The 71,457-nt window shown below is 40.5% G+C and overlaps 4 protein-coding genes across 7 annotated transcripts; 3 read left to right on the plus strand and 1 right to left on the minus strand.

Moving 5' to 3' along the window:
* Positions 1–24,339: 24,339 nt before the first annotated feature.
* On the plus strand, positions 24,340–26,202 carry LOC149390233 (uncharacterized). The gene has a single exon (XM_089619418.1). It carries the CDS (start codon positions 24,535–24,537, stop codon positions 25,813–25,815), a length of 1,281 nt encoding a protein of 426 aa, XP_089475544.1. The 5' UTR covers positions 24,340–24,534; the 3' UTR covers positions 25,816–26,202.
* A 1,892-nt stretch (positions 26,203–28,094) lies between these two features.
* LOC149390234 (B3 domain-containing protein Os04g0386900-like) lies at positions 28,095–31,312 on the plus strand. Its single transcript, XM_089619262.1, has 5 exons — positions 28,095–28,208; positions 28,319–28,387; positions 29,158–29,349; positions 29,819–29,944; positions 30,894–31,312. The coding sequence occupies exons 4-5, from the start codon at positions 29,834–29,836 to the stop codon at positions 31,197–31,199; spliced, it is 417 nt and encodes a 138-aa protein (XP_089475388.1). The 5' UTR covers positions 28,095–28,208; positions 28,319–28,387; positions 29,158–29,349; positions 29,819–29,833; the 3' UTR covers positions 31,200–31,312.
* A 46-nt stretch (positions 31,313–31,358) lies between these two features.
* Positions 31,359–34,223, minus strand: LOC149390235 (protein NUCLEAR FUSION DEFECTIVE 4-like). Its single transcript, XM_089619261.1, has 3 exons — positions 33,676–34,223; positions 32,318–33,117; positions 31,359–31,985 (listed from the first exon to the last, which is right to left on the minus strand). The coding sequence occupies exons 1-3, from the start codon at positions 33,982–33,984 to the stop codon at positions 31,502–31,504; spliced, it is 1,593 nt and encodes a 530-aa protein (XP_089475387.1). The 5' UTR covers positions 33,985–34,223; the 3' UTR covers positions 31,359–31,501.
* Positions 34,224–57,502: 23,279 nt separating this feature from the next.
* On the plus strand, positions 57,503–70,824 carry LOC149390236 (uncharacterized). Of its 4 annotated transcripts, none has more exons than XM_089618907.1 (26): positions 57,503–57,798; positions 57,881–57,961; positions 58,106–58,246; positions 58,886–58,996; positions 59,157–59,207; positions 59,347–59,447; positions 59,746–59,839; positions 60,065–60,196; positions 60,279–60,518; positions 60,618–60,696; positions 61,181–61,272; positions 61,362–61,445; positions 61,633–61,707; positions 61,838–61,885; positions 62,601–62,696; positions 63,098–63,327; positions 63,828–67,387; positions 67,477–67,556; positions 67,716–67,796; positions 68,530–68,601; positions 68,682–68,784; positions 68,871–68,925; positions 69,336–69,464; positions 69,546–69,663; positions 69,888–69,979; positions 70,247–70,824. In XM_089618907.1, exons 1-26 carry the CDS (start codon positions 57,634–57,636, stop codon positions 70,608–70,610), a joined length of 6,474 nt encoding a protein of 2,157 aa, XP_089475033.1. In that variant the 5' UTR covers positions 57,503–57,633; the 3' UTR covers positions 70,611–70,824. The 4 variants fall into 4 exon arrangements, with proteins under 4 accessions (XP_089475033.1, XP_089475035.1, XP_089475034.1 ...); XM_089618909.1 differs by having other exon boundaries at positions 68,682–68,763; XM_089618908.1 differs by having other exon boundaries at positions 58,109–58,246.
* The last annotated feature ends 633 nt before the right edge of the window (positions 70,825–71,457 follow it).

Raw genomic sequence — 71,457 nt, forward strand, 5'->3', positions numbered from 1 at the left:
GAGGTAAACAGAGGCACCCCCTCTGTTTCTCCTTTGTAGTTCATCGTTTCCTTCTCTTGCAGGACCAACGACGGACGAGGTAAATACCATCCACAGCTAAGGGAAGACTCGGGATACCGAGTCCGACACGCTCGAGCCCGAACGCGACCACTTGGTCCGGCCTTGGGTCGAACCGTTTGGGGCTCTTAAATAGTTGTCCGAAAACGAGCGACAACATTTTGGCGCTAGAAGGAGGGGTGGAACCTCCGACCTTGGCGGCGCTATCCCTTCCATTCCTCTTTCTTGCTACTTCTACGACTCTCGAGAGATGAGTCATGTCCCTGCCACCTCCGTGGGTGCCCGAGCGACTAGCTCGAGGTACGGCCTTCGAAGCCCTGCGCATCGTCTAGGAGGGCAACCTCGTGACAACGAGAGCCAGCCCCGAGACCCGGCGAATGACCCCGAGGCCGCAGTCTGAGAGGACACGTCTCGAAGGCTCACCGAGCTCCTAGACCGCCCCGGCGTCACCGGCGCGCTCATCGCCGACCTCCTCGACTCCAATAACGTCGACGACGTCAACCATGATGAGAAAGACCCCGATTACGTAGCGAAGTCGAGAACCAACGAGACCAACCTCGACCACGCTGTTCACGAAAGTGAACGCGCACGCACGCCTTCGAGGGGACACCCTCAAGCGACCGCACCAAAACATCAATCAATGGTTGAACGCACACATGCGCCCTCGAGGGGAAACCCTCGAGAGACCACGTCGAGGCATCGAGGATCGCACAATACCCGAGGACGCACACTCTCAAGATCCCGAAAGGGATGCTCCGAGCTCACCATTTGCGTCCAAGGCCCTCGGATGGACGACGACGCCGAATGTTGTGGCGCCCGTCGAGGACGCCGCTCGAACGACATATCCTTGCCAAGGGTGATAGGGACGGCCAATGGAGACTTCAGAGACCACCTCGATTCCCGAAGGGAATCCCATGGATGCGACTTGAGAGAGAAACTCAACGCCCGACGCAAGACCGCGAGAGAGGCAGCCTTGGGACACCAATCGCCCAACGTTGCTGACTGCGCATCCAACAAAAAGCGCGCCGCCACACTCATAGCACCGGCCACCGGTCCCGGCTCGCAAGGGAAGAGGCGTAGAAATGGTCAAGTCCCTAATGACCATCCTTCTTCGGCCCCAAAGCAATCCTTCGTCCCTCTCAACGCAACACCCGACAGGATCCTGAGCTTACACAGAGAGAAGCTGGGATCCCCACCTCCGATGAAGAAGGACCCCGCAGCGCGAGACAAGAGCAAACAGTGCGAATATCACCATGACCACGGGCACGCAACAACTAAATGCTACCAGCTTAGGAAGCGAATTGATTCCCTGATTCGAGGTGGGGACCTCATGGAATTCGTCACATCTGCTAGCGAGGTGACAACCCCGGCTGAGAGCCCGACTCGTCAAGAGGGAGGAAACACCTACTAAAGAACAAGCCCTCGCCGTTTGCAGCCACGATTGGCGCAGCTTTCGCCGCTAAACTCACGCCCGAACTCGCTCGACTTTGTGCTCACTTTATTTCAAACATATAATTTTCTTTTTCAAAGAAGGCCAAGTGCCATGGCAACCTATAATGACCCCCTTATTGCAATAAAGAGTTATTCTACACATGGTGACATATTATTGTATATCCCTTACACGAGAGTTTCATGCTTTTTGTCTCACAAATGCAGGAAACTCGGGGGGCTAACAAGGAACAATACTAAATCAAAACAACTCAACGACTCAAAAACAAAAGTATAACAAAGTTCCAAGGGGCCGATGGTTGGGCCGGAGGTCCCAAAGAGAGACGGTCTACACATTTCTCCTCGAGTTGAGTTCACTCCTCGAGTCGAGTACCGAGTCCACGAGTCGACAAGCTACTCCTCGTGCCGACTCTACATGCCTCCTCGAGTTGAGTTCACTCCTCGAGTCGAGTACCGAATCCACGAGTCGACTAGCTGCTCCTCGTGCCGACTCTACATGTCTCCTCGAGTCAAGTTCACTCCTCGAGTCGAGTACCGAGTAAGAATGGGCCACCTGGGTCCCCAAACGTGAAACGCGCAACGTGGCGCCGCACTCACAAAGGCACGAGATTCGACCCAAGTGACCCAACCCGAAAATGCAACCAGCGCACTAAGGTGCCACACTCGCCGGGGGATCAAGTATGCACCTAACCCCGCCTATCACGTGACACGCGCGCCCGAGGGTGCCATGCTTATAGGATTGTATGGCCACACAAATGTGGCACCGCGCTCGCCGCCCAGCTCGTGCCCTGATAGGCAGCGAGTCACAAATGGGTTTCAACGGCTTGCGTCCGCCGGATGTACCTGGTCTAACCAGCGTCCACGGGAAACCTAGCCACACAAATGTGGCACCACGCTCGCCGCCCAGCTCGTGCGCGGATAGGCAGCGAGTCACAAATGGGTTTCAAAGGCTTGTGTCCGCCAGACGTACCTGGTCTAGCCATCGTCCACGGGAAACCTAGCCACACAAATATGGCACCACGCTCGCCGCCCAGCTCGTGCGCCGATAGGCAGCGAGTCACAAATGGGTTTCAAAGGCCTGCGTCCGCCGGACGTACCTGGTCTAACCAGCGTCCACGGGAAACCTGGCCACACAAATGTGGCACCACGCTCGCTGCCCAGCTCGTGCGCCGATAGGCAGCGAGTCAGAAATGGGTTTCAAAGGCTTGCGTCCGCCGGACGTACCTGGTCTAGCCAGCGTCCGGCTAATGTTATCGGCCCGTCTCGGACCGACGAGGACAAAGGCGCCACTTCGACCCACGCGACCGGCGCGAGGCCTCGGGCGGCGAAATCTTGAACTAAATAACCTTTCTTGAAGCTTGAACTTTGAGAAGCTTTTGGAAAGTTGCAGCACTCGTCTCCCTCGCAGCACGTCTCTCTTTCTTTCCTCGGCGACTCGAGCAACCACGAAAGTTTCTATCAGTAAATCACTCGAAATAAAAGGAATCAGTGAGTGGGCACTTTTAAACACTACGACTTAAGAACGAGTCTTGAAGTCGCAGAGCTAAACTCTAGGTCAAATGAGGACCTAGGTGCCAAAACAATAAAACGAAATTGAAGAGAGAGAGAGAGAGAGAGAGAGAGAGAGAGAGAGAGAGGGAGAGAGAGAGAGAGAGAGAGAGAGAGAGGATCGGCCAAGTCTAGAGAGAGAAGCTCTCAATCTCTAAAACTTTGGAATGAATGAAATGTGAAGAAAGGGGCTCCTATTTATAGGAGAGGTCTCACCTTCAATAAGGTAGTTTCCTCTTCTATAGAATATCACATATTCATGAGCCAATTTTCCCTTTTTTCTCTTGAGACACTCGGCCAACATAGGCTTCATTAAGCCTTGGATTTGTTTCCTTTTTTGTTCCATGCCTTGCCTTTTTCTCAACTTGGCCGAAATTCTGAAGCATTCATATGCAAATTTGTTTCCACTTTTTTCTTTTGGCAAGTATCTTGATACATTTATGCACAAAATAATCTCTCCTATTTCTCTATAGGGTAGGCGCCCAAACTCATTCTAGAAGGAGCTTCTAGAAGCTTCTTCATTTGTTCATGACAACATGAGAAAGGCCCATTAAGAATTTTCAATAAAATTTTTATGAAATGAAATTAATCCACAAGGCCCAATTATTTCAATATGGCCGAGTGACATTAAGTCATCAAATGAACTTGTCAAAAAATTTATTGACATCCATTTCATCCTATGTCTCAAAAGACAAAAATACCCTTTTGACAATTTTCGTTCTTGTTTTGATTTAGCTTCCAGTTTAACTATTCCTAATCGATGTGATTCGTGACAGTGACCTCATGGATCCAAATGAACAAAGCTTGAGCTAAAATACTTGGACTCAAAAGTTCACAAACCTTTTCCAAGTTTAGCTTAATGTCAACTAACTCCACTAAAGAGTTGACACTGAAAATCTCTCGGTTCAAATGAATTTATTTTCTACTCAAGAATTCAACCTAATTGTAATGAGCGGATCCACAGAATATTATCAGTGTTTACCCTTCATGAATATCATCAGCTAGTCGGGATTTACAAAATTACCATTTTACCCTTCTAGCTGTTATTTCCTCAACTCCTTTGTCGCTTGTGAATAAGTAGAAACAATGTATTGACGAGGAGCTAACAAGTCACATTGTTTCATCCAAAAGAGTCAAGACTCAATTTGGACACTGGCCAGTTCATTTATTCACACTCCAAGGAACAAAGCATGAGGTGATATACATTGCATTTCAGCAATCTTGTACATGAATTCCATATCTATGAGAACTTCACAATGTTACTCATGACAGACTCACAACTTAGTACTTCACCAATAGGCCTTGTTCGGAATCACATAGTGAGTCCGAACTTTGACTTTCTTAAATGAGAATACTAAGGTGTGAAATGACATGTCTCATTTCAGGATTAAGGTAAGCACGATGCAATTCATACGTAGTGACTTCGAGACATAAGAGGTTAAATGGTTTGTTCTTATATTGTCTCTAGAAGTGCACTGGTCAATTCAGTACCTTCGGAAGATACCTAGAAGAACTATAGAGTCTCCAACTCTCAATGCCTCATAACCAGACATCATAGATTCTTCTAACAATCATACTGAGGTCAATAGTCCTTTGACCCTAAGATTGCGAATATATCGTTTTAAGCAAACTACGAAGAGTTTGTTCATGCAAATCTACATTTGTCTCTTCGTAAGTTGTTTAGTTTGTTTATGGACTAAAAGACTATGGTTTTATCATAAAGCTTCAGACAAGGAAGATTGAATGAACGTTTCAACTTTTTATTAATGAATAAGCAATTACAAGCAAGAGTCTTCGTAAGACTATATGACATCAAATGTACATAAATAGACACTACTACTCTTCTTGTGGGCACCATTGACAACAAACTCCCACTTGACTCAAAGAAGATGTGAGTAGTCCTACATGCCTAATCCCTCTCGAAGTTGGTCGAAGACCATGTTCGCTAGGGCCTTAGTGAATGGATCTTCCAGAGATCTACTTCACCTCCACGTCTCCGCGTTGCGCGATCTCTCGAATCAAATGGTATTTCCTCTCAATATGCTTAGAGCGCTTATGGCTTCTAGGTTCCTTTGAGTTAGCGACAGCCCCACTATTATCACAATAAAGGGTCATGGGCTCGTCGACGTTTGGAACAATTTCCAAATACTTAAGGAACTTTCTAAGCCATACAGCCTCTTTGGATGCTTCACAAGCAGCCACATATTCTGCTTCCATTGTGGAGTCAGCAATGCAAGATTGCTTAATACTTCTCCACACAACAGCTCCACCATTAAGGATGAACACAGATCCCGAAGTGGATTTCCTGGAATCCTTATCCGCTTGAAAATCGGAGTCGGTATATCCCGTCATAGTCAGGTCAGTACCTGAGTATGTAAGCATCAAGTTCCTAGTTCTTCGAAGATACTTAAGAACATGCTTAACAGCAATCCAGTGCTCGGGTCCAGGGTTGGATTGGAAACGACTAACTACGCCAACGGCGAAACAGATGTCAGGTCTAGTGCAAAGCATAGCATACATAAGGCTTCCTACGGCAGAGGCGTAAGGAATTTTCCTCATGTCTTCAATCTCTTGTGCAGTCTTGGGAGACTGGTCCTTAGAGAGTGAAACTCCATGCCTAAAGGGTGTTTGACCCCTCTTGCAGTCTTGCATCGAGAAGCGATCCATCACCTTATCAATATAAGATGCTTGAGAGAGCGACAGGGTCCGGTTTTTCCTATCTCGAAAGATTTGGATCCCCAGAATGTACGCGGCATCTCCTAGATCCTTCATATCGAATTGCTTTGCTAGCCAGACCTTAACCTCAGATAACTTGCCCACGTCATTACCAATGAGTAGTATATCATCGACATATAGTACCAGAAACACAACTTTACCTTCGTGTATTAACTTGTAAACACAAGGCTCATCTATCGACTGTTCAAAGCCAAAGCTTTTTACAGTTTCATCGAATCTAATATTCCATGACCTAGATGCTTGCTTTACTCCATAAATGGATTTAAGCAACTCACAAACCTTGGCCTCTTGACCTTTATCCACGAAACCGTCTGGTTGAGCCATGTAAATGCGCTCGTCAAGATTGCCATTCAGAAAGGCTGTCTTGACATCCATTTGCCAGATCTCATAGTCGAGAGCTGCAGCTATGGATAGGAGTATGCGGATGGATTTAAGCATCGCGACTGGCGAGAAGGTTTCTTCATAGTCAATCCCTTCTTGTTGGGTATAACCCTTCGCCACAAGTCATGCTTTGAACGTCTCGACGTTCCCATCAGGACCCCTTTTCTTCTTGTATATCCACTTACACCCTACGGGTTTAATCCCTTCAGGAAGGTCTACAAGTTTCCAGACTTTGTTGACATACATCGAGTGCATCTCAACTTTCATGGCGTCAAGCCAAAGGTTTGATTCAGAACAAGCCATTGCTTGGCTATAGGAAACAGGATCATCCATGTCGGAGACGGCTACAAGAGAGTCTCCATAAGACATGTACCTGTCAGGCTTTTGAGTAGCCCTCCCACTACGTCTAAGTACTACTTGACGAGATTCTGACGAGTTAGGTTGTGTTTCAGTTGGGGTAAGAACAGTTCTTACAGATGAGGTAGAAGCTTCCTCACCCAACTTTTCTTCAAGCACAATTTTGCTTCTAGGTTTCGCATCCTTCATAAAGTCCTCCTCGAGGAAACGAGCATTCGTGCTAACGAAAGTCTTATCGTCCTCGGGACTATAGAAAGTAAAACCTTTGGTTTCCTTCGGATATCCTACAAACAGGCACAATTCTGACCTACTAGCCAACTTGCTAGTCTTTTGCCTCAGCACGTGTGCAGGGCAACCCCAAATTCGGATGCGGCCAAGATTCACTTTACGGCCAGTCCATCGTTCATAAGGAGTACCAGGAACCGTCTTGGACGGAACTTGGTTCAGAATGTAGGCGGCTGTTTCGAGGGCATATCCCCAAAAGGAAAGCGGGAGTGATGAGTAACTCATCATCGATCTAACCATCTCCATAAGAGTTCGGTTTCTTCTCTCTGACACTCCGTTTTGTTGAGGTGTGCCAGGTGCGGTAAGCTGAGAAGCGATACCTTCTTCTTTAAGAAAGTCATCGAACTCTCCAGACATATACTCACCACCTCGATCAGATCGAAGGGTTTTGATCACTTTGCCAGTTTGCTTTTCCACTAAAGCCCTAAAGACCTTAAATACGTTAAAGGTCTCGGATTTGTGTTTAAGCAAATAGACAAACCCATATCTTGAGTAGTCATCAGTGAAGGTAACGAAGTATTCGTATCCTCCACGTGCCTGTTGGTTGAGCGGACCACATACATCAGAATGTATTAGTTCCAGCAACTCAGTGGCTCTTCGACCCTTATCGGAGAAAGGTCGCTTAGTCATTTTTCCTTCTATGCAGGATTCACAAGTAGGTAGTGAACCTATTGCAGAGGCTTGGAGTGGACCATCCCTCACAAGTCTCTTAATCCTATCTAGACTGATATGACCAAGTCTTAAGTGCCAGAGGTATGTTGATTTTGTTAGATCGGAGGATTCAGAAAGTTTGATCCTCTTTGGCTCCCTAATTAGATCGTTATCTATTTCGGTGTCTAAAAGAGAAGGTTTAGTGGGATAGATGTAGAAAAGAGCATTCTTCATACATGCATCAGTGACAAAAGAATTATCAGGAAACGAAATACGAATTCCATTCTTAATGAACTTTAAACAATAATCTTGCTCACGAAGACGAGCAACGGATATTAAGTTCTTCCCAAAGGTAGGAACAAAATAAACATTATTCAAGTTTAGAGTGCGGTCTTCAAAAGACAGCGTCACGGATCCCACAGCCTTCGCGGACACCAGGCTCCCATCACCCCATTTGAAACAGAACTCGCCTTCTTCTTTTGGTTTTCTTGAAACCATTCAAGGAACAACAAATATGGTTAGTAGCAGCGGAGTCAAGAATCCACGTTGATACATTATCAGCTACTAAGCATGCTTCGGTAACTAGTACAATACTATGTTCCTTTGCTTTGAGATAGGCATGACAGTTCTTTTTATCGGCCTAGTAAGGTCTCTTCACAGTTCCAGAGGCGGAGGCTTTGTGCTCAGTAGCATGTGCCTCTCCTTGATTCCTCTTTCTCTTAGTGAGACCTATAGCAGTGTGAAGTTCCTCCATAAGCTCGGTAACAGTGTACTTTAGCTTTGTAATGGAGTAGTTCAGCATGAAGGTATCAAGAGAATCGGGGAGAGTTTCTAAGATCATATCTATGATATTCTTCCCATCAATCTCAGATCCTAGGATTTCCATTTCATTTAGGTAACTAATGATCAGCATCATGTGGTCCCTAACAGGAGTCCTAGCCTTCATGCGACAGTTCATAAACTGTCGGACTGCTTGTAGCCTTGTTTGACGACTTTGCCCTCCAAACATCTCAAGGAGATTGTAGAGCATATCAGCGGCAGTCTCGATGTCACGATGTTGCTCTTTCAGCATATTGTTCATAGATGCCAAGATATAGCACCTCACAATCTCATCGGATCGAAGCCAGGCCGCTAAGGCGTCATTGTCCTCTTGAATTGAATCATCATTCGTCAGAGGAGGACACGGGGTGGTGAGTACCCATTTGTGCTTGTTAACGGTAGGTATTGTGTCGAGGTTACGTTTCGAATCTACGTAGTTTTCGTTTTCGAGTTTGATCGAGGAAAGAAAGATTGAGAGATGGTTGAGAGACATATTGCCTATATAAGTTGAAACAAGTTTATGATTAGTCTTTGGTTTAGGATTTAAGTTTTATTAAGACTTTTGTAAAACCCAAAGGTGTTATAAACCAAACGATAATTTACTCCCTCAAGAGAAGGCCGCAAAAAATCTCCTTTTATAAGTAAATGACACATCATTAATGCTAAGCCAAGATGTCAGTACATCATTTTGACTAGCCACCTTGTAAATTGGTTTGATCACTCACATCCTTTCGCAGAGCCTTAAGGAAGGATACTAGGGATTGAGCCTAAGTGTGCAACCAACCACTTAGTCCAAAAGATCAGCTTTGAAAAACAATCCCCCAAGGGGAGGCCTTGCCATCATTGCATCACTCTCGGACGTAGCTCATTGAGCAATGATCGAAGCAATAACGCCTTGGAGTACTCACATTTAAGTGAGGGTCGCAAGAGCGGCTCTTAGTCCCACGTTATTGCATCTTTCACTAGTGTTGGGGATCGCGGGTTACAAACAACGAATATAACCCTCCCACTTAGTTTTTGGAGATGGTTCATCGACTCTTTTAAGTTCGGAAACAGATTTCCTAGTTAGAGAGCGACAGAGCGGACAACTAGAAGAGAATCCTAGATTGACATGTTCAGAGCAGTATTAGTGCATAAAGGCACAAGGGACATACTCGATCTTTTCCTATTTTCTATTTCGGGAAAGTGCGTGAGGGAAGTGTGAACTTCAACTCACTCGAACACTTGAAAGTTTGAGATTACACATCTTTTTATTTTTCGGTTTTGTCTACAAAGAGACCTCCCACTCAAAATTTCAAGAGCATATAGATTTTGAACATATGTGATATAGATATAGTTTTGAAAACATTTTGAAAATTTATTTGATTTGGATGACAAAATATTTTCAAGTTTGAAAGTGAAAACGGTTTTTCAAAATTCAAACTAGTTTTGTAAAAATTCAATTTCAATTAATCTTTCAAAAATCAAAACTTTTTAATCTTACACATCATGTTTATAATCATATGAAAAACATTTTTGCTCAAGAAAGTTTTCTCATTAGAGTTCTATAACTCATGGTAGTGGGGTTTGAAAATCCGGATTTCTAAAAAACTGGAGTTTCAGACAGCCGCGCACCTCGGAGTAAAATCGCCATAACTGGCGGCTCCGATGTCCTTTTGAGCCGAAACCGGTGGCATTGGACAGAGGACAGACAGAGCTTTAATTTGATTCAAGAATCATTAAATTTCGATTTCTGAGCAGAGAGTTATGCCGCTTTTAATGCGGGTTTACATTCCAGCTCGTAGAAAAAGAAATAAATTAAAGCTTTGTCCTTTTAGGTGCGAAAAAGAATCGAGTGTAACGGAACGTTTTAAGATATTGTTTAAAGCTTTTATTTGTGTTTTATTAGCAGGGTAATAACATAGAATAAAAGAAAAAACAACATGCATAAAACGATTCAAGTAAATAAACGAAACTAGCAAGAAAATAAAACTAGTCACAAAATTTACTCGAAAATTCTCAAACCTTTAAAACACGTTTTTCAATATAAAAAATTAAAAACTTTTAGAACTGATTCTAATGTGTTTTAACATCATCCCAAACTCATAGAAAATCAACATGGTTTTTAATTTAAAGGCATGAGCAATAAATTAAAAAAATCTAAGATTACAATTCTAACTTGTCACAAAATTAGTAAACTTTCGAAAACGATTTTCAAGCTCATAATTTAAAAACATGCACATGCATTCCTTTGACCATAGCTCTGATACCATTTGTTGGAATCGATCTAGGGTTTAAGAAAAAGATTAAACGCTTCGCAAAGCGGCGGAATTTTAAAAATTTTCTTTTTAAGTAAAACTAGTTTTTACTAACCTAGACAAGAGCATATGCATGTAAATAAAAACTAATATGAGCTTTAAAAGTTACTAACCTTTTTGATGCTTGAACGTTGATGAGCCTTTGGAAGGTTGGCAACGTTCGTCTCCCCTCGCAGCACGTCTCTCTTTTCTTTCCTCGGCACCTCGAGCAACCACGAAAGTTTCTATCACTAAATCACTCGAAAAGAAGGAATTAGTGAGTGGGCACTTTTAAACACTACGACTTGAGAACGAGTCTCGAAGTCGCAGAGCTAAAGACTAGGTCGAGTGAGGACCTAGGTGCCAAGACAAGAGAAAACCGAAAATAAACTAGAGAGAGAGAGAAGAGGACTTCGGCCAAGTTCTAGAGAGAGAGTCTCTCAAATCTCTTAAACTTGGATGAATGAATTGTGAGGAAATGAGGCTCCTATTTATAGGAGAGGTCTCACCTTCAATAAGGTAGTTTCCTCTTCTATAGAATATCACATATTCATGAGCAAAATAACCCTTATTTCCCATTCCTCTTAGGCGCCCAAGGCAGCCTTCTAGAAGGCTAGGATTTGTTTCCTTTTTTGTTCCTTGGCTTGCCTATTAGTCTCTTGGCCGAAATTCCCCATGCATGTGTGGGAAATTTGTTTCCTCTTTTTCTTTTGGCAAGTATCTAAATACATTTATGCACAAAATAAACTCTCTTTCCTTAGGTATGTTGGGCGCCCAACATGTCTCTAGAAGGAGCTTCTAGAAGCTTCTTCATTTATTCATGAGAACATGAAAAAGGCCCATTAAGAATTTTCAATAAAATTCTTATGAAATGAAATTAATTCACAAGGCCCAATGATCAAGTCATGGCCGAGTGAAACATGTCACAAAATGACCTTGTCAAAAAAATTTATTGACATTCATTTCATCCTTTGTCTCAAAAGACAAAAATACCCTTTTAACTATTTTCGTTCTTGTTTTGGCTTAGCTTCCAGTTTAACTATTCCTATCGATGTGATTCGTGACAGTGACCTCATGGACCCAAATGAACAAAGCTTTAGCTAAACACTTGGACTCAAAAGTTCACAAACCTTTTCCAAGTTTAGCTTAATGCCAACTGACTCCACTAAAGAGCTGACACTGAAAATCTCTCGGTTCAAATGAATTTATTTTCTACTCAAGAATTCGACCTAATTATGATGAGCGGATCCACTGAATATTATCTATGTTTACCCTTCATGAATGTCATCAGCTAGTCGGGATTTACTAAATTACCATTTTACCCTTCTAGCTGTTATTTCCTCAACTCCTTTGTCGCTTGTGAATAAGTTAGAAACAATGTATTGACGAGGAGCTAACAAGTCACATTGTTTCATCCAAAAGAGTCAGGACTCAATTTGGACACTGGCCAGTTCATTTATTCACACTCCAAGGAACAAAGCATGAGGTGACATACATTGCATTTCAGCAATCTTGTACATGAATTCCATATCTATGAGAACTTCACAAAGTTACTCATGACAGACTCACAACTTAGTACTTCACCAATAGGCCTTGTTCGGAATCACATAGTGAGTCCGAACTTTGACTTTCTCAAATGAGAATACTAAGGTGTGAAATGGCATGTCTCATTTCAGGATTAAGGTAAGCATGATGCAATTCATACATAGTGACTTCGAGACATAAGAGGTTAAATGGTTTGTTCTTATATTGTCTCTAGAAGTGCACTGGTCAATTCAGTACCTTCGGAAGATACCTAGAAGAACTATAGAGTCTCCAACTCTCAATGCCTCATAACCAGACATCATAGATTCTTCTAACAATCATACTGAGGTCAATAGTCCTTTGACCCTAAGATTGCGAATATATCGTTTTAAGCAAACTACGAAGAGTTTGTTCATGCAAATCTACATTTGTCTCTTCGTAAGTTGTTTAGTTTGTTTATGGACTAAAAGACTATGGTTTTATCATAAAGCTTCAGACAAGGAAGATTGAATGAACGTTTCAACTTTTTATTAATGAATAAGCAATTACAAGCAAGAGTCTTCGTAAGACTATATGACATCAAATGTACATAAATAGACACTACTACTCTTCTTGTGGGCACCATTGACAACAGTAGCCGCCTCTCTCTCTCTCTCTCTCTCTCTCTCTCTCTCTCTAGAATCTCTTCTTGTTCTTTGTTTTGGCACCTAGGTCCTCATTAGACCTAGAATTTGTTGCTCTTTGGCTCAAAGACTTGTTCTTAAGTCATCCTGTTTAAAAGTGCCCACACACTAAATCCAACCATTCTCTTATGACTCTAGTGGTTGCTCACAAGTACAAGAAGACTAGTGGGAGAGGCGAGTTGCGTGGGGAGACGAACGTTTCAACCTTCCTAAGGCTTTTCAACATTCAAGCTCCATTCGAGGTTGGTACCGAGTAAAAACTAAATGTAGTTTTAAAATTTTAAATTATATGTTCATGCGCTTTGTCTAGGTTGTAAAAATGTTTTACTAGTTTTTAAAGAAAATTTTTATATTCCGCCGCTTGCTAGAAGCGATAAATCTTAACCCTATATCTATTCCAACAGAGCTTATGTTCTTTATCATTCTCGCTTACTGTTTGTCCGGTGGCAATATTTCGTCTCTAATATAGCGGGCAATTTATGTTCTCCAATTTGGTTCCCGATCGCAACCATGTTTATGTCCATTGAGATGATGCGTTTGTTGATCATTTCTACATGGATGATTCCTTTCACCTTAGGGTCTGATGTTGATGTTACGGCTGCTAGGGCGTCGGCTGAGGAGTTCTCGCTTCTCAGGATGCGGTCAAGTTTGAAGCTTTCGAATAGCTTTGCGAGGTCGCGCACCACTTTAGGTAAGATTCCATTTTCTCATTTTTTGCGCTAAACTCCTCGATGTGCTGGTTCACGACGAGCTGCGAGTCACATAGTGTCGCTACTCGTTATTCTCTCATTACTTTGGCGAGTTTGAGCTCGCTGATGAGAGCTTCGTATTTTGATTCATTATTTGATGCGTTGAAATCTAGTCTGAATGTCCGTTCTATCATTTCCTTTTCTCTAGCAGGGGATCTGAGGTGTATTCCTATTACGTATCCGTGCGACGATGAGGCTCTGTAAACTTCCAGCGTCCATTTACCATGGGTTTCTTGTTCGCTGTAGATGGTGGGGATTTTGATAATGAAGTCAGCTAAAATTTGTGATTTTGCGAAAGTTCGTATCTTGTACTTGATGTCGTACTCACTTAATTCTATGGCCCATTTTGTCAATCTTCCTGATTGGTTTGGGCTGTGGAGTATTTTTCGTAGCAATTGGATGGTCATGACTACGATCATGTGGGATTAGAAATAAGGCCTTAATTTACAAGTTGAGGTCATTAAGGTTAAGGTCAGCTTTTCGGTGATCGAGGACTTGAATTTCGCTTCCTCGAGTGTTTTATTGGTATAAAATTTGGCTTCCGCTCACCCCGATCTTTGCAAATTAACACGCCGCTGAGTGCAGCGTGGGACAATGCTATATATAGGTATAATGGTTCTATTTTCTCGAGTTTAGCTAGGATTAGATAAGTTGCAAGATAGCTTTAGACTTTTGTGAAGGCCATCTTGCATTTCTCTCTCCATTGGAAGTCTTTCTTTCCCTTCAACAATTTAAAGAAGGGGAGGCTATTGTGAGTTGATCATGAGATGAACCTGTTTAAGGCTTCTATTCTTCTTGTGAATCGTTGTACCTTTGTATGACGATATTTTTTGGTGATCTTTTATGGATTGGCCTCGATGCCCCTCTGTGTGACGAGATTTTTGGTGATTTCTTTATGCATGTACAAAAATTCTTTTAAACTTTTGGTACAAGTTCATGAAGCTTATAACGAAAAAATACCAAAAAAACTGTTTTTCGTGTTTAATGCGGAAGATGAATTCAAAACAATTTTAATTAAAAAAACACCTTTTGGTTTAGCTTTTGCAATCGTTTTAGCTCTCATGAACAAATCTAATTAATCCAGATGAAGGTGCGACTAACCAAACAATCATAAGACATCACGATATAAGAAATCACTTACGTAATTTCCCAAATCTTCGTGTTGGACAATCTTCGTGTTCTTCGCGTTCCTCGTGTTCTTTGTGTCCTTCGCGTTCCTCGCGTTATTAGTGTTGAATCAACACCAAATCTTCCAAGCCGTTTCTCCTAATGAGATGGAACCAAGGCGTGGACAACCTATTTATTACTAATTATTCCAACGAGATGTTGAAATAATTCTTTCTTTCGTTAGGAAGAGGTTTGGATGAATTTTCTCAAGTTGGGAGAGAGAAAAATTCAGTCATGCCAATAGAGTGGGGCTACCGAAAATTACAAGTGTGCAACAAGGCTATTGGACTATATTGTGTAAATTTTGCACTATCTCAAGCCCCCTTATTTATAGCCTTCTAGCTTAGCCAAATAGAATATTGAATTTCCTTATATAATTTGATCTTATTCTAATTAATATTAGATATTTATTCTATGAATACAATAAATCAAATATCTTCAACATAGTTTAAAAATATAATATTCAGATCATATCTAATATATATTTACTTCTCATATTAGAATATATTATTCAGTTATATCTTCATGATATTCTAATTGAATAATATAATTAATATATTATTTATTTCTCACAATAAGAATACTATTCTATAATTGGAATAGTAGAAAATATCTTCATGATATTCTCATATATATTTATTATATTAAATATTCACCAAATCGGATTATTTTTAATGTACAATATTTATTTCGAAAAGCCTCTTGGGCTTTGATCAATAAATTCAAGGCTCATGTACTCTACGCCTACCACAAGTCTCATTGGGTCTTGTGGACTAATTTGAATTGCTCTTTTCAAGCTCATTTAAATCTTAATGATCACTAGTACAAATATAGGCTTCGGTCCAAATGTCGCATCCGATAATATATCGGATGCGACTTTAGATGCGTTGTCGCATCCAAAAATCCGTAGCTGAAAGTTTTGGATTCGACATGTCGCATCCGATAGTGTAACTTTCTGATGCGACACTATCGGATACGACATGTCGCATCTAAAATCGAATACAATAAGTCAGTTAAAGTTCTCAATCTGGCGGGATTTGGACTTTCGGATGCGACATGTCACATCGGATAATATGGTTGGAAGACTATTAGATGCGACATGTCGCATCCGATACCCTACCCGCCATATGATATGGCGGGAATATAAGGCTATCGGATGCGACATGTCGCATCTAATAGTCTTCCCGCCATATTATCCGATGCGACATGTCGCATCCAATAGTCTTATATATATATATATATATATATATATATATATTTTAAATAAAAATATTTATAATAAATTAAAATTTAATTAAATAAATAATAATATAAACAATATATTTAGTAAATATATAAATAATAGAAATGTAAACGGAAAATCAAAATCTTATAAATTTGACTAGTACAAACATTAGTTAGAGTTTTGTTTGTTCGCTACTATCGAATATACTAATTTATACTCGTCGGGATCACGGCTCTCTATATACCACTCAGCAATGGAAAAACATATAAAATCCATCCATAAACTATCCTATTAATTACCTAAACCCTAAACCGGGCCTCCGTGGCTCGGTCACAAAAATTATCAATGAAAAACTGAAATAAACAAAATAAAATTAAACATATAACATTTTAACTTAAATTTGCATATTCAATTTCATTAAACTAAACTAAACTAACATATTACAATTTCAATTACATTAACAATCAATTTCAAACTACTATTCAATTTTAAAATAAATTTCAACTCAAATAAATAAATCAATTACATTTACAAGCTAACTAATTAATTACAATTTTTTCTTGTTTAAAGTTACAATTTCATGTAAATCAACTAAACAAACTAATTTCAAATTCATTAACTAATTATAAATCAAACAACCTAAACATGTAATGATTAAACTAATTACAATTTCTAGGTGACAATTTAATTACAATTAATCTAAATTAATCATGTCAAAAATTTAAACATGTCAAAAATTATCAAAACATGTCACAAAACAATTACAAATTCTAAACAAACGTAATAAAATTATTAAACTTAAATTACTAATTAAATAAACCAAACTACTAAACATGTGAAACTATCAAATTATAAACTTAAATTAAAAATTAAAACTAATCTAAACTAATTTAAACTACTAAGTACTAACACATATTCATATATATATATATATATATATATATATATATATATAAACGGAAAAATAAAAAAATAAAAAAAAATAAAAAGCTAACCTGCAGCGAACCTTGGAAGAGACAGCGGCGAGCGAAGTTTGGCGTCGGGTCAGCGGCTGTGTCCTCAGCGTCGGTCAGAGCAGATCTAATGAGCTAGAGAGAGAGAGAGAGAGAGAGAGAGAGAGAGTAGTGTGAGAGATAGAGTAGTGTGTGTGTGTGAGAGAGAGAGAGAGAGGTAGAGAATCTGAGAGTGAGAGAGAGAACCTGTCGGAGATGGCATGGTGGTGGCACACTGACGAGGGACATAGAAGCACGACGGCGAAGAAGAGAGAGGCATGGTGGCTCGGAGCATTTTTCGGTGGGTTTCAGAGGAGAGAAAGAGATGAAAGGCAGCGGGGTTTTAGGGTTTGTGTGGTTCTGTGGTGGAGCAGAGAGTAAGAGAGAGGCGGAGAGAAAGAGAGCAGATTCTGGTGAAACAGAGAAGTTTTTTTTCGGAGTTTTTTCGGCTGAGAATAGAATGAAGACGAAGAATAGAAGATTTAATTTTAATAGAAAACCCTAACTATCGGATGCGACATGTCGCATCCGAAATTAGTAAAATAAAACATTTAAATTAATTACCACGTTAGATAACTGACCAAAAATGAGGGGGAAACAAGGCCTACTCAAAGTTTTGGGACTTTCGGATGCGACAAGTCGCATCCGATACCACTTAATATCAGCGAGATATTCTTGTTCTTTGGACCAAACTGAAGCACTTTCGGATGCGACATGTCGCATCCGATGCCTGTTTAGATGCGACATTTGGATGCGACATGTCGCATCCGATACCTATCTGCATCATATAGTGTATTTTGTAGTAGTGGATATTCTGAAGTTACTTAACAATTACTAATTTGTTCGTAAATTACTTTATCACGAATGCGAAAGATATTGCAACCAAGTTGAAGTAGTTATTGTGAAGTCAAGCTCACATATTTACTAAAAGATTATTCTAACTCATTTTACGAAAGTCAAATCGAAGACTATGGACCTAATAACTCAAAGCTAGATGAACACAAGCGAGAGCATAGACACTGTTACCTCTCTTCTTTCGTTTCATCAAATATTGGTGGTATTCCACTAAAATTTCAAGACTTAACCTCTCAAAGTTATCAGAATTATATTTACTTGATCCTTAAAGATAAGTTTCAATTGATATAGTCAGTACATAAGTATCTATCCTCCAGTTTCAGAGCGTGACACGAAGGGTCAAGTATACCGTTATTGTTGGAATGGATCTAGGGTTGAGAAAAGATTTAACGCTTCGAGCAAGCGGCGGAATTTAAAATTTTTCTTTTAAACAAGTAAAACGTTTTTACTAACCTAGACAAAGAGCAAGTACATATAAATTAAAAATATTAAAGCGCATTATTTATTTACTAACCTTTGTGACGCTTGAACGTTAAGAAGCCTTAGGAAGGTTGGAATGTTCGTCTCCCCACTCAGCTTGTCTTTCTTCTTTCCTCGGGAACTCGAGCAACCACGAAAGTTTCTATCACAAGAATCACTCGAGAAAGAAAGGAATTAGTGTGTGGGCGCTTTTAAACACAACGACTCAAGAACAAGTCTAAGAGTCGAAGAGCTAAAACACTAGGTCAAATGTGGACCTAGGTGCCAAAACAAAAACGAAAGAAACTTAGAGAGAGAGAGAGAGAGTAGATGGGCAGCCAAATCTAGAGAGAGAAGCTCTCAATCTCTAAAACTTTGGAATGAATAAAATGAGGGGAATGAGGGCTCTATTTATAGGAGAGGGTTTACCTTCAATAAGGTAGTTTCCTCTTATATAGAATATCACATATTCATGAGCAAATATTGCCCTTTTTCCCTTAGAGTCACACGGCCAAGACTTGCCAAGCAAGTCCTTGGATTTGTTTACTCTTTTATTTTGCTTCTCTCGTGACTTGTTTGGCCGAATTCCCTCTTGCTATGTAGAGGAAATTTGTTTCCTCTTTTTCTTTTGGCAAGTATCTTCATACATTAATGCACAAAATAATCTCTCTTTTTCTCCTTTGGGTTGGATGGCCACACTATCTAGAAGGGGCTTCTAGATGCTTCTTCATTTGTTCATGACAACATAAGAAAATGCCCATTAAGAATTTTCAAGTAAAATTCCATGAAATGAAATTGATCCTCAAGGCCCAAAATTCTTAACTTGGCCGAGTGGTTTAAGTCATCATATGACCATGTCAAAAAATTTATTGACATTCATTTCATCCTATGTCAAAAAAGACAAAAATACCCTTCAGACGATTTTCGTAAAACTTGTCTCGTTCTTGTTTTGACTTAGCTTCTAGTTTAACTATTCCTACTCGATATGATTTTTGATAATGACCTCATGGATCTAAATGAACAAAGCTTGAGCTAAAATACTTGTACTCAAAAGTTCACAAACCTTTTCCAAGTTTAGCTTAATGTCAACTAACTACACTAAAGAATTGACACTGAGAATCTCTCGGTTCAAATGAATTTATTTTCTACTCAAGAGTTCAACTTAATTGTAATGAGTGGATTCGCTGAATATTATCTATGTTTACCCTTCATAAATATCATCAGCTAGTCGGGATTTACAAAATTATCATTTTACCCTTCTAGCTGTTATTTCCTCAACTCCTTTATCGCAATTCATACGTAGTTAGAACAATGTATTGACGATGAGCTAACAAGTCACATTGATTCATCCAAAAGAGTCATGACTCAATTTGGACACTGGCCAGTTCATTTATTCACATTCCAAGAAACAAAGCATGAGGTGATATACATTGCATTTCAGCAATCTTGTACATGAATTCCATATCTATGAGATCTTCACAAAGTTACTCATGACATCTTCATAACTTAGTACTTCACCAATAGGTCTTGTTCGGAATCACATAGTGAATCCGAACTCTGACTTTCTCAAATGAGAATACATAAGCTATGAAATGACATGTCTCATTTCAGGATTGAGGTAAGCATGATGCAATTCATACGTAGTGACTTCGAGACATAAAAGATTAAATGGTTTGTTCTTATTCTGTCTCTAGAAGTGCATTGGTCAATTCAGTACCTTCGGAAGATACCTAGAAGAACTATAGAGTCTCCAACTCTCATTGTCCCATAACCAGACATCATAGATTTGTTGTCATCATAGCCTCCTGCATTCTTAAGGCCGAAAGGCATGACCTTGTAGCAGTAGAGGCCGCGATCAGTGACAAAGGTTGTCTTGATCTGATCGGGCTCGTGCATTCGTATCTGGTTATAGCCCTAGTAGGCGTCCATGAAACTTAGGAGTTCATGTCCTGCCGTGGCGTCGACCAGTTATTCGATGCGTGGGAGTGGAAAGCAATCATTCGGGCAGGCTTCGTTAAGATCTTTGTAATCTATGCAAATGCGCCACTTCCCGTTGGGCTTTTTGACCATGACCACATTGGCCACCCACTTTGGGTACTTGGCTTCTCGGATGAAACCGGCGGAGAGAAGTTTTTCGACTTCCTCGTTTATTGCTAGGTACCGTTCGGGGTTGAACGCACGTCTAGCTTGTACCTTTTCAGCGATGGTTTTATCGTCATTCAATCGGTGCACAATCACATCGGGGTCTATGCCGGGCATGTCTGCATGTGTCCATGCAAAGACATCCTTAAACTCCCGAAGGAAGGACGCGAGTTGAGTTTTGATGGCGAGAGGGAGTTGTGCACCGATCTTTACTACCTGGTCAGGTTTAGCTTCGTCGAGAACGATCGAAGTGAGATCATCGGGGGTGTCAACTTTCAACCTCTCGATATCGTCGCGGGGGTCTAATTCCCCGAGTTGCCGTGCGTCTTTTTTATCACACGGGTAGTCGTCTTCCAGTTGGTAGATCGTGTTAACCCTTTTTTCAGCGGGCTTGCCGTCCACGCCCTGGACGTAGCATATCCTCGCCTGGGTTTGATCACCGGCCATGACGCCAATTCCCTCTTCGGTGGGGAATTTCACTAGTAGGTGATAAGTGGACGTGATAGCCCTTAGTCTGTTCAACGTGGGTCGCCCAATGATAACATTGTAGGGCGACTCCTGGTCGACCTCAAGAAAAGGGACCATGTGAACGACTTCGATGCCTCCGGTAGTTCCGAAGGTGACTGGTAAATCAATGATTCCTTCAGTCATGACCTTTTCTCCTGTGAACCCAAACAGGGGTGTCTGAGTTGGGACAGGGCGGAGCCCCCCGAGCTTCATGCGCTCGAGGGTGGTCTTAAAGATTATATCGGCCGCGCTGCCGTTATCAATAAGAACTCTTTTTACCAAGTTGTTGGCCACCTGGGCCTTAAGGACTATAGCGTCATTGTGCGGGTGCACAACTCGCTTGGCCTCTTCATTGGTGAATTGTATCGTCTCGTAAGGTACAGACGGAGGTTCCTCGTAGGTGAGGTTAACTTGCCCGGCAAGGCCTTCTTGAGAGGCAGCTCTGAGGAGCTTTTTCCTTTGCCGGGCTAAGTCCCCGTCTTGCAAGCCACCTAGTATGGTGGTGACGACGTGGAGTTGCGCATCAGCCGTAGCTGTGACCGCTGTGCGGTCGGTGTTTGCATTGGTCCATCCACCTTTCTCAGGCTGCGTCCTGTTGCCGGCGGGAGCTGCCGCTCCTACCAAGCGAAGGACGAACTCTTTGAGCTCTCCCTTCTGGATTAATGTCTCAATTTGTTTCCTAAGATGGAAGCATTGAGCGGTCGTGTGACCGTAATCCCGGTGGAACTCGCAATAACGGGACCGGTCGCGAGATGCGGGGCTGCCCCTTATTGGGGCCGGAGCGACGAACTTGTCATGCGCCACAGCGTAGATTTGCTCTACCGGGGCGTTCAAGGGAGTGTAACCCGAGTAGTCTCTAAAATTGCTCGCAAGACGCGGCTTCTGAGACATAGGGGGTCGGCTATCGATAGCTTTACCTCCCTTGTTTATCCTCTTGCGGGGGTTTCCAGGCTCGTTGTCGGACTCATCCCGACGGCGGGAGCTTTGGCTGCTGCTCCTGCGGCCATCGAGGTAATCTTCTACCCCCATAAAGGTTTTGGCTCGGTTCATTAACTCGGCCATCGTAGAAGGGACTCTGCCGACGACGGACTTTAAGAAGTCTCTGGTGCGCAAGCCCTCGATGATGGGGACTCTGCCGTCACTCCTTGTTCAGGAGGAGTCACCTGTCGCCTTTCGTTCGACCCTTGAGCCGTGCGAGGGTCCCCATTGATTGGGGCCGTAGGGTTGTGACCCTTACGAGCGCTCAGCCTCTCTCGGAGGTCTTCGCCACGGTTGTTCCGTTGGGCGGTAAGTCGATCTCTAAGATCCGGCCCTGCGGTATGGGGGCGTGAGCTTCGAGCCACACGCCTTACTCGCCGAGTCGTTGTACCTTCCCTGACATTGCCTCTTTGACCGAGTCGGTCATGGGTTGAACGTCGGGAGGTCTCTTCTTGAGAGGAGACCGGTATTGCTTTTGTTTTCGTCGGACCGGCTTCGATCTCAACAGGGAGTTCCCCGTCTTTGGTGAGAGAAGTCTCGACGTCCGCCGAAATTTCCAAGCCTTCATAGTCGGGATCATAATCATGTCCCTCGTCCATGAGGTCCTCAGATTCCCCGTGGGGGCGCCGTGTGCAGGTGCCTTGCCCGCCAGTTGGCGGTGGTACCTTGCATTGGCTATCTTCAGTTGGCGGATTTTCTCCTCCATTTCAAGGATGCGGTCGTCCCGACTGTCCTGAAGAGGAGGGGGCGAGGGAGTGTGGCTCTCGTCGTTGAGAGACTCCTCGTCGCCTTGCGCTCGGGAGCGCAGGAAGTATTTCTTCACCGCGGTTGCATTTTCGGGGTTATTCACGCCCTCAGAACGAACGGGTGGTTGACCACTCATGTCTTTCTCGAGTCGAGAAGAAAGGGGTCGAGCTGTAGAAGGGATTTCGGGCTGTGTAAGTCGGGAAGTCCCCTCCTTCTAGCGCCAAAATGTTGTCGCACGAAAATGAACAACGATTAAATACCTCGGGCGGTTCGATCCAAGGCCGGACCAAGTGATCGCGCCCGGGCCAAAAATGGGAGCTCGTAGTCCGAGCTGCACCCTCCAGACCCTGAGGTGTGTTTTGGGGGGTGTGACCGTGCCAAAGGTTGGCTGCCTACGTACCCTTTAATCGGGATCAGGTCAGAACGTAGTTCAATTTGTGTATGGGGGCTATCTTGGGCTCAGAGGCTTTGGGAATCCAAGGCTTTAGAGTAGGACTCGGCTCGTAGCTTCTGGTGAAGACTTTAGAGGAGTCGCGTGCTCGTAGCTCGAAGTTCTAGCTCAAGGGCCAAGAAGCAGGAGAGCAGTATGTACTGCAGAGGCTCGGGTCGCAGAAGAGGAGCGTGCTCCCTCTCGTGGAGGGGGTCCTTGACTTTCTGAGCCGAGGGAGGAGGATTGCGCGCTCTTGGAATGTCACAAGAGCACGAAAGAATTCTCCAGATAAGAGAAGTATTGTTCTCGAAATGTATGAATGTCTTCTTTTCCTCCCCTAGGGGGGGGGGGGGGGGGGGGGGGGGGGGGGGGGGTATTTATAGTATTTGAGGGGAGGCCTTGGGCCGGCCCCTTGAGGCCCACCGGGTGGCCGGGAGCGAGGCGCGCGAGGCCTCACGCCCAAGAGGGCGCAGGGCGCGCGGGACATGTCGCCTGGATGGGCGCGGGGCGTGCCAAGCGCGGGACTTGGCCGGGCGCGGCGTGCCCGGCTGAGGTGGCAAGAACGCTCGGCCGAGGTGACAAGGACGCTCGGCCGAGGTGGCAAAGACGCTCGGCCGAGGTGGCAAAGACGCTCGGCCGAGGTGGCCGAGCTCGCGAAGACGCTCGGCCGAAGCGGCCGAGCTGGCGAAGGCGCTCGACCGAGGTGGCCGAGGTGGCAGGGACACCCGGCTGAGGCAGCAGGGGCGCTCGGCCGGGGTGCCGAGGCGCGCGCAGGCCGGGAGGCCGGGGTGCGCGGGAGTGTGCGCGCGGGCCGGGAGGTCGGGGCGCAGGAGTGCGCGCGCGGGCCGGGAGGCCGGGGCGAAGGGTGCGCGCGAGCCAGGCGCGATAGGGCGCGCTGAGGCCCATTGGGCCGGGGGCGCAGGTGCGCGCGCGCCGGCCGTGCCGGGCCGTGAGTGCGTCGGGGCGCTCGGGCCTGGTGGGCCGGGGCCCGTTGGGCTTCCGGCCGGCAAAGTCCGGCCGGCCTTGAATCGTTTTTGAATTTCCGGTGTCCCGAAAACGACCGGTAACAGTTCATGCTCTTTCATTGATGGCTGGACCGGATCTAGGCCCCGCTGTGGCTAAACCGAAACCGGCCTGGGAATGTGTATAGTCATTTCAGAAGTAAAAGGTACAGCAAGAGGAGTGTAAGAAGAATGGATGTCATTATTCGTAAATGGTGTGGTTAGTATTAATTTAGTATCAGTCAATCATACAACAAAACACCTCTGACACGCATCCCCTAATATTATTATTTCTCATATAAATACAATAAAATAAAAAGAGGGAGAGAGAAAGAGAGAAATAGATTCGGCGTGGCGTGGGCTGTATAGATAGACAGTGATTGGGTGGGTCATTTGATATATATTCATTCACATCTTTCCTTTTCCCTCAATCACAAGGAAACCGGTCTCTAGTGGGTCCCACACATGGCTGCTTCTTCTTCCTCCGCCAGAGCCTGATTGGGTTTGGGTCCATCCATGGAGAACTACTCGAACTACTCGTCGTACCCAGACTCGCGCGACTCCTCGCCGCGGAGCCGAGACTGCGACGCGGCGTCCTGGGACGAGCCCTCGCAGCAGCAGCAAGGAGGTTACAAGGTGAAGCTGATGTGCAGCTATGGCGGTCGGATCCAGCCTCGCCCGCACGACAACCAGCTGGCCTACGTCGGCGGCGACACCAAGATCCTCTCCCTGGACCGCTCCGTTCGCCTCCCCGCCCTCCTCTCCAAGCTCGCCTCCATCTCTCCCGCCGACGATCTCTGCTTCAAGTACCAGCTCCCCGGAGAGGACCTCGACGCCCTCATCTCCGTCACCAACGACGAAGATCTCGATCACATGCTTCTAGAGTACGACCGCCTCCACCGCGCCTCTCCCAAGCCCGCTCGCCTCCGCCTCTTCCTCTTCCCGGCCCCCGACTCCTCCGATCGCCAGTGGTTCGTCGACGCTCTTAACTCCGCCCAGATCCAGCCTCCCTCCGCCGCCGCCGATTCCTCTCCGCCCTCGTCCCAGCCTCCGCCGGACTTTCTCTTCGGCCTCGACAAGCCTCCTCCCGCCGAGTCCGAAGAGCCGGAGATCCACCGCCAGATTCAGGACCTCCAGAGGCTCCAGATCGCCGCGCAGGAGCAGAGGAAATACGAAGAAACCGCAAACCCTAATCCCAACCCTACCCCTAACCCTAGGGGATACGCAGGCGGAGGAGGAGATTACTACTCCCAATCTTTCAGGCCTCAGGAGAAGCTCGCTCCGACTCAGGCTCAACCGCTTCAAGCTCCGATGCCGATGCAGCTCCCAGTTCACATGCCGGCCAGCTACGTTCCCGATCGGCAAATCGCCGCCGCCGGGGGAGGGTACCACATGACCGCCACTCCCCATCATCCGCCGCCACAGCAGCCTCTCCCTCCCGGCGCGGCGGAGCAGCCGGTGTACCTGATCCAAACTCCCGGAGGAGTGTTCCAGCACCACCAAGCCGCGGCGGCTCCGATGAGGCAGCCTTTCTACCACCAGAGGATGGTCCCCGACGCGGTCTACCACCGCGACGCCGCGATGTACAGCACGGCGCCGATGATGCCGAAGCCGGAGCCGCAGCAGAATTACGCTCAGGTCGGCTACGATAGCGCCGGTCGACAGGTTTATTACACCACAACCGCGGCGCCCACTGCTTACCAAAACGTGGCTCCGGTCAGCGGCGCCGGAGGGGCTTCCTTGAGTCAAGATGGTAAGGTTGTTATGAGCAAGGTTTCTCAGAGCTCTCCCATGTGAGACACCCCAACCTGAGTATTCTCAAGTAAACATCAATCTGGGTCAGCATTCATATTGTCATATATATAATACATACTCTGTCTAATCGTTATCGGGCTTTGGGAATAAGAGGAGGATCAGTCAGGAATCAGGATATATATATATATATATATATATATATATATATAAGGAGAGGAGTATATATATTATAATATAAGCAGGTTCTGTTTGTGTAGTTCTTTCTTCTGGGTTATGCGGAAACTCTTATGGGTGGTGTATTTTTTTTTTGTCTCGGTATTGTGGGTTTTGTTGTGCATAGCAGACGTTTTTTTCCCTATTTTTTCTCTCAAGGTATTTGGTGTACAATTGTTTTTTATTAATCTTTATTACTTGCCCTATTATTGTTCATCGTTCTTTGAACGATGCATGGTTTTTTGTTTGTTTGTTTGGCCTTTTGATACTAAAAAGGTGGGCTAGAAAGAAAACATTGGATTAGGTGCCATCTCTTTTATTATGCTTCCGAGGCATTACTCCACAATCACGTGCTTAGAAAATTAGATGAAGTTGAACAACGTTCAGATTCAGTAATTCTTTTTTTTTTGTTGCTCAAACACTTTTTTCCTTTCTTTTTGGTCACGTTGGTTTCTTTAGTTTTCATTCAAATCCCCAGAAAACCAAACATGTATGTGATATATTTCAATATGCAAGCATTTGATGTTTTATTTGTCTGGTGAAGTGGAGGCTTTAAAGGGATGTTGTGATGTGAGGATAAAGCAGAAGCATATTAGTGAGTTTGCTTACAACTCCTGGACTAGGCTTTAATTATTAATTAAGTCTCGTCTCCTTCATAGGCTCTCAACTTGGGTTGGGACCACTTGCCTTCTATGACCTTCATCAAATGAATATGAACTCTCTCTCTCTCTCTCTCTCTCTCTCTCTCTCTCAAGACCTTGGTTCACCAATCATTCAAGGAATAGATTCGATGTTAAATAGTTTGGGATATCTAGCTCACTTGCAAAGACGATTCGGGTTAGCCAATGAGTTCGAAGCTCGTTGGTTTTGTGCTCTGCATTCTCTTATACAAAGCCCTCGTGTACATCCCAATGGGACTGTCTTTGGCCATTTGATTTTCAAAACCATTTATTTATTAACATAAAAGTGACATGTTCTTGCGCATGTATACTTGAGAACTCTAAGAAGACGGTGATTCTCTCTCTCTCTCTCTCTCTCTCTCTCTCTCTCTCTCTCTCTCTCTCTCTCTCTCTCATGCATATATAGAAGATGGTGTGAAATTTGTAACATAGAATGAATGGCTAAACGAGAGGTGTGTGTATTAATAATAGCTAATAATTGATAAGTAGATAAGAATTGTTAGAGAAGTGTAACTTCAGAAATAAGACTATCAATGTATGCTATAAACTCCACCATTTTTGTCGATCAGAAACAAAAATTTCATTGTAGTCCTTTAACTAAAATGTTACTCGGACATAAAAATGTGAAATTTCATCGTCCCTCAATGTCACATTGGGAGACCCACTTTCCAAGTCTTAAATGGCCCTTTTATTTTCCACTAATCTCACTTCCTTCTTCGTTCTAAAATCTTCAACTTCCTGGCCCTTCTTCTACAAGTCCTATTTTCTTTTTCTCTTAATTTTTTTTTTTTTTATAAATTCTCCAAGTCCTAGCTTAGCTCAAGGATAATGATCTGTATATTCCCAAATGAACGTAAATTCAAAATGTATAGGCGTCTTCAGAGCATTCTAAACCTTTTAATGTGATCCAAGAGTCAAAAATTTCACAAAAGTGTAAAGTGCAAACTTTTGTATCACTCATAATATAATTTGGAATCAATAAACGAGCTTCCGTTCTTGTAAATGAATTTCTTGTTTGAAAAATGGTCCAATGAATTTAACAAATTAATTTGAAGTATGTTTAAGGTTATATGGAATATCGGAACGAGTAAATGAAATCTCGATTTCGTCTCGAATGAAAATTATTTTCCGAAGCGACATTCTGAAAATTAATTGAATAAATAAATTTGCAAGAGTGAGAATTAATTCCGAGACACCTTGAATATATTTAATTAATCCAAACCGAATGAGAAAGTTCTCGGTGTAAATCTTATAATTATTCTCCATTTAATTATGGATTTGAATAAGAAATTAAGTTGAAAGGACCAATTTGCAACAAATGTTGAGGACCCATTTGAAAGAGAATTTAAGTATTTAGCCAAATGTGAAGTGATGGTTAAGCTGAAGGACTTTAATGAGCAAATAGAGAATTTTGGCTCAAATAAAACGCCACGTCCTTTCTTTCACCGCTCGACCGAATACATGAACCAGAGAGAGAGGAGAAGAAAAATCTCGAAAAAAAAGAAAGAAAAAGGTAAGAGTACAGAGGGTCACGCGCATGAGGTGAGGTCGTCTTATCCTCCCTCGTATCTTCTGTCCTTTCATCCTTGTTCTTCGAATTTCAATTTGAATTCTAGGGTTTGAACATCTCTTCTCGGCTGGTTTTTCTCTAGGGTTCTGGCGTGAGTTTTCCTAAGGAGAAAGGAAGTTTGGCGTCCGTGTTTGTCGAATCTCTCAGCCAGGCAATGAATCTCAAGGGATTTCCCTCTTCTAATTTCGAAACTAGGGTTTCGAATTTATGATGTCGAGACTTTTTATTTCGGGAATTGATTCTGTGGATTGCATGTGATTTGGACTTGATTTTGGACTCGGATTTGTGTTTAAATTATGTTTGATTTATGAGATGGAATATCTGCTCTGTTTTGGCCGTGAATTTTAAGAGGAAATTAGGGTTTTGTTGCTGAAAGTAATTTTGTGATTCCTTGAGTTTTAGCTCGAGTTTTTGCTGAAATTCCTGGGATAGAATATTAGTTTCGATGATCGTTCTACATTCGGTACGACTTTCTGTGTATTGTCTTACAGGTTAAAATCTGAGGCTAGGACTTTTGTTCGTTGATTGTTCTGAACTCGGGATGGAAGTGGAATTTGATTCTTGACTGTTTTGTGACTGTTGTTGATGCTGATATGTGATTATTGATGTTAGTTAGGTTTCAGATTGTAATTGTTCTCATATTTGAGGTTAGCTTGTGGATTATTGATTATTGGATGAAATGAAAATGCTTATTCGGTTTTGTGTGTGGATTGAACTGATTTCGGAGCTGGATACCTGGTCATGTGTATTGTGTGGTGTTTGTTTTGGTTTCGGTTCCTCGGTTTAGCCGTTTGTTCTGGCTTTGAGTGTCGGGTTCGCTTAACCCTCGAGATTTATCGAGTCCCGTTGACTAACCGAGTGACCGGTGTTTGTTATTTGAAACTCGAGTCTGATTTTTGTATCCATGTTTGAAACTCACAGCGTGTTTGCAGACAAGCCGGGACTTAGTGAACGACGATGATCGACGCGTTCAGGCTTGACAAAGTCGGTGGTAGAAGAGAAGACATCCACGATAACTCGTGAGTTTACATTCGCTCGTCGGCAAAGTCGGTGGTTGAAGAAACTAAGGTCTTTTTCACAACAATAATGATTGTTCTCTTACACATTTACAAGGTATTCTTTTCCTTGACTTTTCTTAGTTTGCTCGAACTCAACTTTTGTGTTGTTAGTGATCAAATACTTTGTTGTAGCTTGTACATCAGAAAAAATATTTCAAAAAAAATAAAAATAAAAATAGAACCATGGCAAGCGAGTGAGCGTCGTTATTGCGGTCCCTAATATAATCTTTCTTTGAAGCATTGTCATCTTTTCGGTCGTTTTGGGATCAGTTTATTGTCTTTGTCACGCCTAAAATTACCCATTATAGCGAAGTAAAAGAAAATACAAGAAAAGGAGAAATTAATTTAAGTGCACTTTATTTATTTGATTTAATATATATTTTTTTTATTGTTTTGGTAGAAGGAATTACTTTTAAATTTTTCTTTACCCTGCCATGTTATTTTTCATGAACAAACTTGGTTGTAAACGGAAAAATAAAAATATAAAATTGAATGATATAAATCATGTTTTAATTGGTGAACAGGTGTGTCCTTAAAAAATGAATGAGCAGCCAAATTCAGAAGAAATTTGGAATCTTTCGGGAACGAAACCCTTTTGCGACGTTATTCTCTGCCGCTCTCATCTTCATCCCCGCTATATCTTGGTAAATGTAATATATATATATATATATATATATATATATATATATATACATATATTGTACCAACCAAGTGCTTTTCACTTTAGTAACAAAAAAATTCAGTGTTGTTAAAAACTTAAAATTTAATCTTTTTTGTTCTCGCGGTTTTTCAAAATTAGATTCATATAACCGGAAAAAGAAATTGACTAAACATATCATCTCAAGACTTTTTTTTTTTTTTGAACGATTGTTTTAGCTTCAGAAAAGCATAAAACGTCATAATGACACTAAAATTTAGGTAAAATAATTAGTTATATGTATATAGTTTGATGAAACTCCAAAATTTATTAATATTATATTTTAATCATTTTGTACTTGGTCGTGACTCTGGAGCTCATCTCCTCGCTTAGGGAAGTGAGAGCGATAACCATTGAGTCGCACGAAATGTAGTGGTTCAACTTCAAGTATGAATTTTAGCGCTAGAAATTTTGGGGAAAAAAGTTTTGAGAGTAAAATTTGTAACATTTTGAGACCCGATTATAAAAAGTGAAGTTTTCATTACAGCTCAAGGTTTTTTTTTTTGAACGATTGTTTTAGCTTCAGAAAAGCATAAAACGTCATTATGACTATATCCACTAAAATTTAGGTAAAATAATTAGTTATATGTATATAGTTTGATGAAACTCACAAAATTTATTAATATTATATTTTAATCATTTTGTACTTGGTCGTGACTCTGGAGCTCATCTCCTCGCTTAGGGAAGTGAGAGTGATAACCATTGAGTCGCACAAAATGTAGTGGTTCAACTTCAAGTATGAATTTTAGCGCTAGAAATTTGGGGAAAAAAAGTTTATAGGGTATAATTTGTAACATTTTGAGACCCGATTATAAAAAGTGAAGTTTTCATTACAGCGCAAGGTTTTTTTTTTTTTTTTTTTTTCATGCATGATTGAGTCTTCATGGCTTGTGCCTCTGTAGAATCTCCCGGCAAAGATGCATCATTGTCTTCCTTCAACGACCACGACCCCGGTGGTTTTGGCGTATCGAGGCAGAGAGTGGCACATGAGATTCAACGGAAAGAACAAAAGATTCGACCGCAATTGGCGGACATTTGCGGACGAAAATAGCCTAAAGATCGACGACGCTTGTATCTTCGAACTCACGCATTGCAACCACGAAGGCATTTTTTTTCGGACTCATATTCTCAGAGGCAACACTCCTCACGAAATGCTCACGAAGATCACCGGCGAGTACGCCGATTTTCCCATCGTGATCGATGACTAATCTTCGACTATCTTGGGAGATTATGCTGACTTTTGACCAGCATTTATGAACTTCATTTTCTTGAAAGAGTTCTGTTTTGTGATGATGCTAAATGGTTGAGGTGTTTTTTTTTTTTTTTTTTTTGTAAAAGCAAGTTTTATGATGTTGAAGTTGAATTCACCAAATATATATTCATGGTTTTAATTATATTAGGTGTGTTTTCTTGAAGTTAATCATGAGGCATTAATTATTTAAGAGCTTGCATGAACACGACCCAAAACACTATTAATTAATGCACTGCACATATGACCCCCCAAAAAAATCTACAATGGAAAATCTGTTTGGTGATTCCTCTCTCTTTTGAATCGATCATAAACCGATCTCGTTCGGAGAAACAAAACAAAACTAGAAACCAAGCCGAAGAGCGAAATACAACCCCACCACATGAATGTCTGCCAATAGCATTTTCTACCTGTGCACATAGTCGATTCGTTCATCAAGCTTTCCTTGGGCGACAAGCTTCCTTGGTTAGAATCATAGACTAAGGCGGCGATAAGGCCGTAGAACAGCGAGCCGATCGGGATGTTGGTGATGAGGATGTTGTGGTTGACGCCGGCGCTGCTCGGCCCGAAAAGCTCAGACGTGATCGACACGGCCGCAGAGAACACGAAGCCGGAGCTCAGGCTGATGAGGGCCGTTCCGAGTCTCAGAGCCGCCTCGCTCCCTGAAAAGGCGAGCACAAATATGGCTATCGGCGCTGGCACGATTGCAACTGCGAGCCATCCGGTCCTCGGCAAGTACAGCTTCCTGCAACGATCACATGTTTCAACTCTTAACGGGTCTCTTTTTTCTTTTTAACTCGAGAACATATTGAAAGGACCCGGACACTCTAGAATGCAGATTATTACTTTTATTGATGATAAACCTGATGACTACACAAAATAGCTTACAATTGGAGAGGTAAGTCAATCTCTCCCTCCAGAGTCCAGACTACTATACCCGATTAATTAACTCAGTTAACTAAACTAATCAATTTGACCCACCTTAATAATCTATTTACACTGAAGTAAGATAAAACTACACCCCACCAGTGATATTAAGAGTCTAGCGGGTAATTCATAAAAGTTGCGAAGACGTACTCGGGCATGAAATCTGGGGCGGCTGCGAGAAGACGGCCGAAGAAGGACCATGAAGAGTAGATTGTGACGAGAGAGCTTGTTTTAGAGGCATAACCGAGCGATTGAGATATCTGTCCAAGATTGTTGCTGTAAACCAATCCGATTGTGCCACCACAAAAGTAAGCGAAGAAATATATCCAAAAATCCAAGGAACGAAGTAGAGCCAGAGCCGGATGCTCCTCCCCTAATACCGGAAGCGCCACGCCCTTGTCCTCCGCTCCTTCCGTTTCAAGCCTCGCATAGGACACGTTGTCTTTTTCAATAAGCTCCTTATGAAGCTCGTTATCATGTGGGTGGTCAGATGAATTCACATAATCCTTGGCCGGAAGACACAGGGGTAGAGCAATGAGAAGAGTAGCGCCGACCAGGAGAATCCGAGCTCTTGGCGAGGTAGAGGATAGAAAGTTGAGGCAAAGGAGATAGAGGCCGGTGAAAGCAGCCAGGACGTAGAAGCAGAGAAAGAGCAGGGCGTCGCGGCGCGTGGGAATATCTGGGACCGGAGATTGGCGGGCTATGGGGATGAAAGCCACGATGGAAATGAAAAGCGGGACCGATGAGTTTAGGAGGAGGTAAAGGGTATCGTCGTCTGGGTTTATCGCGTTGGCGATCAGAGTGTATAGAGCCGCACTGAGGCCGTTGAAGCTCATGGTGAGAGACAGAGCAAGCGCTCGGTTGGTAGAGAAGTGTCTGATGCATAACACGAAACAGACCGTGTTGAACCAGCATACACTGCACCCACCCAAGAAACACAGCACAAACACCTACAGTATTTGAACCAACAACTAGTCAAACCATGTTTAACATAAATTATACAAATTCGAGAGACCCAAACACCAAGCCTCAATTTTTATTACAACCTCTATTTATAGACCAACATATTACAAGTCATTCTAAAATCACCCTTAACAAACAAGTTATTTGTACTAATTCTCCTCCACCAAACATCCTTAACAAATATCTGCCCACAGCACTTTCTATACATGCTTGAGAAATATCGACCAGTTTGAATTTTGTGTTGCATCTTTAGTTCCTGTGTTTATTTGAAATGATTGACTCTGCTTATAGGTATATCTGTTTCCCATATTAGGTCACCATAAATTTCCCCTGGACTCAAGATTTTCAACAACTTTGATCTTAGTGGCTAAAAAAGATGGCATAAGGAAAGAAGGCGATTCTCTGTACGACAAGCCACTTAAGCCTTAGCATTGAATGCTTTACCCTCTCTATAGTCTATTCTCTTCCTCAGTTTAGGTCATTATTAATTTTCTCTAGACTCGAAGACTATCAGCAAGTTTGAGTATTATGAAAAAGCGCGTTACCATGGAATAAGGCAAGAAGACGATCCTGTGGACGAGAAGCCACTGGATTCCATAACCAAAGAAACCAAAGGCGGCGGCGACAAGCATGACGGCGTGGAGTGGAAGGTAAAGGAGCGAGACGCCGGAGATCCATCCCAAGGCCTTGCCGAGATCGGAGGCGACGGAGAGATAGTTGAGCTGGACCTGCGAAATCCCCAGCGCCGTCTTCAGGTGCGAAGAGTAGGACGAGAAGTCCAGGTTTGTCCCCGTCAGTGCTTGAACCCATATTGCCACCACGATGATCGTCCATTTCCTCGATCCTCCCATCATCAACACATACGATTCGGATTCGACCTTCAAAACAATTTTTGTTGTGATTGATTGCGTTGAGAGACCAATGATTGGAGTCGGAGGACTAAATGTTATTGTTTATTATTATTATTATTATTATTATTGGGGAAGAAGCAAAAATATAGCTCGTGTTTGTGGGTCGTTAATTATAACTCCATTGGTTTTTATGAAAAAGGAGACCAGTTTGATCAAAAGTGGTTGAGTGGCTGTTATGGCTCTTCATTCTTTTTTTTTTTTTTTTTTTTTTTTTACTCTTCCACCAAACTCAACAATGACGTACGATTAGGGGTGGCAATTTGGTCCGGACACGAAACACGAAACGATTACGACACGATTTAAAGCGGATTTGGATCTCAATAAATGGGTCGGTTCTTAATTGGATCGAACACGCTAACACGATTAAATAATGGTTCAAAACGACACGATTACGGTAACACGATAAAAAGCCGATTAACACGATTATTAAATGGTCGACACGAAACACGATTACGACCCGCACGAATATGATCCAATTAACACGATTACGAGTAATAGCACGATTACGATCCATTTAAACACGATTAATATTATATATGTAAAATTATAAATTTATAACTATAAACATAAAATTATAATTATAAATTTATAACTATAAACATAAAATTATAATTATAAACATAAAATTGTTATTAGAAAACATGATGTAATAAATAAAATATATTCGTATAAATATCAATTAACGTATGATAACATATAATCAATAGTATATCAATTGACTGAACGGGAGCAATAAGAATCTCAATTCATTTCGAACAATCACAATTATTATAGTCTCATAATAACATATCATATTCAATTTTGTTTTATTTCAATTCATATCGAACAATTTTCATTCACAATTACAATAACTATCATATCATAATAACGTATCATATTCAATTTTATTGGATTCCAATAAAATTCATATTGAAAAATCACAATTTGAAATTGACAGTCACAATAATTGTAGTCTCATAATACCGTATCACATTCAATTTTATTTTATTTCAATCCAATTCAATTCATATCGAACAATTACAATTTACAATCACAATAACTATCATCTTATAATAACGTATCATATTCAATTTTATGTGATTTTAATTCAATTCAATTCACAATCACAATAACTATCGCGCCCATAATAACGTATCATATTCAATTTTGTTTGATTTCAATTCAATTAAATTCATATTTCAAAATCATAATTTATAATTGACAGTCGCAATAACTATAGTCTCATTATAACGTATCATATTCAGTTTCTTTAAATCGTATGAGTATTGGTTAGAGAGTCACTCGTAGTGTATTTGTTGAATATGTGAATGTGAATTTGGGTATTGATTATGTACCTGTTGAACTTTTGATTTTTGGTATTATTGAACTTCTGGTCTTGGGCAGTGGTGAACTTCTGGTTTTGGCTTAAGTTTAAAGTGTGTTTGTTTTTGGTGTAAGTGTTTTTATTTTTTATTTTTTACAGGCTATAAATGGATTGTGATTCTAAATCAGTTGAAAAAACAGTGTCGATGTATCGGAAGTTAGTACAAAAAGAAAGATGACAATTCTGATCTTATGACTTATGTTTTTTTTTATAATTATATCGCAACTAATTGAGTCCGAATGTCTAAACACGGTTAAAACACGATTAAATACCCATTTAACACGACTATTAAACGGTTTAATTTAAACGGTTATGGATCTGTAAAAAAAATAAACGGTCGGATTTGGATCTAGATTTCAAACACGATTAATAAATGGTCGGATTTGGTTCTAGCAATTATTTATACAAACACGATTAACACGACACGAACACGAAATTGCCATCCCTACGTACGATGTCCATGATACGAGTATTTTACCACTAATTTTGATGCCACCTCCGCATATAAAATTTTAGACCAATGGCATTGTATCCGCTTAAATTTTAGTGCTTAGTAAATATATAGTCATACGTGTATACTTATTTATTAAAAGTTATTTATAAAATTAAAAAGGTAAACTTGAAAACTGTAAATCATCCACATGTTGTCATGTAATCATTGTGGCTATTTACTAAATATTTACTAAAAGCTGGATATATAACAATTTAAAAGTGTAAATATGGATAATTTACTAATTATTTGTAAATTTTATGCCATATTACTAAAAACTTTATCTCAGAATGAATAAAAAAAAAATACACATAATATTGAGCGTTAATGTAAGGATTCTTCATCTCTTTTAAAAAAAATATATTGGGCCTTGAAATTTTAGTGGTTATGTGGATCTCAACCTTTGAAACCGAGCTATCCCTAGTCTAATTTGCGACATACAATTTCAGCCCATTTACCAAACTCAGCCCGAATCGTCGAGCTCAATCACTTGTTGAGCTGCAAGCTGAGAATAGTCTAACGAAAAGCGAATAACACATAAGACAAAGCTTAGTCAAGAATCGCCTTTATATGGATTTCGCTTATTTCATAACGAGGAAGACATGTGTCGAAAGCTGGGTGGAGAAGACCAATTCAACCACGGCGTGCCTTTTTCAATGCACATAGCTTAGTAAAAGGTCGATGATCTATAAAGAGATGTTCGAATCTTCAAAAAAAAAAATAGAGTTGATTATTATTATAATCTTTGAATATTTACTATTATCCTATGTACTAAGCGTTAGAGCTCACATTCTTCGAGTGCATTGTTCATTTTGATCGCCATAAAATCATTCTTCTTGTTGATATCGGGAATTCAACGTCAAATAGTCTCAAAACTCTTAAAGAAAAGAATCGATTTATTCATATTTTATGGGTCTCAAATTCACGTCGTAGATGATTCGATTCAAGAACAAAAAAATAATGAAATAATAGTAATAATAATAATAATATGGAATAATTAGTTTGAAAACGAAATGAAGATTGTATATTGATTCAAGAGAATGATGAGATCACAATGGTATTTTGCAGAATATAATGTAAAATTTTGTACATTCTTTTTCTAGGACTAGCTATTTATTGTAAAGACATTCCAAAAAATTAGGTCCTAGATGTAGTCGTTGCATCTCTTCGTCGTGCTCGTGCCACATGGTCCCCGTCGATCTGTGAACGCTGGTAGTTGGAGTTGACCTTCTCCGTTTGGCCAATGTTTGTGTGAGCTAACTTTGACTGCTCAACAGCCTTTCAGCGTATGTACTGGGCTTACTTCTCTATGGGCCTATTTCTTTACAGACTCGCTTTCTCAAGGTCTCCTGATGATACCGTGTTGGGCCTCTATTGGGCCTTCTCAGCCCTCCAGTTCGTTATGTGCAAAACACTTTGATGAACTAAATGGCGGTAGATATTATTAAATTTGACCGCTATTAGGGAGATAAATTCCGCAAGAGGAAAGATACTATGGTTGTCACATTAACGAATGAGAATGACCCAAAAAACAGTAGGTAGGTTGAGCGATACTAAAACTATGAACAATGTTAGGTAGAAGCAACACTTACCAAAAACAGGACCATTTCCCAGATCTCTCCCGCCGGTGTTGCCCGTACGTCGTGATGTGCCTCAAGATTGTCTGATGTATTTCAAAGATAACTTTGATCCCCATCATTCAATATCTCAAGAAATAGACCATCAATACCAACAAGAATAAGAATGTGTATGGTTATTTTTTTTTCTTATGTGCAGACAACATTAAAGGACTCTGAAACTCTAGAACTTACATTAAACCACTGAAACACATCATTCAATATAGACTTTACCATTTTCTGTTTTGAGAATACTTCAATCAATTTACATGTTGTCGCACGAAAATGAACAACTATTGAATACCTCGGGCGGTTCGATCCAAGGCCGGACCAAGTGATCGCACCCGGGCCAAAAGTGTGAACTCGAAAGTCTCGAGCTAGGTTTTCTCCGATCAACCCGCCTCTCGGAAGAGGGAAGGGGTGAGGAGGAGGAGTGATCGTGCCTTGTGTGTCGGCTGCCTACGTACCCGTGTGTGGGATCAGGTCAGAACGTAGTTCAGGCGTGTAAGACGCAGTGTGAGGCACGGAGCCTTGGTGGAGAAGCGTGCTCGATGAAGGAGACGAGGCGCGGAGGAGTCCTCAGCGGCGTCTCAGAACTTTGGAGATCGCGTGTGCGTCTAGCGTGTTAGACGCGCATGGGGACTCTAGTCGAGAACCCTAGGAGCGTGCTTGAGCACCGGGGGGCGTTCGGTCAGAGGGAGCGACGTCCGGGAAGTCCCCGTGAGTGCTTCGGAACCTCTGAGAACGAGAGAGACTTGCGAGAATGCTTCAGGCCAAATATGGCATCAAAAGAAGCAGATGAGAGCGAGAATTCGAGCGTATCGATAGGAGATGAAGGGATGGCATCCCCCTCAGTGAGAGGGGGTTTATATAGGTGTTTAGGGACCTTAAAAGGGTCCTTCGTTGCCCATGTGGGACTCGGGGCGCGCATCTTTTCAAGAGGAAGCGCACAAGGGGCAGCGGCGCACCACGCGCGGCGCGCGACCCGCGGCGAGCAGGCTGCGCCGCTCAGCGCGCGGTGCGACCCTGTCCGGGCGCGGCGTGCGGCGCAGCGGGCGCGGCGCGCGCTGGGCCGTGTCTTCGTGGGCTTTTCGCGATCGTCGTCCTTTCGGGCCCGTTGAGCTATTGTGGGCTTTTCATTTCGGGTTTATTACACAAATGTATGTATTCGACGGATAGAATCCGAGTCGAGGCTCGACTCGAGGAGCAAGGCTCGACTCGAGGAGACTGACTCAAGGCTCAACTCGAGGAGCGAAGCTCGACTCGAGGAGACTGACTCAAGGCTCAACTCGAGGAGCGAGGCTCGACTCGGGGAGACTGAATCAAGTCTCAACTCGAGGGGCGAGGCTCGACTCAAGGAGCCGACTCAAGTCTCAACTCGAGGGGCTAGGCTCGACTCAAGGAGTCAAGAGTTCGGGCGAGGGCTTGAAGGCTTGCCGCTCTTCAGGACCTCCGGCCTGACCATCGGCCCTTTGAGTGACGTGTCTCCTTGGCGTCTCGGGTTTTCCGAAAACGACCGACAACATTACCTAATCCATTTATTTTTATGTAATGACTGTGATAAGATAGTTTTTTCGATTATGATTCTATTATTAAGTTTCTGTGGCACAAAATAAAAATAAATTTGTTGTATCGCATTATTATTGGGAGTTGGTTCAAATTTTGGCGGCATAAGAAAGCACATTTGTGGCCCTGATCATGCGTGTCGCCACGCACCCCTTTTTCCTTCTGAGAGAGTCTTCATTAGTTACCAAAATATGTACGGATTTCTCACAATTTTCCATGGATTATTTGGAAGTGGTTTTAATAAGTATAATCCCACTGACCTGAGTCTTATAAATAACGGTAAAGATTTTTGTCAAACGTTATAAATGGAAGTTAACCTTTTGACTTCCACTACCATGTATGTGTTCTTATTTCACTTTTATCCTTTTTTTGTCGTTTGCGGTTATTCTTTCTTTTTTTTAGGGGTTGTTTGGTTTGTGATTCCAATTTTTTTTTTCCTATGTTTTCTAATTCTAAATTCTAGAAAACACTTTTAGAAAACATATTTGGTTATAGTATTTAGAAAATAAATTTAGAATCATGTTTCTTTTTCTTTGAAATTTGTTTAGAAAACAGAAAACAATGAAAATGTGTTTTCTATTTTATCTATCTTATATTTTAAATTAAACTCTAAAACAATTGAATGTAAAACATAACCAAACAACATTTTAAGATATTCTGAAATGTAATTCTAAATCTGTTTTTTAAATTTAAAATTAGAATCTGAAAACAAAATTTAAAAGTAAAAAAACAAATTTAGAATACTAAACCAAACGGCCCCTTAGTCTTTCGCCATTGTCAAGCCTCTGGTTCACTCATTTTGCTTTATTTTTCTTCTGAGTTTTTTTTTATAATTCGATTCTTTTAGAAATCTATAGATTTTCTTCATTATGGTTTTTAGAATTCCTCTATTTCTTATACTCCTAGGTTTATCCATCGTGGCACATGTCATCTTCATCTAATCCTCTAAATTGAAATAAGCCCGGCGACTTGGTTGACTCACTGAGCATGCATTTACACAGTTTGTGACATCCCTAGGTCGATCAAAATCAGGCTTAGGGAACTAGATGACACTATCCAGTCTATCAAAAGAGGGATATTGTGCCGTATACGAGATTTTCTTCACGGGGCGTGGCCTCATATTTAAGTTGGCCAACCTGTTTCTTGGATTTGAAAATGGGCGGGTCTATTAGTAGCTACAATAATTTTTCTCATCATCAACCAAAATCATAATTTGGCCACATATATTAGTGAGACCAGTGTGCAATAACAAAAAAGGCTTTCTGTATTTTTAAACCTAATTTTCACCCCGTTATTCTCCATATCTTTCTTCCATTCGATTCTCTGCTTAAAAAAAACCCCAAAGAAAAAAAAATCACGTTAGGTTAGAGTTTTGGTGGTCTTGGAAGGATGACATAGAAGAATATGGCGCAACTACGACTCCGGAGGGGTTGAGGTGCAGAATGAGGATGAGGATGGAATATCTTTCTTCCATTTGATTAACACACATACACACACACACGTACCCCAATTGGCTTTCTCTTAAACCTTTCTCTTGTTTATGATGCTTTGCTACAATGCTGAACATGAAAGCTTGGAGGCTCGCAAAATTGGATCTCACAACAATTATCTCATCCACTAGAACTTTTGGAGTGTACCTGTCTCGAGATCGACTGATTCTTGGTTTTGTAGGTGATTCCTCAATGTTTGATTGGAATAACTTACCATGATTGCTCATTTTCTCTATCCCATGCATATTGCAACTACTTTATTCCTCTTTTCCCATATGAAATCGTGCCAATGTAGATAATTTGATTGTCATCATACACTTCTTCCCCCATCTGTCGATCCAGCTCTTCTAATTTGTATACGTTTCGTTGTGATTCAGTGAGTTCATCTTCTTCTTTGTCTTCATCTTCTTCTTCATTTTCTTATTCTTGATTGTCCTCCTTGTCTTCTTCTTGATTGTCCTCCTTGTCTTCTTATTCATTTTCTTCTTCTTCCTTGTGTTGCACAATGTTCTCATCTCCAAGTGGTGTGAACACTAAGTCATCAAACTGAAAATCACTTATGTGGAAAGAGGAGCCCAACACATGAGTCGCTGATTTCCGCCGAGGCGTAAAGGGATAGAGCCGTGTCAGACACTTTCTCACATATCCGGAGAGTGGCCAAAACATACATAGTATCATACGCCCACACTTGCAATGGATACAAAATCCAGGAAAGCTGATCTTCCTCTTTGAGTCAGACATGGATTGGGTCTTTGATATACATACATGCTCGTGTTGTCAATGAAAAAGTCCCAGACCACGCGTTACCCCCATATTCAAGTTGAATTGGTCTAGGTCTACAACCAACTTAACGAATGACCAGTATGGCATCCTTGTTTGGCATGGAGCAGCCACGAGCACGTTCACAAGAAAATGAAGGATTAAGAACTTTACCCACTTCATGGGATTTTTCCAATTTTTGCTTTCGTTCATCATCGAGGTCAACACTTTGCGATTCTTCAACGAGCCATTGTGGAAGACTTTGTTGTACAAGCTACCTTCCCCCACGACTTCATAATAGTCGATGGTTTCATAGTTATCGACGAAATGAAGACCTATGGATGTTCCTTCCCTTTTCTCAACTGAGGATCCCGAGATTGATTTCTCTCTCCTGTTTCAAGATTCTGAACATGTAGAGGATGACATCTTCGCGGGATTGAGGGAAGTTCCTCTACACGTGGAAGAGAATCCAAGTAGAGTGGAGCAGTGGCTCAAAGGAGGCGAGTCGGGCACGACCGTGCCCGTCCCTCAGCCTCAGGAAGAGTGCGCCAACTGGGCGCGGCACAGGTGGGGGGGTCGATCATCCCGCGTCTGGGGATCCTGCTCCTCGCCTCGTGATCAACTTGGTTGGTAAGGGGGCTCGCGACAAGACTTGCCTCGACGTGCCAAAGTCCGACTTGGATTCTCATGGCACGCCGGGAGATATTGCGGGCGTGGATGCAGCGACTCCGCTAGAGTCGATCCTCGACGAGATTGACTGCGTGGACGATTTTGGTCCCGAGTCTGAAGATCCCGACGGTGATTCGGAGACATGTCAGGGGGCCGAAGGCCTCGCACCGGAGCGTCCCGAAGGGCCGTCGGCGGCCGCCGCGGCCGTGCCAGAGGGCGGAGGCCCTTCCGTGGAGCCAAGGGGTGCTCAGCCCGAGACCCCTGACGCAGAGGCGATAGTGTCGGCGAGGTCGCTTGCTAGGACGGAGTGGTATCTCGAGGAGGGCTTTGCTGCTCCCAAGGGCTTCGATTGTTCGGGGGTCGATGCTTCGAGCTCGCTCACCTACCGAACATTCATCGGTCTCAGGGAGGCATTTGCCATTCCATCGTCTGTGGCGTTCCTCCGTCCCTTACAGGGCGACCGTCCTTTCCGTCATCGCCGTGGATTTGCCGCAGTTTTGGTTGCGAGTCTCAACTGCGGGTTGCGGTTGCCGTTCCAACCCATCGTCCAGCAGCTCCTCGCACGACTGGGGGTGCATGCTTGTCAGATAAGTCCGGCATTTTACCGCATCGTGGCGATGTGTCACATGGAGTGGCATTGCCAGACCGAGCGGGTGATGACCGTGAGCGACTTTCGCAATCTCATCGCGGTCTTCCCTGCGCCCGGGCAACCCGATTTCTTCATGGCCCGCGATCGCCGGAACACTAAGCTGATCACGGACTCGGAGAAGTATAATCGAAGACCATGGGTGTGGGTCTCGACGGAGGCTTTTGGCGACGCGCCACTTCGGTTCGGTCCCTTGACCGAGTTTTCTGCTGACGTGGGGGCCGATGATCTCGACTTCGTGAAGGAGATCCGGGGAATGTCGGAGGCTCGGAAGGCTGTCGAACGATTTCGTTCGCCTGAGCTGATGGCGTCCACCGGGTGGTTCCCGCCATTTCCTCCTAGCCGTGGCGACAGTCAGCGGACTGAGAGTGCTCCCAGTGCCGTGTCATCTCCCTCGAGCGGCAATCTTCCATGTATTTCGACTTTCACTCTTTCTTTTTTTTGCTTTTAGTCTAGGGTTTTGACTTTGTCGCTTTTGTAGCCTCCTCGGCTAGGGCGAGGGCTCGGGCTCGCTTAGCGAAGGCTTCTCGGGACCCGAAGTCGCTAGCGGCAATTCGTTCTCGGATCACGGCACGGAATGGTCGGGAGAAGCCTGATGTCGGCTATCCGACGGAGAGCGGCCCTCGTGCTTTCTTGAAACGACCCTCTTCTTCGGCTCTTCCAGACACGTCTTCGGACTCAAAGCGTGTAAATTCGATGGTCGACGTGGAGGCCATGGAAGTTAGAGGGGAATGTTCCCCGGGTCTCGCCCAATCTTCGATGAAGATGTGGAAGAGCGTCGTGGCCAGCAGTGACGTGGAGTTCTTTCGTCACGGCGTCTCTGACGCACAGAGAGTAAGTTTCTCTTGCTTTGTTCGTTAGGGCCTTTTCTTTTGCTGAATCATCTTTTTGCCTTCTCAGGTGGTTGCTGGAGCGACCCGGGGTGAGAAGATCCTTCACGACCTCATCCGACGGATGAGCCTTGCCCAAGAGGAGCTTGCTCAAGCGAAGTCTCAGCTGGCCCGTGCCGAGCGAGGTTCTCACTCAAAGGCAGAGTTTGCGAGTCTCCGCGAGTAGCTTCAAGAGGCTCGCGTGGAATTGGGGGTTACTCACAGAAAATGTGACCGTGCTCAGTCGGCCGTGGCGAAAATGGCTGAGGAGCTAACGACGGAACGTCAAGCTCTCGAGGTGGCAACTCGATCGACGAAGGTCTTCCGGAGCGAGGTGCGGGACCTTCGACGCCAGTTGGAGTCGCGTACAGAAGAAATAGGTATTCTTCAGGGCCAACTTTCATCGAGCGAAGCTGCCCGTGTTCGAGCGGAGCGTGAGCGCGACTCCTTGGCGGATGAGGTGCTCGGGTCACCGCGGAGAAAGCTGCGGCGGAATAGCTCGCGTCCGACCTTCAAGACGACTTCGACGTCGGGGTCGAAGAGGCGAGACATGCGGCGGTGGTGGAGTGTCGGGACGCCAAAGCTACCGAGAATGCTTCTCGGGGGGTCACCTTCCACTTTTTCGACTCGTTGTTCCCACCACTCGACAGGGCCGATCCTATTGGCGATGATCCCGCCGAGTGATATATTTTCTTTATTATTTTTCCCGCGCAAGTGTTTAGCGCATGCTTTCCTTTTTAGGCTTTTCCTTTCAGCGCACTTGTTTTAGCGCTTGCTTTCTAGGATTTTTCCTTTCAACACACTTGTTTTAGCGCTTGCTTTCTAGGATTTTTGGGGCAGTCGCACGTTATTTATTTTTATGAACGTTTTTTGCTCATTCATTTGTCGTGGCATGTTTTGATAGGCAAGTGTTGTGTCAATGGTCTTGTCAGTTCTTTTATCTCGGCAGGATCTCACTTCGGACGCGCCAGCCGTTTGGATGGTTTGCGTTTTGTAAGTTTTTTTTCAACTGCGAGTCAGCCATGCCGCGTAGGCACCTTATGTGTGCCGGATTGCGCCATGTAGACGTCTTAGGTCGCACCATGTAGGCGTCTTAGGTGCGCCATGTAGGCGTCTTAAGTGCGCCATGTAGGCGTCTTGAGTTGCGCCATGTAGGCGTCTTGGTCGCGCCATGTAGGCGTCTTGCTCAATATATAGGAAAAACCAGTGTTGCAGCGTTGATTCGGAGATCATTGTTAGGAGCTTTAGTCTTATCGGTGGTTGCGTTGTGATTCTCCATCTGAACGATGAAGCTCTGTTCTTATCGATGTCAGCAAATGTGAGCGTGATGTTATTGCAAGTGAATACAGTATAGTTTCAGGGATGTATTTCTTTATTTTGTCTATGTAAGAGATATTTATTTCATGTTAATTAAAGCATTATGAATTAACTCTCACCAATTTATGGCGGGGATGACTTTTGGGTGCGACTTTTCGCACCCACAGCTTTACCCGCCAAACTATTGGGTGCGACTTTTCGCACCCAAAGCTCTACCGCCAAATTTTTGGGTGCGATTTTTCACACCCGATGTTTTTCCCCCGCCTTTTCAACTATGTTTTGTGTACAGTTGGGTGCGATTTTGGGTGCGAAAAGTCGCACCTAAATATCGCACCCGAAAGTCATAACTTTTGGGTGCGACTTTTCGCATCCAAGACCTTTAGGTGCGAACTTTAGGGTGCGAAAAAGTCGCACCTAAAGTCGCGACTTGAATTTTCTTAACAAGAGAGAATGACCAAATTTGACTCACAATGAGTTTTAATAGGTCAGCCCACAAATCTCCCATGAATCACACATAATCAAAAACCAAATATCCGACAATATATATCCAATGTATTCTAAAAAGAAAACTAGAAAATTTCATGTTTTGTTCGCACGAGCGGAGAATGTACCATAAGTAACCCGGGTCTTGAACAACTTCTTGCAGCTTCGCTCGAACAATCTTAACAAACTTGTTTTGCCAAACTAATCTTGCCACATAGGTTCCAACATGGTGGATGCGTGAGAGTCTCAATGTCCACATGGTTGTGTCTACATGCTCGGCGGCGTGTCTACACCAATAGATCCAACTTTCTTCAAACTCTCGGAGGTTCGTTCTTAGTTTAAAATTTTAACCACATTTTATTTTCCATTTTACATTATTATATTTGTTGTGTTATTCATTTTTATCTTTGATGATAGATTAAGCATTTTGCATAGCTCCCTCGTAGAATTTCTAAATAATCTAAAAATATGTCCATTTGATATTTACTTTTGAGATTATCTTGGTTTTAGAATATTGGGTTCGCTCATCACGTGTAGATTTTTATATGAAAGAACCAATGTCGCTCTAGATAATTTGTATACATTATTGATATTCTCGATGAGCCTAATTTTTCTCGAGATCAAACTTATCTCATATTCAGATTTCCAAGGTCTACGTTGGCGAAAGTACCTTTCCCTCATATCTAATTGCATTTCGTAATATTAATATAAAAAAACAAATTATGTGAATTGGATTCAAGAGTACAATCCTTCTACAAGAAACATCTCAGACTTTTATTTGATTCTTGTGATATTATTGGTTTGATCATTGCCTCTATAAAAGCCTTAGATATACTCAAGTATCTCAAAGACGAAAAAAAAGAAGAAAGTAATTATATGATCAAAATATTTTATCTTAGACCTGACTTCCGATATCTCAAAAACGAATGGAATATATTAACGTCCTAGAACATCACAAAGACATTTTGAATTTAAACAAGAGAGATCATACTTTTAATAAGTAATATTTTATGCAATTTGGGGGGTTTTTTGAAGTTATTTTATTATGATAAAATAAATTATTGGATTAAATTATTAGAATATTTTAATAAACATACAAAATTTTAGTCACGTTCTTGAAACTTAGAAAATAAAAATTAGAAAGTTGCATTATTTTTCTTTTTGTTAAACAACATTATTATAAATCTTCATTCATAATAAATAGTTATATTTTCTAATTAATCAGAGAGCTCAAATGATCAAATATTTGTTATTGTTTTTGTTGTACTAGTGCACAACGCCATTGGTTCACTCCCAAGCTCTATATACAGAGCACGGTGAGACTTCAAACCATCAAAGTCACCGACCCTCATACACAAATGGTTGATTATCTTTGAGACTTTATTTATTTTTGGAAGTTTCAGAAACTAGCCAAAACATGAGGCGCTAATAAAGCAGTTTCCTCTTCGTTCATTCCCGAAACTTCGTCAAACTTATCCAGCGACCCATAGAAGTTGAAATTATGGTTGACTATGGCATCTTCTTCTACAACCCTTACCCATCAAACCACAATTTCTAAATTAAATAAGAATCACAAATCATAACCTGCAAACATTAGCATTTGTTGACAAAGAAGTCAACAACTGTAAGTATTTGTTGACTTAGATGTCAATGAAACATGAAATTTGTTGGCATCTAAATTTACAAACCATGACATTTGTTGACATTCATATTATCAAACAACCATAATGTAGACATAAATGTCAACAATTATGAGTATATGTTGATATAGTTGTCTACAACTACTCAAAATACTTGTCATATTTGTCTACACCACGAAATCACCATTCCAGTGTACCCAAGCCTAAAAATCATAAGAAAATAGTACCCATGGCCAAATCAGAATCAAAATTATTACAATCCACCAAGAAATAAAGCAAATTACCTAAAGATAATCCTAAATCTCTAACATGAAGAAACTTACCTCATTTTCCTTAGGCATCGGTTACGAGAAATACTTTTCAGTTCGTAGTTCGAAGGTTCGCCATCTGACTCGGTCTCTGACGTGGCTGCACTGCCCTTCTTCGTACAAGTTGGCTTCCGCTTTTTCTTCATGGGCGACGGCGTGATCTTCCTTTTCCGCGACAAAGACGAAGGTGGCCCACCAATTTCCGAGAAAGCCGACATCTTATTTCTCGTTCAGGGACTTCTTTGCGCTCCTAGGTTGTGGTTTTTGGTAACCCATTTTAAAGTTAGGGTTTCGCGACCGATAAAGAGAGGGTAAGCGAGAGAGAGAGCATAAATGAGTGGTTTTCATGAAAAACTAAGAAAATAGGGTTTTGCGAATAAATGGGAGAGAAAGATAGTGGTTAGACAGTTTTGAGAAAAAAAGAGAGAGGCAAATGGTGGTTGCAGATGATTTTGAGAGAGAGAGAGAGAGAGAGAGAGAGAGAGAGAGAGAGAGAGAATACCCACAATTTTGAAAAGGAAGTAGACAATCATGAAGTTAAGGGCAAAAGAGTATTTGCACACTGGGCCCATTAATAGAATTGTCAAATCATCATTTTGGTTGATTATGGAAAATGATTTGTAAATGGTAATAGATCCGTCTATTTCCCAAAGCCGTATGCATCTTTAAAGCCCGACTGAAATGCAATAATTTATATATCAATTATTGGTGTATTTTGTCATAAAATATAGAATTTTGTGACAAATATGAACATAGAACTTAAAATGTATTTATGAGTACCGCTTATGGATAGTCACAGATAATCATTTTTATTTTTTAACGTGGGTATCTCAACCTTTGTAAAGGTAAATTTTAATTTTTCTATATAAAAAATAAGATAAATGATCATTTTATGATAATATTCTCACAAAATTGAATACTTTACCACAACATTTTATTTAAGTAATTGTTTAAATTTTTTTATTTATGTACAAAAAAGCATACATAAATTCTAGGAAAAATTACATAACTAATTTAAAACTTAAAACGTGTCATTTTTAATATCTCACTTATGTTTTCAAAATATTTCAGCAATAATAATTTTTTTTCACATGACAAAAATATCATTGTGATCTAAATCTGATCAACATTTATTAAAATAAAATTGGGAGTTTGACGAAACTAGGAGTAAAAAAAAATGCAATGAACTTTTTTGGACTTTTTTTAAAAGGTCAGCAATAGGACCTCTGAATTTAATTCTATTTATGTAATTACCATTATACCCTTATTTATTTTCTATTTATTTTTTTTGTAAAGAAAGACTAAAAAACTCTACTCTAATCTCTCCTTCGCGATGGACTTTCGTTCATTTTTTCTCCGTCTCATCTGCTCCATTGCCTCCATCTCATCTCCTCCATTGCCGTCATGTCTCATTGTCGTCGTATATCTGGATCTCGGCCGGCGTCCCTCGTCTCTCTCTAACTTCGCGGCCATCCTTCGTCTCTCTCTACTTCGCGCCGTCCGTCGTCTCACTTCCACGGCCACTTTATTTTTTTCGCTGTCGTCTCTCTCTCTGCCCATCATGTGTAGCGTTCCCACCACCTATTCCGATGCAGCATGCTCCCACATTGATACTCTTTTCGCTCTTTATTTCGGTAAGCTCTCACATACTTAGTTATTTCGTTACAATGTTTGTGACCAACGTTGTCATGAAAGCTTCAGTATGATCCCATATTTCGTGACAACATAGTCACGAAACTAAATTATTTCGTGACAATACACTCTTTTATAACAACCATTGATTCCCTACGATGTATTTAATGGGATAAACAAGAGATTTCTCAATAAATTCCCTCAAAGTATCTCATTTCGTGACTGTCATGTCACGAAAACGTACTATGTCGTGACTTAAATAGTTTCTTTTCGTGACAGGGAAGTCACTAAATTCCCATTTTTCGTGACACGGAAGTCACGAAATCCTCATTTTTCGTGACACTGAAGTCACGAAATCTCAATTTTTTGTGACACGGAAGTCGTTAAATCTCCATTTTTGTGACACCGAAGTCACGAAGTCCGGCCCAATTACTTGAAACACGCTCTCTTTCGCTCTTTTGATCTCGTTTGTTCCTCATAAACTTGCTTCTAGACTATTAAATGAGGGGATTTGGGATGATTAACAACCCTAATACATGCGTTATCAATAAATCCTCACATTAAGGAGAAGTTAGACGCACGTTCATAACGGGATAACGACATGGCGGACGACATGACGTTTAACCTAATTCTCCTTCTATGTTCATACGTTTAGACTACTTGACATTCTGTGAAATTTGAAATGATGACGTGAGACAAATAAATGTAATTCAACAACACTTTACAATATAAGACACATTATCTCCTCAAGATCTTCGAGGTATGTAGAGGTTGACTTACTATGTACTTTTTCAATTTTTTTATTTTTATTTTTATAATAACCACTGATCCCCTATGACGTATTTAATGGAATAAACAAGAGATTTCTCAATAAATTTCCTTAAAGTATCCCATTTCGTGGCTATCATGTCACGAAAACGTACTCTGTCGTAACTTAAACAGTTTCTCTTCGTGACAGGGAAGTCACTAAATCCCCATTTTTCGTGACACGGAAGTCACAAAGTCCGAGCCAATTACGTGAAACATGCTCTCTTTCGCTCCTTTGATCTCGTTTGTTCCTCATAAACTTGCTTCTAGACTGTTAAATGAGGGGATTTGAGAGGATTAACAACCCTAATACATGTGTTATCATTAAATCCCCACATTAAGGAGAAGTTAGACGGGAAAACGACATGGCAGACAACATGACGTTAAACCTCGTTCACCTATGTTTATATGTTCAAACTACTTGACATTCTGTCCCATTTGAAATGATCAAATGGGACAAATGAATGTATGTCAACAACACTTCACAATACACTAGTTCCTCAAGATCTTCTAGGTAAGTAGAGCTTGACTTATCATGTATTTCTTTAAAAAAAATTTATTTTTATATTTATAACAAGCATTGGTCCCCTACGACGTATTTAATGAAAGAAACAAGAGATTTCTTAATAAATTCCATCAAAGTATCCCATTTTTTGACTGGTATCTCACAAAAACGTACTGTTTCGTGACTTTAACAGTTTTGTTTCATGACATATAAGTCACGAAATTCTCATTTTTTGTGACATATAAGTCACGAAATCCTCATTTTTCGTGACAGGAAAGTCACGAAATCCCAATTTTTCGTGACAGATACGCAACAAAATCCTCATTTTTCGTGACATATAAGTCACGAATTCTCGAAATTTTGTGACAGAGAAGTCACGAAGTCTATGTCAATTACGTGAAACATGCTCTATTTCGCTCATTTGATCTCGTTTGGTCATCATCAACTTGCTTCTAGACTGTTAAATGAGTGTATTTAGGAGGATTAACAACTCTAATACATGCGTTTAAATATTCCAAGCAAAATGTTTAAAGTATTATTAGTTGTAATTTACTAATTCATAAAAATAATAAAAATGTGTCTACATTATGAATTATAAATGTGTGTACTTTATTATTTTCATGACATTAATAATTTAAACTTATAATACTTAAAGTATTGACAGTTTCGTGACACATAAGTCACTAAGTCCCCAGAATACGTGAAGCCGAAGTCACGAAGTCTCCAGTTTTCGTGACAGAGTAGTCACGAAGTTCGGACCAAATAAGTGAAGTCAAGAATCAGTTCGGCCTTGTTATGAAATCGTGTGAATTGTATTCAATATACTCACATCCAAAAAGAGTACTGAGTTATATATTTAATAATTTACTGTTTTACATTCAATTACATAATACTTACGTATAACACATATAACATGTCTTCGTGACGATCTTGTCACACAAATTCCAAAAAGGAATATTAAGAGTCACACAACCATCACAAAAATATTCCAAAATAATACACTATCTAACCAATTGGGATCACTAATCACTTCTCATATTTTCAATTTTCATCGTCCGTTTGAACATTGTTTGCGATTTTTAATGCCCCGTGCTTGTACAACTGGGTTGCCATCTTCTTTCTATACATTGACATATTGTCTGGGGGCAAATTAGAGACCGGAATCCCATGGATCATAAATTCGGCGGCCTTTACGCAGAACATGCCAGAGTCTCCCCTGTTCATGATTGCATACCAGTATTCAATATGTATAAAAATAAAATATGATAATCAAATATAACAATAGATCTTACTCATTGGTTTGTTGTGGCATGCTCGCAATTACTATTTTAAATGGCTTCGAGTTGCCATCTGCAAGACCGGCGATGCCCAACACTATCGGGATAAAATCCGCCATCATCCTAATGCTATCACGAAGCATACTTGGAGTCCATAGAGTCGTATATTGTTAAGCGATCTATGACTCAGGGAAATTACGACAAGGAGCCAGTGTTCCGACACATGAACATAGACAGATAATGTTAACTTCTGCCCATGGAGTGTTTGCAAAACCTGTTTTTTTTCGGCCGTTATGTAGTCAAGCACCACTAAATGGTCCGTCCAATCAAACACGTCCTTGTTATTCGCTTTGGACCAAGCATCATGGCATCGGGTGAGCATTGACAGAAAGTATGAGTTGGTTTTTCGTAAACGGCTTTTGGACATTTTCATACTTCCCCTTCTTTCTCAAGTACTAGAAAATGACGGCCATATGCTGCAAAAGAAACAAAAAAAATTGGTAACATAATTTGTGACAAATTCTCGGAATTCAGTGACAATATGCTCACAAAATAATTTTGTTCACTTCGTGACAACATTGTCACCAGATTCTTATGTTCATGTGACAAAAACACAGTTTCTGGTGACAATGTTGTCACGTAGTAAATATTAACAAAAAAACAAATGTAGTTGATTATTGCGTATGTAGAATAACAAGCGAGAAGTTCATAAATCAAAGTGAATTCAGAAATCCAAATTCAGAATTCATTGTCACGAAATACAGAATTTATTACATGAAGTTCAAAAAACCAAATAAAAAACATGTCACAACATAGCTACAAAAAACAAGTTTTATTTTGTACATACACACAACAACAACAAAATCCGAAGTGGTATTTATCATCATTGGCTCTAAAAAACGTGGTTGAGTGGACGTACCTCTTCCGTAAGCCACTCAATCGGGGTCCATAACGTGTAAAACCAACTCTTTGGTGTAATCTCAACCACCGTAAACTGGAACAAGGGATATAATTCTTCTTCGGGTGACTTGTACTTCACAATCCTAAAAATAACAAGTATGAGATCCCATTTTTATTAAAAATGAACAGACAATATATGTAAGAAGGAGAAAGGTACGTACACGGTTTTGTGATTCGATTTAAGACCAACTTTAATCCATTTAGCCATTGCGTTCAGATCGCCCTCGAAAGCCTCGTATTTAGGGTAAGACAGTGGATAGACTGATGGTGGCCGTAGTGGTCATGTGATCGTGTGAACCTCATATTCGTGACATTAAAGTCACGAAATCAAGTATGTTCATGAAATTAAAGTCACGAAATCAAATATATTCATGACAATAACGTCACGAAATCACGTATTTTTGTGATAATAAAGTCACGAAATAAAATTGTTTCGTGATAATAAAGTCACGAAACGACTACAATTCGTTACTTTGATGCTTTGATGTCACGACATACTTTGTTGTCACGAAACTAATTAAACTATAAGAAAAATTAGTCACGAAAACATTACCTCGATTGTTGATGTGGGGCATCCATAAACTTTTTTTTCTTCCCTTTCTTCTCAGAGGGGTTCACAACAGTCAACGCAGACTCGAGCTCACCACCGATAGGCTTGAATTCGATCTGGACAACAGATTACTGTGAATAAGTAAAAAAGTATAAGTTAATTAAATGTGCATGTTCTTATCAATCATATTCATACCTCTTGAAATCGAATTTTTTTGAGTTGGGACTCCAAGACCTTCCCTGGATTAGTAGCCCAATGCCTTATCAATGGCGTTGCATGGGCATCGAGTATACTAGCGAAGTCCAGTGCCACGACTTGTGGTATGCATTCGTAGCTCCAAATCTGGAGTGTGAGCACAAAACCCGATAAATGGAGTTTAGGGTTCTTTCCATCTTTGACGGTCTTGGCCTTCCTCACAAAGCCCTTCACAGACTCCAGAAAGAAGTCCCACGTGATGTTTCCCCATGGGTAATTGTTGAAAACCACCGGGTCGTCCACCATTTTTATGTAGCTATCGCAGGGGAGGTTGACGGTCTTCTCGGCCGCAAGGAGTACGTGCTGTCAATGGTGCCCACAAGAAGAGTTGTAGTCTTTACTTTTGTACATTTGATGTAATAAAGTCTCACGAAGACTCTTGCTTGTAATTTCTTATTTATTAATAAAAGTTGAAACGTTCATTCATTCTACCTTGTCTGTTTGAAGCTTTATGATAAAACCTTAGTCTTGTCCATAAACAAACTTAACAACTTACGAAGAGACAAATGTAGATTTGCATGAACAAACTCTTCGTAGTTTGCTTAAAACGATATATTCGCAATTTAAGGGTCAAAGGACTATTGACCTGAGTAGGATTGTTAGGAGAATCTATGATGTCTGGTTATGGGGCATTGAGAGTTGGAGACTCTATAGTTCTTCTAGGTATCTTCCGAAGGTACAAAATTGACAAATGCACTTCTAGAGACAAGATAAGAACAAACCATTTAACCTCTTATGTCTCGAAGTCACTATGTATGAATTGCATCATGCTTACCTTAATCCTGAAATGAGACATGCCATTTCACAGCTTACGTATTCTCATTTGAGAAAGTCAGAGTTCGGACTCACTATGTGATTCTGAACAGAACCTATTGGTGAAGTACTAAGTTGTGAAGATGTCATGAGTAACTTTGTGAAGTTCTCATAGATATGGAATTCATGTACAAGATTGCTGAAATGCAATGTATATCACCTCATGCTTTGTTCCTTAGAATGTGAATAAATGAAGTGGCCAGTGTCCAAATTGAGTCTTGAATCTTTTGGATGAAACAATGTGACTTGTTAGCCCCTCGTCAATACATTGTTTCTAACTTATTCACAAGCGACAAAAGAGTTGAGGAAATAACAGCTAGAAGGGTAAAATGGTAATTTTGTAAATTCCGACTAGCTGATGATATTCATGAAGGGTAAACATAGATAATATTCAGTGGATCCACTCATTACAATTAGGTTGAATTCTTGAGTAAATTCATTTGAACAGAGAGATTTTCAGTGTCAACTCTTTAGTGGAGTCAGTTGACATTAAGCTAAAATTGGAAAAAGTTTGTGAACTTTTGAGTCCAAGTATTTAGCTCAAGCTTTGTTCATTTGGATCCATGAGGTCATTGTCACAAATCATATCGAGTAGGAATAGTTAAACTAGAAACTAAGTCAAAACAAGAACGAGACAAGTTTTACGAAAATTGTCTAAAGGATATTTTTGTCTTTTTAGACATAGGACGAAATGAATGTCAATAAATTTTTTGACATTGTCATATGATGACAAATGAAATCTAAAACACTCGGCCATGAAGAGTTTATTGGGCCTTGAAGATTAATTTCATTTCATGGAATTTTATTTGAAAATTCTTAATGGGCTTTTCTTATGTTGTCATGAACAAATGAAGAAAAATCTAGAAGCTCCTTCTAGAGGCCTTGCACGTCCAACCCAAGGAAAAGAAGGCTGAATTTCGTTCATGCCATACTGTGAAAGAGAGTTTATTTTGTGTATTAATGTATGTAGATACTTGCCAAAAGAAAAAGAGGAAACAAATTCCCTCTATGAGGGAAAGTATTTGGGCGGCAAGACAAGGTGAAGAGAAGCAAAAGAGGAAACAATCTTGCTTCTAGAAGGCATGTCACACGTCCAAATAGAGAATGGGAAATAAGGCAATATTTGCTCATGAATATGTGATATTCTATAGAAGAGGAAACTACCTTGTTGAAGGTAATCCCTCCCCTATAAATAGAGGTCTCATTCTCATTGCGAGGGGAGACGAACGTTTTCAACCTTCCGAAGGCTCATCAACGTTCAAGCTTCTAAAAAAGTTAGTAAATTTTAATGCTCATAATAGTTTTTATTTACATGTACTTGCTCTTTGTCTAGGTTAGTAAAATCGTTTTACTCTTTTTAAAGAAAATTTTTAAATTCCGTCGCTTGCTCGAAGCGTTAAACTTTTTCATAACCCTAGATCAATTCCAACAGTACGTTGTACAAAAAGTGTAGGAGAAGTAGGCTCACTCTCCTCTCATCTGATCACTTCCTGTTGGTTTCAATGACTGCAGCAATGTTGGCCCTTTTTCGGTCAAGCGCACTATTGCAGAATGTGTCTTCGTATAGCCCTTCCTCAACCACATTGGCGTATCGTGGCTGCTCTCCTAGGTCGTCTTTGAATCTTAATCATGTGATTAAAGAAAAGTGCTCTTTGTTGAGCTCCAGGGGTCTCCCACCAATCTCCATGACAAGAGATGCATTCGGTGGATCGTCCCAGTCATAAAATCCCGATCTCAAAACTAAGTGACTGATTATTTTGGATGATTTTGTGATACAGGGCATGTGCAGGAACTGCCCAAAACACGTTTTCCTGAATAGCTCTTTTTGGTTCGAGGTCATACCCGTCTCCCTATCGAACGCGTCCAAGTTTCCATGGAAGTTGAATGTATACCCTTCTTCTATGTCTTCTTCTTTTATCTTGCGCATGAAACCCTAAAAATTAGAACATTAAACACATAGAAGTTAGAACATTATATGATTCAAAATATATACACTTTCAGTTTCGTGATAACATGTCACGAAACCCATGAAGTTCGTGACATAATTTTCACGAAACAACGAAGTTCCGTGACACAATTGTCACAAACTTCATGGGTTTCGTGACACGAGTGTCATGAAATTTATTGTTTTGTGACTGTCAAGTCACGAAACCCATGAAGTTCGTGACACAATTGTCACGAACTTCATGGGTTTCGTGACAATCAAGTCACAAAATCCAATGGTTTTGTGATCGTCAAGTCACGAAACCCATGAAGTTTCGTGAACAATATATGTCACGAAATAACATCCTACATCCACAAAAAATGCACAAAACTAATCAAAACAATTCATAGAATCTACATCTAATATGAGCAAGCCTAAACAAATTTAATTTTTACAAAATCCACACAGAATCCACAATAACATTAAAGATGAACACTTTTGTCAAACTAACAGTTTCATCAAACACAAAATAAACATGCAAACCCAAAAGTTTTCATTTTTGTCATGAAATCATAAATTAAGCAACCAAAAAACCAGACGAATTGCAAGAGTAAAAATACTCACCTTGTGAGGTCTCTCGGATTTGCAAGGCGCCAGGACGAATTCATTAACGTTGAAAGAGGACGAGTCAGACGCCTCAGGCTCCTCAATTTTTTGGCGCTTCCCAGAAAGTTTCTTCGGCGGCGCAAGAACCTTCCTCTTCTTCTTTACCCCGTCGTTTATAAGCTTCGTTGGTTGCTCTACATTCTCGACCAAGGATGCGTCAGAACCCACATGCGGACTCCGATGCGGGGATGCATGCGTCACTGGCGGAGTTTTCGATGAATGTTTGAGGGCGTTTAGATGGTGGACTAGACTTTGTCCTCATCTCAAATGGGCGAAGAAAAAGAGAGTGACGAAATGAAGAAAAATGATGTTTTCAAGTGACAAATATGGACAGCTTTTGAGTTTGGTTTCAAATGAGAGTAGCGGTTTTGTCGAGTGAAAGCAAGTGACGTTTTTAGAGGAAATGAAAGCTAGGAAATGAAAGAGAAACTGACTCTTTAGAGGAAATGAAAGACAAAGCGGATCGGCAAGAGATGAAGGGAAGTTTGACGGTTTTTGAGTTGGTTTCTCTCTCTCTCTCTCTCTCTCTCTCCTGGTTAACTGACGGGAATGATGAAGAAATGAAGAGGAAGAAATTGACGTGACGAATGGAGTAAGTGAAAGAAGACCGAAAATTTGGGCTTACATGTAAAGTGAACTTGAATTTGTGGGCCCGTTTCAACTAAAACTATCTTTATTTCGTGACCTTTTCGTGACTTGATATTTAAATTTTAATGTTAACAGGGTAAAATGGTAATTTCATAAATCAAATTTAATTAGGAAGTACTATTGCTAATTTCATAAAATGGTAATTTAAATTGTTATTAGTAAAAACCATTTTTTTACTAATACCGAACCCCGATAGCAATTTCCCAATAAAATTAGTTATTGAAATCTGTTCATTATAAGAGCAATACTGTGAACGGCGGGAAGGAGAAAGATGCGGAGGAGAGGAAGTGAAATGAAACGACGATGAAGTAGAATCAGAATCAGAATCAGACGACGAAGATGGAGATCGAGCTGGAAGGTCGAGCCAAGCCACTGAGCTACAAAGTGAAAGCCACTTCCAGAGAGTCTCCCACTCAAAAGTCCACTCTTGTCCTCGATTCCGACCTCCGAACTCACTGGTCCACCGCCACCAACACCAAGGAATGGATTCTTCTCGAGCTCAACGTATTTCTCGCCCTAACTCTCTCTCTCTCTCTCTCTCTCTCTCTCTCTATCTCCATACTATTTTTAACTCTTTCCATCCCAGGTACCCTGTTTGCTCTCTCACATTCGTATTCACAACAAGTCCGTTCTCGAATGGGAGATTTCACTCGGACTGCGTTACAAGGTTACAAGCCTTACACCACTTATTGGAATATAATGATCTTCAAGTTTTTTCTCTCTTCAAATCAAATGTGTTGTTTGCGGTTAATAAAAACTATTTTTTTCCATGACTCACTATTATGATCGCTATTCTGATTTTTCTTCAAAGCAGCCTGAGACGTTTGTGAAAGTACGGCCACGATGTGAAGCGCCTCGGCGCGACGTGGTGTATCCTATGAACTACGCTCCATGCCGATATGTTCGGATATCTTGTTTGCGGGGAAATCCAATTGCTATCTTTTTCATTCAGGTAACATAGAAAAGAAAGGATGTTCAGAATCTCGGGTTTTAATATTTGTTATTATTTGTTGTTGTGAATGATATCTGGTTAGACTAAATGTATAAGTGATGTATCATTAATAATCTATAGAAATTCCCAGTTGCTTTGGTAATAATAAATTTAGCTGAATGAATACAGTAACTGCTTTGATCTTTCGTTTAAATTCGATGGGGTTGTTTATGGTAATATTAGGATTCAGGACACTGAGGATAATTTAGGAACATAGCTCTTCTTGGGAGAAACTTTGATCCATTGTCGTATCGATGCATGTAACTTCAAGTTAAACAATTACACAACTCATTGTCAGAATTATGTCCGATTACACAAAGCCCTTTAAAGACTTGAGTACTGAAGCGAGAGTAACTTCCGAGTACACGAACTTGGATGGGACATTTGTTTCAAAAAGCTTTGAAATGGGAAATGGAGTTTAAAAAAGTTCAACTTCTTATTGCATACGAGGCGGTAATCGCTTTGTTCCGTCAGGTTTACACATTTCAAATTGGCTGATGGGTCCAAAATTTGAAGATTTTTAGATCATCTTATACAAGTTGCTTTTGTCTTTATCAGCCCCTTTTTCTGTTGTTTTTATCTTAACTACACTGCTTGCAGCTGATTGGGGTGTCAGTTATCGGTCTCGAACCAGAGTTTCAACCACTTGTAAACCACTTGTTGCCTCAAATCATGTCACATAAACAAGATGCCCATGATATGCATCTTCAGGTGGATAACATACTGGTTTTCAATTATTGATGTATTTATTTTCATGCTTATCAATAAAACTGTTCCGTCTCTTTTAAAAATTAACACAATTCTATGTAGCTTATTTTTAAAAAAACTATATAGTATCATATTTCTCTGATACTTATAAGTTTATTTCTAGTTGCTTAAAGACATCACAAGCCGTTTACATGGATTCCTTCCCCAACTTGAGGTATAATACTTTCTAGTCATGTTTTTTTTTTCTTCTATTCTTTTTCACTTTCTCTCAAGACCTTAAAATTCCGTTGTTTAGTTTTCCACTTTATGAGTAACTCTTGTTCTTTTCTATTTCATCCTCGCAATGTATACAGCCAGATCTTAGCAGCTTTTCGGATGCTGCAGAAGCTAATTTACGTTTCCTTGCTATGCTTGCTGGCCCATTGTATCCAATACTATTTTCTGTGAATGAGAGGTATCTCCACCTTACTGAGAACTGAAATTTTCTTTGTTTGAGTTAAAAGTTGAATCTTCGTTGCACTCCTTAACTCCGCGATGGCATTGAATTAATTGGAGGGGTTCAGGGTGGCTAAGGTTGTAGTTTGTTGAGTATGTATAAAGAAGTGGTTTTCAATATTCTGAATTTACAACTAACAGCATGCATCTATGCCTCTTTTCAAATCTTATCATATGTAGATTATTTGTCTAGCATGCATGCCCTTTCTACTTCCTACAGAATTATATAATAACATATACTGTCTTTAATTTTTCAGGGTAAGCACAAAATGTTCTGGTAGTGTTTCAGATGCCGAAGTTTCCAAAAATAGTCAGCCATCGTCAGCCTTAACCGTGTCTTCTAATTTTGCGGTAATATTCGATGTGAAAACTAATAAAAACATACAGTAAAATTGTAGCAAATGAATTTATCTGATTTAGTGCGTGGTCCTTTTGTTAATTCTTTCATTTAAATGAAGATTTATACCGTTTCTTCTAAAATTACACACACGGAGACATGTACCTAGTGCATCTTTTCGATCTTACATACGAATTTGGAATGACTGACTAGCCACCCTATCGTTTGTTTGTGTAAAGCCACGGAGATTACGCAGTACATCACCTGTCCTTGTATCCATGTCTAGTTCCATGGTGTTTCGTTCAGATGCGATTTTCACTTTGTTAAGGAAGGCATACAAGGATGTTGATCTCGGAACTGTTTGCAGGACGGTAATAATGCTTTTTAATTGGTGATAGATCTGCAGTGCCTGATTAACCTTTTAACTAATTTCATCTGAGACCTTGGTCCCAGGCTTCTAGAATCATGCAAAAGCTTTTAGAGCCTGTTTCTGTACAAGTGTCCCCTGGAAGTGGAGATGAATCAACGAATTCTGAACTGCTCAATCACGAAACATTACTCGATTACTCAAAATTATTTGGAGAAGAATTCCAACTTCCAGATGATCAGTGGGATTGTAGCTATTGTAATGTCTTGGATTTAGGTGCAGTAGAAGAGGGGATTTTACATGTTCTTTTTGCTTGTGCGTCGCAGGTTAATTTCTGGGACGGATATAGAAATTCTCGAGCATGATTGTGATTTTTAAAATTTGATATTTCAGCAGATGCTAATAGATGAATTTCGTGTTTCCAGCCTAGCCTCTGCAATAAATTGGCAGGCAGAAGTTCTAACTTCTGGTACGCATTACCATTGGTACAAGCACTGCTTCCAGGTGAATTTCACGTACCAGATCATAACTATATTACCTTTTGCTATACAAATATCACTATCCATACAAGACAACATTCTAAAAAAATCCACTTGAAAGAAAATGAGCGTATCATAAATATTTCACCACTTTTCAAGAACCTTGCTGTTTGAGAAGTAGCCGATAACGAATTCAAATTCCTCGAATGCTACTGAAGGTTTATGGAATAAAACCGAATTATTTTTCATTAAGCCATAATAGGCGTATATATAGGATTTACAACCTAACAGAATATACATAAAACTAGCAACTAACTTAATTAGTTAGATACAGAAGATAAATATAGAATAAAATCCGATCCTAATAACTATACAGAATAATCGGATAATAACTAACAGAATAACACTGATTTCTTCAGCTACATTTGATGTTCACAGGTGCCTGTCCTTATCAGATGTTAGTATATTGTGCTAATATATATTTAAATGTTTAATTGGTGGTTTTGTAGCTCTTCGGCCGTCGATTAGCAGCCCTTCTGACATTGTGGATGATAATTTCTCGCTGTGGAAACAAAATGTTGTGCACCAAGCCCTAAATCAGGTTTGGTCATCTTAACTTGGTAGTAGTTTTGTTCTATTACTCGATGAATTTGTGGATTTGCTTACTTATTGTAGAACTTTTAATTGCAGATTGTAGTTACATCGTCATCATCACTGTACCAACAAGTTCTTCATGCGTGTGCTGGTTACTTGTCCTCATTCTCTCCGACCCATGTTTGTGACTTTGAGCTCTTTTGATTTTATCATTGTATGCTTGTTTTATTCGTTATCTGGAAAAGAACGTAAATATCTAGTTATGCGGATTGAAGGTTTTTTTTTTTTTTTTTTTTTTTTTTTTTTTGGCGGGGGGTTGTTTTCTTTTCCTTTCCCCAATTGGTTGTTAATTGCAACATTTGTTCAGGCTAAGGCTGCTAGTATCCTGATTGACCTATGCAGTGGTGTTCTTGCACCTTGGATGACTAACCTGTTTGCAAAGGTATGGTCCAGAAGTCCGTAGGAATCTTCTTTTGTCTAAGCTTCTGATGATGATTTGATACCTAATTTTCCATTTTAATGGTGCCTCCTGCCTTGTCCATTTTATATTCTTGGTTATGGATTCTCTGCAGGTTGACTTGGCTGTGGAACTTGTGGAGGATCTTTTGGGTGTAATCCAGGTATTCTTGTCTATTATTAAACTCCAGTTTCCTACTAATAAAGCTCGTAGTTTCTTCTCCAGACCGCTCATTTTATTGTTTCCCCTGGTCTCTTTTCTCTCTTTGACTATGTAATCATGGCTTTTGTCAGTTTCTTAAGACTATTAATGAAAGGTTCTGTTTTTTATATAAAAAAAATCATTGTTTCTTGGATTCAGTGGCTATCTAGTCATATGAAACGTTAGAAATTTCGAAATAGCCAACGTTTCATTAATTTTTTGTAAATAGCCACGCAAATTTATTTACGCTATCAAAATAATAAAAACTGTAGAGTAAATTTATAGTAAATACGACTATTTACAAAATATTTACAATAGTTTTTGCCTATTTACAAAAAATTTACAAAACGTTGGCTAAAACACAAACACTTATGTGTACGTGGCTTATATCGCTAAATTTTTGTTGTTTCTTTTACAAGGAAAGTTATATTAGTTTAAGGTATATAAAAAAATCATTGTTTCTTAAGACCTTTGTTTTGGAACAGTCTTATTCTCTTTTTATTGTATTAGTTTAATTTTTTTTATTTTATTTTAAAATTTAACAAAAGGTCTTATAAAATGAAATTTATGAAAATAATTTTGTTATTATAGTATTACAGATACGTATATTATCACTTGCTTACGAAAGTTCATTTCCAGTTTGTAGATTCTGTTTCTGTCTAACATGTGTATTTCAGGGAGCAAAACAGTCGCTGGCCCGAGCTCGTGCTGCCTTGAAATATATTTTGTTGGCTATATCTGGTCACATGGATGATATACTAGATAAGTATAAGGTAAACTTTTGCACCTCCTATTTTTCAAATGGAAAACTTATTTAAGAAATAATGAAAATAAAAGAGTGGCTAGCCACGTTAGTTAGGTCTTTGTTTTTGATGTTTCGGAGTTGCTCTCGGGTTTCCTCAGCTCTTTTTCCCTGTATTTTCTTCGGCTGAGCCGTTTCCTTTTAATAAAGATCTCAGTTTCTTTTAAAAAAAAAAAAAAAGAGTGGCTAGCCACACTTTAAACATATATGGTGTAAGGTAGAAGACTATTCTTATTCATCATTGGATGATTTGAAATTGCTTATTGATAACAAAGCTTGGATCTTTCTATTTATATTTTATAAAAAAAAAATATTATTCTTATATGCAATATTAGTGAAAGAGGCTGTCGATTTGTCTTTTGTAAATTTCAGGAAGTTAAGCACAAAATTCTTTTTCTTGTGGAGATGTTAGATCCTTATATTGATCCTGCCATAGCTTCATTTAAGAGCACAATAGCATTTGGGGATCTATCTTCTGTTTATCCTGAAAAGCAGGAAAGACATTGTGTTACTGCTCTCAGTGTAATTCGATCAGCTGTACGTAAGCCCGGTGTATTGCCGTCTCTTGAATCAGAATGGAGGCGTGGATCAGTAACTCCTAGGTATGGTCATGCTCTAACAAGTTCATATTCTCTTACATGGTTTCCAATTCACAAATTAGTATAAATTCTTCGACTATCCTCTATAGAACTCTTACCTCTAAACTTTGAAGTAAATTTTTGTATTATTTTTGTCAAAAATAAGCTTTGTATCCTGTTATATTGACGCCCTTTTCTCATACTGTAATAATAATATATACAAAAATTAGCCAAATAAACCACTGAAAGTCTAAGAATTGCTAGATAGCCAATCTTTTGTAAATTTTTTGTAAATAGCCATCTCAACTTACTCAAAAAGACAAAAATACCCAAAAACATTTCTGCCTATTTTCGTTTTTTTTTTTTTTTTTTTTTTTTTTTTTTTTTTTTTTTTTGAGTGCCGCAAATAAGTTGAGGTGACTATTTACAGAAAATTTACAAAAGGTTGGCTATTATACAAAACGTTATAAGTCAAATGGCTATATAACTAAAAGACCCTAATATATATGTACTTGTTATTGCAGTGTCCTCCTAGCAATATTAGAACCTCGCATACAATTACCTCTGGATTTTGACCTTTGCACTTCTGCCATCTTTGAGCCAGTAGAACTTGAATCATCAAGTGTTTTGTCCTCTTCTTCAACATCCTCTCAAGGAATTGCATCTTTGAAGCAAAACAGCCAGGATGAACTCGATGGGAAGCTGGATATTGCAGATACCACAGCGAGGACAGACATTTTTGAAGATGCGAGCCTTCTTTTTGCTCCAGCAGAGTTGCGTAGCATGACACTAACAAGTCCTTGCAACAATACAAACGAGTTTAACTCTGTCTCTCATACCAGGGTTGTCAACTCAGAACCAAAATTGGAGGCTGAGAAAACCTTCCCCAAAAAGTTTCTTGCGGACTTGGTACTAGACTCGGGTTTTACTGCCGAGTACTTCAACATACAAGCGGACTATTTCCAACTCAAAAACTTCAAAGATTGTGAGTTTCGGGCTACTGAGTTCCGGCGTTTGGCTATAGATCTGCACTCCCAGGACAATATTACTGTGGAGGGTCATGATGCAGCGATGGATGCTTTGCTTTTGGCTGCTGAATGCTATGTGAACCCATTTTTTATCATGTCTTCTGGGACTAGTGCAAAGTTGAGGAGCTATATTCACACAGAGAGTAGTGGGAATCTAAAAGAATCCAACCTGAATTTGAAAACAGTCTCTAGAAAGCACAGGACTGACTTAGAGACAATAGCTCAACTTGAAAAGGACAGAGATAAAATCGTTCTCCAGATCCTTCTGGAGGCTGCTGAATTAGACAGAAAATATCAGGAAAATGTATCAAACGGGGAACATGGTTCATATTTTGCTGGCATATCTGACGAACAGGTTGTTAAACTGTCTCAAATTGACGCTCAGTCTGCGGATGCAACCACCATGGTCCGACAAAATCAATCTTTGCTGTGCAACTTTATAGTTGACAGGCTGCAAAAAGAATGTCACTCAATGCATGAAGTTCTCTTACAGAGTCTGGTGTTCTTGTTGCACTCGGCTACGAAGCTATGTTGCAGTCCGGAACGTGTGATTGATATCGTTTCACAATCCGCCGAATTCTTAAATGGGACATTGACATCTCTTTATCATCAGTCCAAACAAGGTAATTTTCAGTTGGAGCCAGAAGCAGTGGATGAGATACAGCGCCGGTGGATACTTCTTCAGAGATTGGTAATTGCTTCAAGCAGTGGAAGTGAAGGAGCAGAATTTTCCATTGTCAAGAACAATGGCTTTAGTTATACAGAATTGATCCCACCTTCAGCTTGGCTAAATAGAATATCTACATTTTCGGGAAATAAATATCCTCTGGTCCGGTTTCTCGGTTGGATGGCAGTGTCTCGTAATGCAAAAGAATACATAAAGGATCGGAGACTCCTTGCTTCTGATCTGCAACAACTGACATACCTTTTATCCATTTTTGCTGATGAACTCGCTATTGTAGAGAATGTAGTAAACCGTGGTCATATCATGAAGTTGAATGAATCAGATGGCAATTGTGTTTCTGTAGTGGGCAAAGGTTCTGAGCTTTCTGATCAACAACGCGAAAATGAATCCTTGCGGTTTTTCCATGTTATTTATCCCGATCTCTACACGTTCTTTCCTAGTATGAGAAAACAGTTTGGAGAGTTTGGGGAAACAATTTTGGAGGCTGTTGGCTTGCAGTTGAGATCTCTCCCTTCAACTATTGTTCCTGATATGTTATGTTGGTTCTCTGAACTGTGTTTGTGGCCATTTTCTAATCTGGATAGAATGGGTTCACAAATAAGTCCTGATTCATTGAAAGGCTATGTTGCAAAAAATGCTAGAGTAGTTATCCTTTTTATTTTAGAAGCCATCATAACGGAGCACATGGAAGCCATGGTGCCTGAGATTCCGAAATTAGTTCAAGTACTGAGATCTCTGGGTAGAGCTTCTTATTGTGACGTTTCCTTTCTCGGTTCTGTATTGTGTTTGTTGAAGCCAATCATTTCGTACTCCTTAAGTAAAGTTTCTGATGAGGAAAAATTATTGCACGATGACTCATGTCTTAATTTCGAGTCACTGTGCTTTGGTGAGCTTTTCAATGACATTAATTCAATCAAGACTCCGAATAGGGCTTCTGAAGAAACGCGTAGCCAAGGACTGACCATTTTTATTCTGGCTTCCGTCTTTCCTGATTTTTCTGTACAGCGTAAAAATGACATGTTGCAGTCATTATCGTCTTGGGCTGACTTTACTGCATTTGAATCGACACGCTCTTTCTATGACTACCTTTTTGCATTTCATACTATGATGCAAAATAGCAAACAGTTTTTGCTTCAAACTTTACGAAAATTTGTTGCTATTCCTTTTCAACCATCTTCTGGTGAACATTCTGATGGTTCCTCAAAGTTGCACTTGTTGTTTTTGAGTGATATACACTGCTACACGCCCAATAAGGTTCATGATGAGTTAGAGGGGGTGGACATTGATGCTGATGCCGATTCAAGTAAAAATGTTTGTAGCTTACTTCGTGAGGAAATTGAAGAATTTTCTAAGGGCCTGGAAGTTCTCATTACCAAGTTTTTCTCAATGGCTGAGTTGTGTTGGAAACTCCATCCTCAGCTGGCTACAAAGCTTACTATTTCATCAGCAGAATGCTTTGTTTATTCGAGATGCTTGTCATCAATCACACAAAATGTTGATTTTGCTGAAGACAATCACAATTCGTCAAATGCCCAAAACTTTAAGGCTTCTGAAGCCGATGACACCAATACTTCTACATTGAAGTCAGCTGAACAAATCCTAGTTTGTTTGAGGATCGGTCTAGAAGGGATTTCTGAAACAATTCTTTCCCTTCAAGAGAAGAGTTGTTGGGAAGTTGCATCTGTGATATTGGATTGTCTTTTAGAAGCACCTCAGCGTTGCAGTATGGGCAGTGCTATTAATTTGGTTTGCTCTGCAATAAAGAAAAATTCATGCAGTGCTCCAAAGATCACTTGGCGTTTGCGAACAGATAAATGGCTGTCAAATTTAATGGCTAGAGACATGCATGATCTTCAGGAATGTAGATCTTCAGTTGCTGATTTAATCTGTACACTCCTGGGTCACCCAGAGCCTGAGCAACGATTCATAGCACTTCGGCTCTTAGGAAAGCTCATTTGCCAAAATATGGATGGAGCAATTGATAGACTGGATTTTAGCATATGCAATAACCTTTTTTCTCCTTGCAAGCTCATATCGATTCCCGAGCCGTTCATCACTCTTCTGGTATCGAGCACATGGGATCTTCTTGTTGCAATGGCATCTTCTGATGCGTCTTTTCATCTCCAAAGTTGTGCGATGGCCCTTCTTGTACACTATATCCCATTTTCTCAGAGGCATCAATTACAATCTTTCATGGCTGCAGCGGACAGTGTTAATGGTTTAGGCAAGCTTAGTCACTGTGAAGGCCCATTACTACGATTTTCACTGGCATTAATTTCTGGGGCTGTCCTTTACAGTTCTCCTGATGATATCTCTTTGATTCCTCAAAATGTTTGGAGAGACATTAAGGAATTAGCGTTGTCCAAATCTGGTACAGCTTGTCTTTGTCAACAGTTATTATTTGGTGCTTGCAAATTAGGATTTTTTCTAAACTAGTCTCTGTAACTGTTGCTTTTGCAGAAAGCAGGATTGGGGATCTCGAGAAAAAGGCTTGCCAAATCTTGTGTAGATTGAAAGATGAAGAGAATGATGCTAAAGAAGTATGAAAGCCAAGGCTCAAGTTTCTATTTTCATTATATACCATATAGGAATTGTAAAATTTTATTCGAAGCCTCATATATCCAAATTATGGTATAAAATAAAAATAAAATATAAATTATTACGTCTCTTGGTAACTCACTGGGCAAGATTGCATGCAGGCGCTAAATGAGGTACTATCTGCAAGTCCTTTGAAACAAATCAGTCCTGATTTTGCAAGTACTCATGAAGAAATTCTTCAGGTAAGATATTTCAAACTTTAGCTGTTGACTCTGTATATTATTTGGATTATTCTCAGCTCATAATAAGTCCAAACTAGTGTTGTAATTGAATTTACATTCTAGCGGCTTGTAATTGCAAGGGGAAATGGTGACAATAATACTCAATGTTTAGTCAAAATACTACTTATATAAAGTTTTTTTTCTTTGGCAAAAATACCACATGTTACGTTATAGTGGGTCCGTTACTACTCGGACCGTCAAGTTCAAACAGAAATATTAACTGCAAAGTATTTACGTGTAACTAAATTTGAAACTTAGTATTTTTGCCCAAGAAAAAAAAGAATGAGTATATAAGTAGTGTTTTGTCTAAACTTTGAGTATTTTTGCCACCATTTCCCCTAATTGCGAAGAAAGGTATCCCGAAAGAGGTGTAAAGTAGATATGAATACATTACAAAATTGACTTTAGGAAGGATAACCTTCTGTAGTTTTTGGAGCTGAGATTACTGATATATTTAGTAACAATGTTTTCTATTAAATAAATAAAAAATAACCGGTAGCGGTAGGTATGAGTGGACATGAGATCTCTTCCCAATGCTAGGCGTAACTATTTGAGATGCCCTTGTCCAACTTCGCACCACTCTAGTAAGATGTTATTTCCTTTCCCAACGAGTTGACTTAGGGTTGATAAATTTTCAGTGATATTTGCTATATGTTTCCCCTGTTCTACGTCATAATTTAATATCTTATAACAGGTCATGGCAAACTTAACTTCTAGCGAGTCCTACCTTGATTTCTTTTCAGCCAAAGTAGACAGAGAAGTAATGGTAATATTTGCTTGTATTACAGGTGTCAATTTTCATTTCCATGCAGTGCATGGTCTTACCTTAATTTGCAAAATTGTCAGGAACTAGAGGAAGCTGAAATAGAGCTGGGCATTCTTAAAGAAGAGTATGCACCACAGAAATCAATAAAAGGATCTAAAGGATGTCAGTTTCCTTTCCTTTGCTGTAATTTATTGATCTCTTCGGTGTTGAAATTTTCAGGGTGCGAAATCTTTATATGTGATATTTTTTAATCATTTGTGGTTTTCCAGCTCGTGTCAATGATAGTTCGCGCCTTCTGCAAATCAAGGAGTCCATCTGTTCCCTGTACGTACTAGTTTTACTATTGTAAATTGGCATTAAACTGTGCATATATCTGGGCTAGAAATATACAAACCAAAATGCTTTATTGTGGTGCTTTATTGGTTTGGAAACTGGTCATCTTATCTTATTAGTAGGTTCAATATTGCTAACTGAAGTCTCAGATATATGTGGTAGACTGAGTCCACATCGAGTATGTATCCTTTACCATGGTGAAAGATATTTTTTATTTTATTTTTTAAGTTCAATGAAATGTGCATCCTTAGGGTAGCAATGGTAGAGTAAAATAGTTACGAAAGAGTTCTAATTTTCTAATACCGGTGAAACGCCCTTGTTCAGGCTCGCAACACTTAGATAATATAATACTGCAGATATTACTTCTACTCCGTAACTTATTTCTTTTATGTTTGTGTTAGAGAAAAATCGAGACTCTGCGAAGACATTGCAATGCGCATGCAGAGAAAACTTCTGTTGAGACATACCCGGCAAAAGGATTTAGAAGAAGCATCTCTAAAAGAAGCAGAGCTCTTACAGAAGCTTGATAGGTATTATGTCTAATATGTTGCTAATCCTGTAATTTAACGATAGCACGTCGAGTCTCAACATTAAATTTACATTACTATCAGAGAGCGAGCAGTTGAGTCTGAAAAGGAGATTGAGAGACAGCGATTGCTTGAGCTTGAACGTGCAAAAACCAGGGAATTGCGACATGCACTTGATATAGAGAAGGAGAGGCAAACGCAGGTACAAACCCTTGACCGTGCGGAATATATTCTGGCACATCAAAGGATTTTAACAATCTGTTTCATTTTTATGATTTAAATGGGGCAGTAGGAGAGAATATCAAAATTAAATGGTTAAAGAGTTTCAAAAGTAATATACGTATTCATCATCACATATACTGGAAGTAAAATTTTCTTTTGTTATGTGTTTCTGGGTTTTGGTTTTCACGTCATAAACTTTGACAGAGAGAAGTACAGCGCGAAATAGAGCAAGCTGAATCTGGAGTTCGACCATCTCGGCGTGATCTCTCCTCCTCCTCATCAACTGCTAATACTGGGTACATTTTTTTTTCTTTATTTTTCTGTGTGTTTATATATATTGAAAGCAGACTGAAATTTTTTAGTGAAAGAAAACCACAAAAAAAAAAAAAAAAAAAAATCTCATTCAACTGCCGAACTCTTGTGCAAGGTCCTTCTGGAACTCTATAAGAAGCGTGTATATGCTTATACATCTTATATTTGATTTCACTGAAGACTTGATCCTCTTGTATTTCTGGAATAAAAGACCTTTAAACTGTGTCTTGATTTTGTGTTTCGCGTTGAAGCCGAGGCCGAGACAGGTACCGCGAGAGGGAGAACGGAAGGGCGGGTAATGAAGGGAACACAAGAGCAAGCCAGCTTGAAAACGTGGTGCTGTCATCATCGGGTGGTTCACGATCGTTGCTTCCCACGATCCTGCAATCGCGCGATCGTGTGGACGAGAGCGCATGTGAGGAAAGTTTTGAGGGAACCAGGGACTCGGGGGACACTGGCAGCGCAGGGGATCCGGAGCTGGCGTCGGCCTTCTTCGAGGGAGGAGGGTCTGGTCAGAAGCACAGCGGCTCTCGAGGAGCCGCAAAACAGTCGAGGCAGCCCGCGGTGGCAGACCGCCGCCGGGAAGGCAAATGGGAGAGGAAACAACACTCCTGATCAATGGCTAATCATTATATTAATTAGTATATACTCGTTCTACCTTTGATTTTTAGATCCCGGTTTTTCTTTGATGCTCGCTGACTAGAACTCAAAAGCGTATTTAAAAAAATGCCAAACTCCTGAATTACTGCATAATTTCTGTAGTTTTGTTGAATGCATTGAATGTATTTTGTATGCTCATGCAATATGTAGTTTTCCCTTTCCTTCCGTATACTTAAATTCATAGAAGTTAGGAGTGGTAAACGTATGGTATGGTATAAAGTTTATAACCTGTTTTCGTTATAAAAAAATATATATAAAAGGTCAATTAAAAAAAATTAGTCTAAATTTATTTTATTAAAAAAATAATCCACCAGTTCGCAATAAATTAAATTAATTAAAGAGTTAATTTCATTCACTACGAGTTGGTGAACTATTTTCTTAATAAAATAAAAATATAGTTAAAATCTAAAAAAAAAAAAAAAAATGAAATGACTAGTTGCGATAAATTTATCAAATAAAAATAGGGCAGTGTAGATTTGTAGCAAAAACTAAACTATAAAATCGGGATGTAGCCAACGTTTGCAAACGTTTAGGAAAATAACCAATGATAATTATATTTGACTTAAATATCTTCATATTAAACATGTTATAATTAACTAAAAAAAATGTAAATAATTTTAAAAAATCGACAATTAATGACAATTAATGTACCAATAGTGAATTCCGGTGGAATTCTACAGTAGTAAACATGACTTTTCATCAGCACAATTGGTCTATTTTTGAAGCTCTCATCGTCACGAATCCGTAGGATTTTGAATCACTCAATTTTGAGTTCATATGAGGAAGATATAGATTTTTGAAG

Source organism: Urtica dioica, chromosome 7 (assembly GCF_054948205.1).
Source record: "Urtica dioica subsp. dioica isolate 48M chromosome 7, U.dioica_male_clone48M_v1_H2, whole genome shotgun sequence".
In the NCBI taxonomy this organism is placed as follows: domain Eukaryota; kingdom Viridiplantae; phylum Streptophyta; class Magnoliopsida; order Rosales; family Urticaceae; genus Urtica; species Urtica dioica.

What these genes read in the sequence shown, in the direction of transcription:
- LOC149390233 (XM_089619418.1), top strand. Translation starts at nt 24,535, where the DNA reads ATGGAGAACTACTCGAACTACTCGTCGTACCCAGACTCGCGCGACTCC.
- LOC149390234 (XM_089619262.1), top strand. Translation starts at nt 29,834, where the DNA reads ATGAATGAGCAGCCAAATTCAGAAGAAATTTGGAATCTTTCGGGAACG. An exon ending in CCCGCTATATCTTGGTAAAT is followed by an intron (nt 29,945 to 30,893) that starts GTAATATATATA and finishes GTGCCTCTGTAG; the next exon opens with AATCTCCCGGCAAAGATGCA.
- LOC149390235 (XM_089619261.1), bottom strand. Translation starts at nt 33,984, where the DNA reads ATGATGGGAGGATCGAGGAAATGGACGATCATCGTGGTGGCAATATGG. An exon ending in TCTTCTTGCCTTATTCCATG is followed by an intron (nt 33,118 to 33,675) that starts GTAACGCGCTTT and finishes CAAATACTGTAG; the next exon opens with GTGTTTGTGCTGTGTTTCTT. An exon ending in GCCCCAGATTTCATGCCCGA is followed by an intron (nt 31,986 to 32,317) that starts GTACGTCTTCGC and finishes TGATCGTTGCAG; the next exon opens with GAAGCTGTACTTGCCGAGGA.
- LOC149390236 (XM_089618907.1), top strand. Translation starts at nt 57,634, where the DNA reads ATGGAGATCGAGCTGGAAGGTCGAGCCAAGCCACTGAGCTACAAAGTG. An exon ending in GGATTCTTCTCGAGCTCAAC is followed by an intron (nt 57,799 to 57,880) that starts GTATTTCTCGCC and finishes TTTCCATCCCAG; the next exon opens with GTACCCTGTTTGCTCTCTCA. An exon ending in CCGTGTCTTCTAATTTTGCG is followed by an intron (nt 59,840 to 60,064) that starts GTAATATTCGAT and finishes GTTTGTGTAAAG; the next exon opens with CCACGGAGATTACGCAGTAC.